Here is a 72089-nt window from a genome sequence, read left to right as displayed (position 1 = left end):
TGCTGTTAGATTTTGGGGTTTTCTTGTCACAGTTATCTAATATAGCAGTCAACCATTTTTAGACAATAGAACATAGAACATTACAGCGCAGCACAGGCCCTTTGGCCCTCAATGTTGCAGCGCCCTGTGAAACCAATCGGAAGCTCACCTAACCTACACTATTCCATTCTCATCCATATACCTATCCAATGGCCATTTAAATGCCCTTAAAGTTGGTGAATCTACTACTGTTGCAGGCAGGGTGTTCCACACCCTTACTATTCTCTGAGTAAAGAAACCACCTCTGACAACTGTCCTATATCTACCACCCCTCAATTTAAAGCTATGCCCCCTCATGCTAGCCAATTCAATCCAAGGAAAAAGGCTCTCACTGTCTATCCAATCTAACCATCTGATTATCTTGTATGTCTCAATTAAGTCACCTCTCAACCTTCTACTCTCTAACGAAAACAGCCTCAAGTCGCTCAACCTTTCCTTGTAAGATTTTCCCTCCAAATCAGGCAACATCCTAGTAAATCTCCTCTGAACCCTTTCCAAAGCTTCCACATCCTTCCTATAATGCGGTGACCAGAACTGAGTGCAATATTCCAGAGTTTTGTACAGCAGCAGCATGACCTCATGGTTCCGAAACTCAATCTCTCTACCATATAAGCTTACACACCGTAATGCCTTCTTAACAGCCCTATCAACCTGCATGGCAACTTTCAGGGATCTATGTACCTGGACACCAAGATCTCTCTGCTCATTCACACTACCAAGAATCTTACCATTCGCCCAGTACTCTGCATTCCTGCTACTCCTTCCAAAGTGAATCACCTCACACTTTTCAATTTGCCACCTCTCAGCCCAGTTATGTTGAGTTTGTTAAGAAAGCAGCATTTTAGGTTTGATGCATTATTAAACCAGTCAAATGAGGGAAATATCCATCATTGATGAGAATGGCTTACTGATCTCAAAGCCATTCTGAAGAATGAAGAAGCAGAGACAGCGAACCTTCATGGTGTGGAACCCGTGATATTTTTCAGTCTTTTGTTGTAACAGTTTTTGTTTTTCCCTTGATCTCCTGTTCTTCTCCCAAAAAGGTGATAACTCATTCTCCTGATTCCTCTCTCTCTCCTTCTTTCTTTATATCTCTCTCTCTCTTTCCCTTTGTCTTTCTCTCTCCCTCTTTCTCTCTTCATCTCTCTCCCTATTTCTCTCTCTCTCTTTCTTTCCCTCCCTCTTTCTCTCTCTCCCTCTTTCTTTCTCTCCCTCTTTCTTTCTCTCTCTGTCTCTCCTGCCTACCCCTGATGATATATCTTACGTAAAGGTCTGGCAACCTATGCTATGACAATGACGTCTCTGTACCATAATGGCTAATGACCATGGGCAGCTACCCATGATGCCAGGCTGACCATTATCCCTTGGCCTACCTCCTGAAGAAGGGCTCATGCCCGAAACGTCGATTCTCCTGTTCCTTGGATGCTGCCTGACCTGCTGCACTTTTCCAGCAACACATTCGCAGCTACCTCCATTTGAGGGTGAGTTTACCATTCTTTCTAAGAACAAGGACATCTTATTTTCTCAATGAGAAAAGGATACATATGGTGCCAGATAAGTTGTTGATGCTAGTTCAATGGGCTAACATGACCGCAGAGATTATTGTGACCTTGCCTTCTGTTTTCACATGCTAGAAATTTGGAAAGCTAGTTTTATAATTGCAAACAGCAGTGAAATGAAATCTCATGCTATACAGTTAACACATGGAAAATTCAGCTTTAAATGGTCCCAATTTTTTTTTACTTCATTCATTTGAATGAGGGCATCGCTGGCTAGGCCAGCATTTATTATTCTTCCTTCATCGCCCAGAGGGCAGTTAGGAGTTAACCACATTGCTGTGGGTCTGGAGTCACATGTAGGCCAGACCGGGTAAAGATGCCCTTCCCTAAAGGGCATTAGTGAACTAGATGGGTAGCACAGTCATCTCGTAATTAAACACTAATTCCAGATTAAAATTTTTAAAACTTGAATTGAAATTCCACTATGGCAGGATTTGAATCAATGTCATTACTTTCCCCTCAGTATTAATAGTGAGTGTTAGCACCACCAGGCCATTGCCTGTCCAATTTCCAATGCATTCCTTATATTTTTTGGCTGGGTAAATACTGGGATGTATCTTCCCATACGTCTTCTTAACCACTTTATCTGCCTGTCCTGCTAACTTTCTGGGATCCACAGACATTCACTCCTAGGTCAATCTGTCTCTCTGAGTTGTGGTGTGGTTGCCGAGCTCAGGTTCAGGCATTCCCTTCATTACCATCTAAATAAAGCAGCTTCTTCCTCATGGCAGGTCCTCTGATTGAGTTTGGTCTTCACCCCTTAACACTGTACGTGAGCACAAAGTGAGGGAAGTTGTGGTTGGTCAAAGCTCATTCCAATCCCTCCATGATCTCAGTTGAATTTTGACTGCAACATTGATTAGTTGACAGCTGGATGTCTCATCCTCAGCTGTTTGAAGAGAGCACTGTACTTGCCAGGAAACCTGTCTAAATCTATCTTTCAAGCAATGCCAACATAAAATAGATAAGCAGGTTGATTTGCAGGATTCTATCTGTCAGATATTGATCAATGCAAATTGACTAACATGCTTGTCTCCAAAACAACTATGGCTTAAACCCTCATTTTAATCCAACCCACTTTGGATTGGGGCAGGCCATAGACTGATGTGAAATGTGAGCCTTACTTTGGCTGTGGGTAAAGTGTTGGAAATGTTTATAAGAGTTAGGATTTATAATCATCTAGAGAGGGATAAGCTGATTAGGGATAGTCAACATGGTTTGGTGAAGGGCAAGTCGTGCCTCACAAACCTTACTGAGTTCTTTCAGCTGGTGATCAGACAGTGGATGAGGGTAAAGTGGTTGATGTGGTGTCTATGTATTTCAGTAAGGCATTTGATAAGGTTCTCCACAGTAGGCTATTGCATAAAATACAGATGCTTGGAATTGGGAGTGATTCAGTGGTTTGGATCAGAAATTGGCTAGCTGGTTCACTGTCTCTGCTTCTCCATTCTTCAGAATGGCTTTGGGATCAGTAAATCATTCTCATCAATGATGGATAGTTCCCTTATTTGTCTAGTTTAATAGTGCATCAAACCTAAAATGCTGCTTTCTTAACAAACTGAATTTATTACATATATACATAATTAGGCTGAAGAGCTGGGCTGAGAGGTGGCAAATGGAGTTTAATGCTGAAAAGTGTGAGGTGATTCACTTTGGAAGGAGTAAGAGGAATGCAGAGTACTGGGTGAATGATAAGATTCTTGGTGGTGTGGATGAGCAGCGAGATCTTGGTGTCCATCTACATACATCCCTCAAAGTTGCCACCCAGGTTGATAGGGTTGTTAAGAAGGCATACGGTGAGTAAGCGTTAATTGGCAGAGGGATTGAGTTTTGGAATCATGAGATCATGCTGCAGTTGTACAAAACTCCGGTGCGGCTGCATTTGGAGTATTGCATGCAGTTCTGGTCACTGCATTATAGGAAGGATGTGGAAGCTTTGGAAAGGGTTCAGAGGAGATTTACTAGGATGTTGCCTGGTATGGAGGGAAGGTCTTACAAGGAAATGCTGAGGGACTTGAGTCTGTTTTTGTTAGAGAGAAGAAGGTTGAGAGGTGACTTAATTGGGACATACAAGATAATCAGATGGTTAGATCGGGTAGACAGTGAGAGCCTTTTTCCTCAGATGGTGATGGCTAGCACAAGGGGTCATAGCTACAAATTGAGGGGTGGCAGTTGTAGGACAGATGTCAGAGGAAGTTTCTTTAGTCAGAGTGTAGTAGGGGTGTGAAACGCATTGTCTGCAACAGTAGTAGACTTGCCAACTTTAAGTGCTTTCAAATGGTCATTGGATAAACATATGGATGAAAATGAAACAGTGTAGGTTAGATGGGCTTCAGATTGGTTTCACAGGTTGGTGCAACATCGAAGGCCAATGAGCCGGTGCTGTGCTGTAATGTTCTATGTTCTGTGTGTGTTGCTTTACTATCCATTGAAGTAATTGGGTTGCGAATGTATGCTTTACGTTGCAAAAGATATTGCAACTATGGGAGGTGGATTACATTGATGGTGCACATTGATGGTAAATAAACAATACTTTAAATGTTACAAATATGCTTTATGTTTAATATTGACGGAGGACTTATTTTGATACATTGTAGAAAATGAATTTATTGCAACAACAGAAATTGCTGGAAAAGCTCAACAGGCTAGCAGCTGAGAGAAATCAGAGTTAACATTTCAGGTCCAATGAACCTTCCTCAGAACTGATGGTAGCTGGGAGAATGTTGGTTTTTTTGCAGGAGATAGGGTGGGGGGAAGGGATAAGGAGTAAGGGAATAGGTAGAGATAGAGCCCAAAGAGAGCGAAGAACACTTGCACAGACAAAGGAATGGATAATGGTCAGCCTGGATGATTAGTGCCTTACAATGTGCAGTGTAGTTATAGAAGACCATGTGGGAACAATGACTTGGAGGTGCTGGTGTTGCACTGGGGTGGACAAGGTTAAAATTTACACAACACCAGGTTATAATCCAACAGGTTTATTTGGAAGCACTGGCTTTCAGAGCACTGCTCCTTCATCAGGTGAGTGTGGAGGTTAAGATCAGGTTCACTGAATTTATAGCCAAGGGAGTCCAGTGTCATGGAGATGTGATACAGTAGACAATCTAAGATTAAGACTTTCATATTTTAGAATGGGATAGGCTGGTTTCTGTTCTTTGATATGTAAATCCTATTCTCAAGATAGCTCACACTAAACAATAGAGTGAAGTCTGTCTGTGTCCCAATGCTATGTCAGACTGACAAACCCTCTGTGTAGTTTTACAGAGTTTTACATGGATTCATGCAGTTTTTTGAGCAAAATAAAATGTAATGTAATTCTGCAAAAACAAATTCACCCCATAAGTTTATATGAGTGCATATGCAGGAGTGACAGATTGAGTGTGCATGTGAGTGTGTGCGTGTGGATGTGAGTGCACGTGACAGAATGTGTATGTATGTGTGTGCGAGTAAGCCTGGTTAAGTGTGTGCATGTGATGGGATATAAGCCTGTGAGAGGGTGTGTGCGTTGGTGTGAGTGCGGAGGGGTGGAGGTGTGTGCATATGAGAGAGAAAGTGTGTGTGTGTGTGTGTGTGTGTGTGTGTGTGTGTGTGTGTGTGTGTGTGTGTGTGTGAGAGAGAGAGAGAGAGAGAGAGAGAGAGAGAGAGAGAGAGAGAGAGAGTGTGGAACTGTTTTATAAATATTTAAAGGGATGAACATTTATATGTCCACATTACTGACTGTGCATGTTAACCAGTTACTGCATCTTTATTGAATAAGTTTTGTTTTGATAATAAACAAATAATTGCATTTAGTGGTCAGAACATTGAATATAGAAGTTGGGAGGTCATGTTGCAACTGTACAGGACATTGATTACTCCTTTGGAATATTGTGTGCAGTTCTAGTCTCCTTCCTATCGAAAGGATGTTGTCAAACTTGAAAAGGTTCAGAAAATATTTACAAGGATGTTGCCAGGGTTGGAGGGTTTGAGCTATAGAGAGAGGCCGAATAGGCTGGGGCTGTTTCCCCTGGAGTGTCGGAGGCTGAGGGGTGACCTTATAGAAGTTTTTAAGATCATGAGGGGCCTGGATAGGATAAATAGACAAGGTCCTTCCCCTAGGGTGGGGGAGTACAGAACTAGAGGGCATATGTTTTGGGTGAGATGGGAAAGATTAAAAGAGACATAAGGGGTAACATTTTCACGCAGAGGGTGGTGTGTGTATGGAATAAGCTGTGAGAGGAAGTGGTGGAGGCTGGTACAATTACAACATTTAAAAGGCGCCTGGATGAATAGGAAGGGTTAAGAGGGAGATGGGCCAAGTGCTAGCAAATGGGACTAGGTTAGGTTGTGATATCTGGTCAGCATGGACGAGTTGGACCAAAGGGTCTGTTTCCGTGCTGTACATCTCTATGACTCTTCTAAGAATTCTGATTAATAGATCTTGTCATTCAAAACCTGATATAGATAAGGCATTGTATTTTTCTTTGTCAAATTAAATTTTGACAGATTATTTTCCTTTTATGCTATGTCTTATGGTGGCATTGCACTCCTCCAATCCCATTCATAAATAAAATTCAATAATTATATATCAGCAGCAGCCCTGACTGAGGAGCGGATGGGAGTTTTTCTCTCAGGCTTAGCACAGTGGCTGCTTTCTTACCTCAGAGTCAGAATGTCCACATTTAACTTCAAGACATAAGAACAACATCCAGGTTACAGATAAACTTATGATATAAGAGCTAAGGCAGACCATTTGGTCCATCATACTTGCTATATCGTTCAATAAGATCATGGCCGATAAGTTTGTTTGTCTAATTCCGCATTCCCATCTAGCCCAATACTGTTTGATCCTCCTGCCTAACATTCTACCTCTGTCAGGTGAACATTGAGATGTCCTGATGCTATTCCAAGGTGAAGAGGTCAACATTTCTGTTTAAGCATCACACAGATTCAATAGATTCCTTCTCTCTATTTGAGGGAAATGAAAGTGTTATAAATCAGCTGTCAGAATCACGCTGTGACTACGTTTTTTAAAAAAACTATTTGTATTGTATTTATGCGCAGATCACCATGACTAGACATTTCAAAGCACTTTACAACTAAAGTTGAACTGTTGGAGTGTAGTCACTGCTGTAACGTAGGAAACACAGCAGCTAATCTGCACACAGCAAACTCCCACAAACAGTAATGTGACAATGTTCAATCATTTTTAGTGATATCGATTGAGGGACAAACATTAGCATTAACACCAATGGTAATGCCCCTGCTGTTCATCAAAATTGTGCCAAGGAATCTTTTCCATTCACCCAGGTAGGCAGATGGAGCCTCCTTTTAACATTTCATCCAAAATAGACTGACTCCAACCGTGCAGCACTCCCTCAGCAAGGCACTGGAGGAGCAGCCTTGATTTCTGTGCTGGAACAAACACAGGAACTTTTGTAAAAGGGTAGAAAACCTACATTTACATAGCACCCTTCATGGCCTCATGACATTACAAAGTGCTTTACAGCCAGTTAGGCACCATTGAAGTGCAGCCACAGTTGTAAAGTAAGAAACACAGCGGGAAATTGTGCACAGCAGGTTCCCACAAATTGCAGTGATGCAGCAACAGTGATGCAGCAACAGTAATACCGCCCAAACAGTTTTTTAAAGTGACTTTGGTTGTGACGGGTTAGCTCGGACTGGCTGTAAAAACTGGCACCTTGAACAGAAGCAGGGGACAAGATAAATGGAAACAATTTCTAACAGTCTCAAAAAAGGTAATACATCTATAATTTAGTGCAATGCCGTGTGTGAATTATCTATTTTACAATACGCTGTCAAGAAAGTATTGTAGGGTTAATATTGTCAGGGGTGAAAGGTGAAAGCACAACACCTTTCTTTATGTATGGTAAATACTAACCTGAAGAAAAAGTCTCAATCAGAGTGTTATTTCTGTTCATAAACAGGAAATGGCTGTATGTGGTAGCAACCTATGAAATTAATTTATAGTCCCACAGGGAGGTAACAAAGGGTGAGATTCCACCACAGAACAATTCACTCAACTAGTTTCATGGCTTCCAACAGGGTGGAGAGAATTGGATATGATATCCCATTATCCCAAAGTGTGGATAATTATCAGTTAGAGCCATCAAACCTAACAATAGATAAACAATCTGCTCATTTGAATGTGTGTGTCTATTTCCATCAACACATTTCATGACACGGTGGTTCAGTAGTTAGCACCACCAGGGATCCGGCCTCGAGTCCAGCCTTGGGTGACTGTGTGGAATTAATGTGTCCTCCCCATGTCTGCGTGGTTTTCCACTGGGTGCTCTGATTTCCTTTCACAGTCACAAAGACGAGCAGGTTAGATGGATTTGCCATGATGAATTGTCCTGCAGTGTCTAGCGATGCGCAGGTTTGGTGGATTAGTCATGGTAAAATGCAAGGTTATGGGGTGGGGTGGTGGGGTGGGTCTGGGTGGGATCCTCTTTGGAGGGTAGGTGCAGACCTGATGGGCCGTATAGCCGCTATCTGATTTTATGATTTGTGTGACTATGAATACATATATACGTGCATGCATGTGGACATAGAATGCATATATGCACGGTTTGACTGTATGAATGTGAATAACTTACTTATGATACTCAAGGAACTGCATTATAGATATTTTTAATCAACTGGATCAGATAAGTTATGACACATCTCTGGAGTAAGTAAGACTTGAACCCATGTGTTCTGGCCCAGAGATAGGAACATTGCCAATGAACCACAAGATGCCTAGTACTGATATCAAAGAGCTAGCACAAGCATGATGGACTGAATGGTCCCCTAAACTGCAGGTATTTTGCCATGAATAGTACTTGAACCCAGATCTTCTCGCGTAGAGGGAGGGACACTATCATTGTGCCACAATAACACCCAATTCTTAGAAACAAGTTGGCAAATAAAGATGGCAGCAGTGGGATTTGAACCCACATCCCTTTACAGACTTACAATCATAGAGTCATAGAGTTTTACAGCACAGAAACAGACCCTTCGGTCTGACTTGTCTGCATTGACCATACATCTTGAACTGATCGAGACCCATTTGCCAGAATTTGGCCCATATCCCTCTAATCTCTTCCTACTCATGTAGCCATTCAGATGCCTTTTAAACATTGCATTTGTTTCTTCGCCCACCACACCTTCTGGCAGTTCATCCCATACTGGCCCCATCCTCTGTGTGAAAACATTGCCCCTCAGGTCCCTTTTAAATCATTCCTCTTTCATCTTAAAACTACGCCCTCTAGTTTTAGACTCCCCAGCTTGGAATCAGACCTTGGTTCCATCCTATCCACAACCCTTGTGATTTTATAAACCTCATTAAGGTCACAACTCAACTTCCAAACCTCCAGGGAAATCAACCCCAGCCTATTTCGGGTCTCCTTAGAGCTCAAACCCTTCAATCCCAAGATGAGCCCAAATGCACTGGCATAGCACTTAACATGCTGTATGCTGCGGCTAGGTTCTCACACTCCACCAATGTTCTGCCTCTGCTCACCCACCAACTCACTCTGCCTTAATCTTGCAGCCATGGTCTTTTATTTACTATGAGGTGGGACCTCATCCAGGCTCCAGGAGGATAGCATGCCTCATTGGCCCTTTAGGAGCCTTCCACATCCACTAATATCATTTATTGTATTCGTTGCTCCCGATGCGGTCTCCTCTACATTGGGGAGACTGGGCGCCTCCTAACAGAGCGCTTAGGGAACATCTCCGAGATACCCTCACCAATCAACCACACCGCCCCGTGGCCCAACATTTCAACTCCCCCTCCCACTCTGCCGAGGTCATGGAAGTCCTGGGCCTCCTTCACCGCCGCTCCCTCACCTCCAGATGCCTGGAGGAAAAATGCCTCATCTTCCGCCTCGGAATACTTCAACCCCAGGGCATCAATGTGGACTTCAACAGCTTCCTCATTTCCCCTTCCCCCACCTCATCCTAGTTTCAAACTTCCAGTTCAGCACTCTCCCCATGACTTGTCCGGACTTGTCCAAATGGCTTATCTTCTTTTCCACCTATCCACTCCACCCTCTCCTCCCTGACCTATCACCTTCATCTTCTCCCCCATTCACCCATTGTACTCTATGCTACTCTCTCCCCACCCCACCCTGCTCTAGCTTATCTCTCCACGCTTCCAGCTCACTGCCTTTATTCCTGATGAAGGGCTTTTGCCCGAAACGTCGATTTCGCTGCTTGTTGGATGCTGCTTGAACTGCTGTGCTCTTCCAGCACCACTGATCCAGAATCTGGTTTCCTGCATTTGCAGTCATTGTTTTTACCTCATTGACTATCCAGCCAACTGGAGGTTGGTAGATCAGCAGCGCCAGGAGGAGCGGTGGTCACTGAGAATACTACAGCTAGGTTGGCAGGTGGCATTCAGGACCTGGACATTCAGATACATCCAGGATCTCACTGGGGACATTTTGAATGGGATGTGGCCAATGGCAGAATTGGAGGAACAAAAATATGGGGAGGCGCACATGGTCCATGAAGAAGTTCACCAAGGGTCCTTGGGAAATACCTTTCAAACCCATGGCCAAGGACAAGGGCAACAGATACATGTGAACACCAACCCATCATCACATTCCCTCTGAACTGCTTGCCATCCTGACTTGGAAATATATCAACATTCTTTCAGTGTTACTGGCTCCAAATCTTAGAATTTGCTTTCTATCTGCTTTGTGGGTCTACATACAGTAAATGGACTGTAGCAGTTCAAGGCTGCAGCTCGTCACCACCTTCTCGAGGGAAATTAGGAATGGGCAATAAATGCCATCTTAACAGTAGTGCCTACATCCTTGAAAAAAAAGACAAACTCCCCCACCTCCTCTGCCCCATAACTGGACAAAATGTGCAAGACTAAACCTGCCAGACTGCACTCTCCCATTGCCTGTTTAGTCGTAGCAAAATGGGATTGGGGAACTTAATTAGGGGATGAGTTGCCCATTTAAGGGCCACAATTAAGCAATGAGGAGTGACCAAGCTTAACATAACCCCCGCCTTTTGTAAAATTGCAAAGGGGTCACTAAGAGTACTGCAGGCACCCAGCTGGATGGCACAGTGCTCAAATTTACTGCTCCACAACAATCCATAAGCATCAATGTATTTGCATAAATACCACTGTTGTATATACTGTGATCATATCCATCTATATTGTGTGGAATTATGAGGAATAAACGGTCACATGAAGAAGTACTGTGGGTGTAAGCGAGAGCTCACATGCTCCGAGTGCTTTATGCAGGAGTCCGGTGCAAGTGTTGGGTCAGTGACGATGATGCTCCTGTGGCCAATGGCCTACTGACATTCACTACCCCAGCTCACAAGTGGCCACTTGGGCTAAGTGTTTATATGGGAGCACATTTCAGAAGTCAGAAATTAAACACACTGTCAAAAAGCTGCTTGCAGTTTTTGGCTTCTTCTGAGCACATTCGAAGTTTATTGCCCCTTGTGATCTCCACTGAAATACAACACTTGGCAAACAGTGTTTCCATAAAGTTAAGACACAGACTAAAGCTTTTATTTTGGAGCTCTGGCGTTTTGTCTCTTTGCCCAGGGGTACTGAGGCCAACTTCAGTGGCCCAAATGCAAAGAGCAAATTCAGCACAAAGTCGGAATGAAGTTTTCTGAATAATATTATTGCGTTGCATTAACCCAGTAGGCTCCTGAGGAAGCCAATAAACCATTTTCCAGACATTACTGGAATTTTCATCAGTTTTGTTTCATTGGGTGAATTTACTCTTCATCAAGTGGATAGATGTTAGCGCTGGGAGTGGAAATATTTCAAGTATCCCCAGTATCAAATGCCCGCTTGGTTAGAAACCTCCTACACCCAATAATGTACCTCAGCCATAATCTCAGAAGCTCCAACATGAATTTTTTCTATTTCTGAACTGCACACCCATTTCCATTAGAGTCCTATTCCTGCTACTGACTGGATTTGAGATTGCCCAAAATCCACTCTTCATCTCTTTAGTGTGACCATACAAATCCAAAATGCTTGATTTGAATAGATGTTGCCGATGTTGCGAATACAGTTTCAACTGAATGTGTAAAAGTGCAGGCTGTAGTTGTGATAAAGAGCAGCTGATATGACTTGAGGATAGATTTGGGCGCTGTTATGGATCAGACTGGATCTCCTCAAAACATACTAAGACAGCCCAAAATCTAACTTGTTCTTATTTTAAAAAATGCCAGGCGTTGCAATTTGATTGGTCAAATTACCTGTCTTGCAGCAAAACACACTTTATTGCTAAGTTATAGTTAAAATACAAACTAAAGAAAAAAAGAAATTGGAATAATTTAACTCCATTGGAAAATTTAGCAGAATAATAGTGATTGTAACATCCTTGAATGTCAAGGGGCAGTGGTTAGCTTTTTGTTAAACAAGGATTGATTGCCAGGATGTTGGTTAGCTCAGTTGGGGGTTAGATGGCCGGTTTGTGGTACTTTCATTTTGTACACTGGCTGATGCTATCATGAAGGTCACATCTTCTAGACTTTGGTTTTTAATTACACAATATAATCAAGCAGAATCAGTTTCATGGTTAAATTTATTTTAGTTCTTTGAGAAGGTAACAAGCAGGACAGATAAAGGGAATCAGTAGATGTAACGTATTTGGATTTCTAAAAGGTGTTCGATAAGGTACTGCATGTAAGGCTACTAAACACAATAGTAGCCCATTGTGTATGGGTAGTATATTAACATGGATAGAGGATTGGCTAACTAATAGCTGACAGAGATGTAATAAAAGGGGGTATTTTCAATAATTAGTGGAATTAGTGGTGTGCCACAGGGATCAAGCTGTGATTAAAGTTATTTACAATATATCTTAATGACTTAGATCAGGAAAGTGAATGAACCATCATCAAGTTTATAGATAAAACAAAAATAGGAGGGAAGGTAAGGGGTGAGGATGACACAAAGAGTTTGGAGAGGGATATAGATAAGTTAAAGCGTGAGCAAAAGCTGACAAATGAATGTGGAATCTCTAGCTTAGGAGTGTGTATGTTCAGGAGCTACTCTCTGGGGAACTGCAATGAATATTATTATAATGAACACTGAGATTTGGTTATTTTGAAATGTATTTTTGCTGCTTACTTCTGGCTATTGTGTTTGTACCAATCTAAATTCTACATCTACAAAACAAATAGTTTCCTTGTGTTGTGGCTTTAAGTTTAATGGATGATTGATGATTTATTAGGAAATATGGAAGGTAATATTACCACACAATTGCTTCAACTAATAAATGAGTTAGAGAGAATTAAAAAAAGGACTCTCTTAGTGAGTGTTGAGAAGATTTGTAGCTCAGGTTGAGGTTTGAATGTAAGTGTGCTCGCTGAGCTTGAAGGTTCATTTTCAGACGTGTTGTCACCATACAACGTAATACCATCAGTAAGCCTCCAGTGAAGCATTGGTGGTATGGCCCACCTTTTATTTATGTGTTTAGGTTTCCTTAGGTTGGTGATGTCATTTCCTGTGGTGATGTCATTTCTGGCTCTTTTTCTCAGGGGGTGGTAAATGGGTCCAAGTAAACGTGTTTGTTGATGGAGTTCTGGTTGGAGTGCCATGCTTTGAGGAATTCTCGTGCATATCTCTGTTTGGCTTGTCTTAGGATGGATATGTTGTCCCAGTCGAAATGGTGGCCTTCCTCATCTGTATGTAAGGATATTAGTGAGAGTGGGTCATGTCTTTTTGTGGCTAGTTGATGTTCATGTATCCTGGTTTTCTGCCTGTATGTCCAATGTAGTGTTTGTTACAGTTCTTGCAAAATATTTTGTGAATGACATTAGTTTTGCTTGTTGTCTGTTTACGGTCTTTCAAGTTCATTAGCTGCTGTTTTAGTGTGATGGTGGGTTTGTAGGCTATCATAATGCCAAGAGGCCTGAGTAGTCTGGCAGTCATTTTCGAGATGTCTTTGATGTAGGGGAGAGTGGCTAGGGTTTCTGGATATGTTTTGTCTGCTTGTTTGGGTTTGTTCTTCAGAAATCGGTGGACTGTATTCATTGGATACCCATTCTTTTTAAATACACAGTATAGGTGATTTTCCTCTGCTCTTCGTAGTTCCTCTGTGCTGCAATGTGGTGGCTTATTGAAATAATGTTCTAATGCAGCCTTGTTTGTGGATGTTGAGGTGATTGTTTCTGTAGTTCAATATTTGGTCTGTATGTCTTGTTTTCCTGTAGACGCTGATTTGAAATTCCTCATTGGCTGTTAGCTGTATTGTGACATCTAGGAATGGCAGTTTGTTATTGTTTTCCTCCTCTTTAGTGAATTTTATGCCAGTCAGGGTATTATTAACGGTCTTGAAGGTTTCCTCTAATTTGTTTCATTTAGTGATGACAAAGATACCATCCACGCAGCGGACCCAGAGTTTGGATTGGATGTTGGCAGAGTCGTTTGTTCGAGTCTCTGCATTACTGCTAAGAACCCTGATATCGGTGATCACATGGGTGTTCCATTGGTTTGTCTGTAGGTTTTGTTATTGAAGGTGAAGTAGGTGGTAAGGTATAGGCCTGCTAGCTTGATGACATTTCCTTGCTGATGAAGTTGGTGGTGTTTGGTGTATGTGTCGTTGGTTCTTCTATTAGTGTAGTCAATATTTCCTTGGTCAGGTTGATGGATGTGAACAGGGCTGTTACATCAAAGGAGGCCATTATTTCATCCTCTTCTAGCTTGGTGTCTTTGTTAGTCTTCAGGAATTCTTGGGTCGAGTGGATGGAGTGGGGTGAATCCTCTACTAAGTGTTTTAGTCTTTGGTCTAGCTCCTTGGCCAATCAGTAAGTTGGCGTTCCAGGTAGTGAGACTTTGGGTCTATGGGGGGCTTCTGGTTTGTGAATTTTGGATAATCCATAGAAGCGTGGTGTGTTGGATCCATCTGGTTCCACTTTTTTTTGGAAGTCGTTCTTATTTATTTCTTCAGATTTCTGAAGTTTTTGAGTAAACGAAAGTAAATTCGAGTAAACAAGTAGGTCTGAAAACGAACTCAGCGAGCAAACTTACATCCAAAAGGACCCTCTGAAAACAAACATTAAGCAGCCCCTAAAAAGAACATATCTTGTTCTGTTTCCATCACCTCCAGTATTTTATTTTCCTTTTATATTTTCATTTAGAATTATTATTTTTGGTACTCATTGTGAGATTCAATTTTTCTGGGTGTTTTTGCTGTCTGGATAATACATGGGGTCAGCTTTAAAACAGGAACAAATAAATTGTGTGCAATTGTTTGATAAAGCCATGTTTAAAAAGTATATCATGCTTGTTCTGTGCTCAATGGAGTTTAGAAGGATCAGGGTGGAATTCCTTTTTTGATTAGATTCTCTACAGAGTGGAAACTGGCCATTTGGTCCAACAAGTCCACACTAACCCTCTGAAGAGTAACCCACCCAGACCCACTTCCCAATTCACCTGACCTGCATATCTTTGTGATTGTGGGAGGAATCCAGAGCACCCAGAGGAAACCCATGCAGACATGGGGAGGATCCACACAGTCACCTGAGTCAGGGATCAAACCCGGCTCTCTGGTGCTGTGAGGCAGCCGGGCTTAACCACTGAGCCACCGTGCCACCCCAAATCTCATTGAAACTTACAGAATACTGAGAAGTCTGGATAAAGTGGATGTGGAGAACATGTTTCCACTAGTAGGAGAGGCTAGGACCCAAGGACACAGTCTCAAACAGAAGGGATGACCCTTTACAACGGAGATGAGGAGGAATTTCTTCATCCAGAGAGTGGTTAATCTGTGGAACTCATGGCCGTAGAAGACTGAGGAGGCCAAGTCATTGAGTGTACTTAAGACAGAAATAGCTAGCTTCCTGATTAATAAGAGGTTCATGGGTTACAGCGAGAAGGCAAGGGAATGGAATTGAGAAACATATCAGCCATGATCAAATGGCAGAGCAGACTCAATACACCAAATGGCCTAATTCTGCTCCTATATATTATGGTTTTATGAAACTTGAGTTCTTGATGAGTTTTATAAAGTGAGGTATTGTATAAAGAATAAAATATGTTTTGCTGAACATTTATAAAATAACCAAACTCCACTGAACACCGATTAGGGAAAATAAATCATAAAACTTGTGGACTAGGCAAATGATTTGCAAACATAATGCTCATTTCCAAATATTACTAGCTTTTATGCTATTTTATTCTTCTGGATGTGGTTTCCAATCTTGGGTAGCTGAGGCATGTGAATTTTAAATGTCGGGGTTGGGGAGGGTGTCAATAAGGGATCCACAAACAGATCCAGGGGCCAATGGTTTCTCTCCCTGGACCTGGTCACCACAGGCAACAGTCTCCAATAACCAGCTCCTCCAATACCTCCTCCACACCCCTCTCCCCACCCAAAAACTCAGAACCTCTGTTTCACAAGAGGCATTATACCCAAAACATTTGATGGAACAGGTGTCTACTGTTTTATACAGCATCGTAGACCCCTTTTTCCTATTTTACTCCATCCCTACCAGCATAAGCTTCTCTTCCTTTCTCCTTCATATATTTGAACAACGATACATTTGAGGCCATTCTCTCAGTTGAAGTTTCTCCTGCATCCCCTGTATGACTTATTTGCTTTATTTAAGATCCCAAGTTTTGGCTTGCCTTATGAGTGGTAAAACATCTCTGCTGTGCCCACCTAATCAAATCCCTCAGAACGACCTCGGTCAGATCACCTCTCAGCCTTCTTTATTCAAGAGTCCTTTATTCAAGAAATTATTCTTCTTGCTATAAGTGCTGCTCATATTTCAAACAGAATTGATAACTGAGAGGCCATTAAGGGTAGTAGGGGTTGTGGAGTGGGGATGGACAGAAAGTGCAGTTATGGTCACAACCAGGATTATATTGATTGGTGGGCAAGGCTGAAAGGGACATCCTCCTGCACCAGGTTCTTATGATCTAGCACCACAGAGTTATCATCTCCCTTTTGGTAGAAATGAGTCATCTCATCCTTGACAACCTGGAACTCCACACTGCTTCGGTAATTGTTTAAGTGCGTTTGGCCTGCACTGTTTCAGGAATCGATTGAGGGGGTCTGACCCACACGAAATGGGCCTACCCTGATTCAAGTCATGTTGAATTTTAAGTCAAGCCCGAGCTGAGAGATCAGGGACACAACATTGTTCCTCTTCAGTGACATCATTCACTGTAGATATTCTCAGGAAGATGAAGTCACCAGTTCCTGAGGATGTCCTCTGTAGCACCGGTGTGCATTCCTACTAAATTACTTACCATACTCAAATGAGTGCTACAGAATATTCAGGCGACTAGTTGGGATTTGGCAAGACACCCTCACCAGAGTTTATGACTGTTTTTTCTTTCATACTGATTTCCCTTTGCTGATGGAGGTTTTTCCAGCTAATTCCACTGTAATCAATGACAGTATTTACTGTGACATGCCACTGACCTGGGCGGAGGTAGAGAGGTGGGTTCTGATTATTCCGTTGGAAATCTGCAGCTCACCAGCTCCAACTGGCTCATGAGTCAGCTACCACTCTATGTCTCTATATCACTCCACTAGGGGAACACTGATAGAGTGTGTGTGTGGTTCTATCAGCCAGGGGGCAGTAAGGGTAAACAGCACAGAGAGAAAGTGACAAGGATGAACTGCTGGGGAGCAGGAGGGTAGAGGGGGAAAACGGACTGAATTATTGAGATAGGATAATGGTACCCTTGCCTATCCAGTCCATCAGGATTTAATATGGATCTCACAGAAATGTATAAAACCCTGATGGGATTGGACAGGCTGGTTGTGGGAAAAATGTTCCCGGTGTTGGGGAAGTCCAGAACTAGGGGTCACAGTCTTAGAATAAGGGGTAAGCGATTCAGGACTGAAATGAGGAAGAATTTCTTCACTCAGAGAGCTGTGAACCTGTGGAATTTTCTACCAGGAAAAGCTGTTGGGGTCAGTTCGCTAGATATGTTCAAAGGGAGCTGAACATGGCCTTTGTTGCCACAGGGATCAAGGAGTATGGAGAGAAAACGGAAGTGGGATAATTGAAATTGCATTAGCCTTGATCATATTGAATGGTGGTGTGGGCTTGAAGGGCCAAATGGCCTACTCCAGCACCTATTTTCTATGTTCCTATGTAAATAGTAAATAAGAGAACCTTTTCATTTCCATAATGCAACGGCACAATTGGTGTGTTTTGACAGATAAGGAATAATAGAATTTAGCAACCGCGACCAATGACATCACTCAGTGTCTAGCCTTTCCATGGAACTGTGACTGATGATGGTGTATTCACTGGTCAAATATGGTAAATCAAAGCCACAGGCTTAAGCTCTGGGGTATGTGGGTTCAAATCCCAGCACAGCAGTTGCTGGAATTTAAATTCAGTGAATAAACCTCAGTAATGGTGACCTGGAAACTATCATCAATTGTAGTTCATTGATGCCCCTTTTAGGGAAGGAAATCAGCCAAATTTACTGGTCTGGCCTACATGTGACTCCAGATCCACAGCAGAGTAGGTGCTTTTATAAATGATCTCTGTAAAAGACAATTAGGGAATTCACAATTTGGCCTGGTGAGTGATACTCACACCTGATGAAACAATAAAGAAAACAACTGAAGTGCCTGATTTCATTCCATTAAAACTCCTATCTATCCCTGGCTGAGTTTGCCCTGGATTAGGGAATGTAAGAGGGACAATACAGTGTCAGAAAAGGTGGGAGAACAGTGTTTGCTACACTAAATGCTGAGGATTATTGTGCGTGTCAAAAAGGTCAATTAGTCAATACAAAAGCTGCTACAGATTTAATTCAATAATTTAAAAAAGAAAACTTTAGAAAAGAAATCGCCTGAGATTTCTTCAGCAAACAAAGCACATTTGAGAAAAATCATGGAATTGAAATCACATGTTGTAAAGAAAATACTTTAAATAGAAGAAAGGACAGATTTGTACTTAAATAACATGACTACAAGACATCCCAAAGAACTTTCCAACCACTTAATATTTTTGAAACTTAGTCACTGTGTGCTGCTGGAGTTGAGGCATAGCAAACTCCCACAAATAATGTGAAAATGACCACATCATTTGTTATAGTGATAGTGATAGATAAATATTGATCAGGACACCATGGGTAATTCCCCTTCTCTTCAAAATGATGCCAAGAGATGCTTTATGTCCAATAGAAGAGACAGGCAGGGACTGGATTAATACTCAGTTTAAAGGCAGCACATCTGACAGTGCAGCAATTCATCAGTTCCTCACTGGGAGTATCAGCCTAGATTTATGTACTCAAGTCCTGGAGGAAAACTTTAACCCACTACTTTCCAACTCAGAGGTTAGGGTGGTAGCAACTGAACCACAGCTGATGCATTCATTGTTGCTTGTGGAATTTTGTTGTGCACAATTGGCAGGCAAATTTCCCTACATTAACACAGTGAGGACATGAGAAAAGTAATTTAAGTCCTGTGGATCACTTCGGAATGTTCTGTAGTCACTATATGAATGCAAGTTCCTGCATTCTTCTTTCATTTAAAAGGGTAAACAGTTTCAATATTAATACATTACATTTCTACTCCCACTGTTACTATGGCTGAATCTTCTGATATTAATCAAACTGTAAGTCTTGCACATACACTCTGTCACAACTTAACTGGAGATGGCCTGGGGGGTGAAGTGAGAGAGGGACTCACTGAAATCCTTGTAGAGGGAGGAGGAGAGCTTCTTCAAGGTAGGCATCCTTGCAAGAGGATTCGCAGTAGGTTAAGATCAACTAGGAGAAAGTGAGGACTGCAGATGCTGGAGTACCAGAGTTGAAAAATGTGGCACTGGAAAAACACAGCAGGCCAGGCAGTATCCGAGGAGCAGGAGAATCTTCAGGAATTCTCCTGCTCCTCGGATGCTGCTTGGCCTGCTGTGTTTTTCCAGCACTACATTTTTCAACTCTGGTACTCCAGCATCTGCAGTCTTCACTTTCTCCTACAACTTACCTGGGAACAGTTCACCAATATCTTGGGCAAGAGGTTTGCTCAAGCTCTTCGGGAGGGTTTAAATTAGTTTGGCAGGGGGATGAGAACCGGAGCTACAGATCAGAAGATGGGGTAGCTGGTGAACAGGCAGATACAGTGTGTAGACAGTCTGTGAGGAAGAAGAGACAGTTGATAGGACAAAGTTGGAGTCAGTGTGTTGGGTTGAAGCATGTCTATTTTAACACAGTTAAAAATCACACAACACCAGGTTGCAGTCCAACAGGTTTAATTAGAAGCACTAACGTTCGGAGCGCTGCTCTTTCATCAGGTGGTTGGTGAAGGAGCAGCACTCCGAAAGCTAGTGTGCTTCCAATTAAACCTGTTGGACTATAACCTGGTGTTGTGTGATTTTTAACTTTGTACACCCCAGTCCAACACCAGCATCAAATTTTTACACAAGAAGTGTCAGGAATAAGTGGATGAATTTAAATCATGGATCAGTAATTGGAGTTACAATGTTGTGGCCATTTCAGAGACTTGGATATCCCAGGGGCAGGGATGGTTGTTGGATGTTCTGGGGTTTAGATGTTTCAAAAGGAATAGGGAGGGAAGTAAAAGAGGTGGGGGAGTGGCTTTGTTAATCAGGGATAGTATCACAGAAGCAGAAAGGGAGATCGTCAAGGAGGGTTTGTCTACAGAGTCAGTATGGAAGTCAGAAACAAGAAAGGAGCAGTCACTTTATTGGGAGTTTTCTACAGGCCCCCTAACAGCAACAGAGACATGGTGGAGCAGATTGGGAGGCCGATTTTGGAAAGGTGTTGAAGTAACAGGGCTGTTGTCATGGGTGACTTCAACTTCCCCAATATTGATTGGAACCTCCTTAATGCAAGTAATTTGGATGGAGCAGATTTTGCCAGGTGAGTCCAGGAAGGATTCCTGACTCAATATGTAGATAAGCTGACTAGAGGGGAGGCTATATTGGAAATGATGCTTGGAAACGAACCAGTTCAAGTGTCAGATCTCTTGGTGAGAGAGCATTTCAGTGAAAGTGATCACAACTCCCTAACCTTTACCATAGTCATGAAGAGGGTTAGATGCAGATGGTATGGGAAAGTCATTAATTGGGGTGGGGGAATTAAAATGCCATTAGGCTGGAACTGTGGGGCATAAATTGGGAACAGAAATTCTCAGGGAAATGCATGGCAGAAATGTGGAGGCCATTTTTGGAGCATTTGCTGCAAGTGCTGGATAGATTTATTCCACTGAGGCAAGGAAGGGATGGTAGGTTGAAGGAATTTTGGATGACAAGAGATGTGGAACATCTAGTCAAGAGGAAGAAGGAAGCTTACTTAAGCTTGAGGAAGCAAGGATCAGGCAGGGCTCTAGAGGGTTACAAGGTAGCCAGGAAGGAACTGAAGAATGGACTTAGGAGATCTAGAAGGTGGCATGAAAAACCCAGGTGGATAGAATTAATGAAAACCCTAAGGTGTTCTGCAATTATGTGAGGAACAAGACAATAATCAGAGTGAGATTAGGGCCAATCAGGGATAGTGTAGGGAACTTGTGACTGGAGTTGGAAGAGGTAGGGAGGTCCTTAATGAATACTTTGCTTCAGTATTCACTAGTGAGAGGGACCTTGGTATTAGTGAGGACAGCATGAAACTGGTTGATATGCTCGGACAGGTTATTGTTAAGAAGGAGGATGTGCTGGAAATTTTGAAAAACATAAGGATAGATAAGTCCCCTAAGCCAGATGGGACATACCCAAGGTTATACCTTTGGTGATGAGCATTGCATCATCACTGTTACTGGAGTAGTACCAGATGATTGGAGGATGGAAAATGTTATTCCCTTGTTCAGGAAAGAGAATAGGGATAACCTTGGAAATTATAGACCAATCAGTCTTACGTCAGTGGTGGGCAAATTAATGGAGAGGATTTTGAGAGACAGAATTTATGATTATGTGGAAAAGTATAGTTTGACTAGAGATAGTCAGCATGGCTTTGTGAGGGGCAGGTCATGCTTCACAAGCCTTCCTGAATTCTTTGAGGATGTGACAAAACCTGTTGATGAAGGTACAGCAATGGATGTGGTATGTGTGGATTTTAGCAAGGTGTTTGATAAGGTTCCCCATGCTAGGCTCATTCAGAAAGTATGGAGGTATGAGATAAAAGGAAATTTGGCTGTCTGGATACAGAATTGGCTGGCCCATAGAAGACAGAAGATGGTAGTAGATGGAAAGCCTGGAGCTTGGTGGACCAGTGGTCTTCTGCAGGGATCGGTTCTGGGACCTCTTTGTGAGTTTTATAAATGACTTGGATGTGGATGTGGAAGAGTAGGTTAATAAGTTTGCTGATGACATGAAGGTTAATGGAGTTATGGATAGTGTGGAGGGCTGTTGTAGGTTGCAATGGGGTATTGACAGGATGCAGAACTGCGCTGAGAAGTGGCAGATGGAGTTCAGCCTGGAAAAGTGTGAAGTGATATATTTTAGAAGGTTGAATTTGAATGCAGATTACAGGTTTAAAGGCAGGGTTCTTGGCAGTGTGGAGAAACAGAGAGATCTTGGGGTCCATGTCCATAGATCCCTCAAAGTTGCCATCCAAGTTGAGAGGGTTGTTAGAAGGCATATGGTGTGTTGGCTTTCAATTGTAGGGGGATTGAGTTTATGAGCTGTAAAGTTATGCTGCAGCTCTATAAAGCCCTGATTAGACCACATTTGCAATTTCGTGTTCAGTTCTGGTCACCTCATTATATGAAGGATGTCGAAGCTTTAGAAAATGTGCAGAAGAGATTTACCAGGATGCTGCCTGTACCGGAGGGCATGTCTTACGAAGACCAGTTGAGGGAGCTAGGGCTTTTCTCATTGGAACAAAGAAAAGCTGAGTGGTGACTAGATAGAGGTGTACAAGATGATGTGAAGCTTAGAGTGGATAGCCAGAAACATTTTCCCAGGGTGGAAATGGCTTTAACGAGGGATCTTAACTTTATGGAGTTCGGAGGAAGGTTTAGCAGAAATGTCAGAGGTAGGTTCTTTACACAGAGTGTGTTGGCTGCATGGAATGCACTGCCAGCGGTGGTAGTAGTGTCAGATAAATTAGGGACATTCAAGCAACAGTTGAATAGGCACATGGAAGATAGTAAAATGAAGGGTATGTAGGTTATTTTGAACTTAGAGTAGGATAAAAAGTTGGCACAATCTCAAGGGCTGAAGGGCCTGTACTGTGCTGAACTGTTCTATGTTGATTAATTGTGCCCAACTGCTCCGCAATTCATCACAAAATGTATGAATGCATAAAGTCCCAGTGAGATCAAATGACCAATTTGCCTGACTGACTGCTGCTCAGGGCAAAAGATATTCACACCACGTTTCAACATGAACAGAAAATAGCTCTATTTAGTGTAAACCACTTTATTTTCTCAAATTATTTTATAAATATAAAGTTTTGCCAAATTACCGCTATGCAATGTAACCCGCAGCCCTTTAAACGCTTTATGTACACACTCAATCACGAGAAAGACACATCAGTTTAGCTCACAAAACAATGTAGACAGGATCAACAACACTCTGAAGATCTAAAGTCCAGAATACAAGGTAGAAAGTTATTTTCCTCATGGTCCTTTTGATTTTGATAAAAAAGACTTGCTGTTGGCTGTAGGGTGATGTTGGTTGTTTGATTGGGTTGTTGATCAGTTTGACCCAAGTCTTTTTTGCTTTAGAATGTTTCTTTTCAGTTTCTTGCTTTTTCAATCTTTTTCCCACATGGAGAAACAGCAAGAGAAAAAGAGATGGATGCGTTCTGTCCGCAGGCTCTGGAAGTTTCTCTTCCTCTGTTATCCTGGAAGTTATAGTAGTTTAAACTCCACAGCTCGACCAATCAGAGAGCTGTTGTCAAGCAGATTTTCTTTCCTGCATGCAAAAGTTTCCCAGCTCAATCTTGAATTCTCCTTTCACTACTTCAAAAAGCAACATTGTATCACACTACTTGTTCGTAGCATCTGACATCTAGTTGCAAAATTCTCCTGACATTTCAGTTGTAGCAGTCCGAACACTATTTCAAGTCAAAGTCCCATAAATAAAATATGCAGTCTCTTATACACTGGTAGTTTAATAAAATGTCAAGTCCACAAGGCTAGAGCATTTTTTTTCCTGAGTATTAGTTGAAAGTGTGTGGCTGCTTCCATTGTTAATACAACAGTGGAAGTACTACAGTCAGACTTTGCAATGACATCCACCTTAAAGGTTTAATCTGTGACACTTTCGATATAATATGCTGTAATTAGACCACTTTTGGAATACTGTGTTCAGTTCTGCTCTCCCTGCTTTAAGAAAGATGGTGTGAAACTTGAACAGGTTCTGAAAAGAATCACAAAGATGTCGCCAGTGTTGGAGGTTTGAGCTATAGAGAGAGGTTGAATAGGCTGGGGCTATTTCCCCTGGAGTATCGGAGGCTTATAGAAGTTTATCAAATCATGAGGGGCAAGGATAGGGTGAATAGCCAAAGTCTTGTCCCCAGAGTAGGGAAGATGTTTAGTGTGACAGGGGAAAGATATAAAATAGACCTAAGAAGCAACTTTTTCATGCAGAGGGTGGTGCAAGTATGGAATGAACAGCCAGAGGAAGTGATAGAGGCTGGCAAAATTACAATATTTAAATGAAATCTGGGATGGTATATGAATAGGAAGGGTTTAGAGGGATATGGACCAAATGCTGGGAAATGGGACTAGATTAAATTAGAATACCTGGTTGGCATGGATGAGTTGGACTGAAGGGCCTGTTTCTGTGCTGTACATCTCTATGAAGTTCCACAGTTTATACAATTGCGGTGAAAATGCTACCATTCTCTATTGCTGGATATACATGTCCCCAGACCCTTAGTTCTCATGGAGTCAGTCTAGCTTATTAAATAATCATAGCCTACACACCCCAGTGTGGTGTCATAACCTTCATGAGGAACCTTTTGAAAGCTAAGTCCCAAGCTGTGCCACTCCCCACCCCCCTACTCCATACTCCCCATCCACGATCTCTCAGTCAAGTTAAGGCATTGGCACGTACATTCACCCATGTGATGCTGAATAGAAACAATAAAACCTATGGTGACAATAGACAGTGTAATATATTTATTCATTCTTTACTTTCATCTTACTACAAGTCAAAAAAGAATGAAATAGGAGAAATTCCATGCACTTGAATCCTCTGACAGTTATGTGTATAAACTATATGCAATTGACAACATAGATCAGAGAGCCAAAGCTGTCAATGAAGCAATACCTCTGCTGGGACTCAGTTGTTTCCACACTCTAATGGATTTCTGGACTTTCAGCAAAAATCTGAATAATAATAAGTCACATTTATTGACTTGTCATAAATGAAAAACAAAAGACCGAAAGATAACTTCTAAAAGTTCTGTTTGCCATTCTGTCGTCATCGAAGGGTTCAGTACTTCTATGCAATGATTGGTGGATGATCAGGCATGGAAGTGCTTGGATGACCTAACTGCAACCCACACTCATACCCAACAAGATGGCAGCAGAGGAAGGCTCCTCCGAAACTTGTTTGCCCTGATTGCTTTACTTGCTTCTTTTCTCACTTTTTTTTTAGTTTTTCTTTTCTCTACTTACCTTCTGGAGGGAGTTCAGCCATGGAAGCAGCAACGGTGATGTCAGCAGCTGGGGGCTATGGCAGTTGGCCATGAGGCAGCCAGTGTTGCTGGGCCAAACTCTGGTGGTCTGCAGTAGGATGGCTGGGGAGAGATCAATCCCTCATGGGAAGTAAGGGCCCTTGGAGGGAAAGCCCAGACTGCAGGCCCGCCAAGGACATGCAGGTCCTTGGCCTCCTCCATCGCCAGACCATGGAGGAAGAGCGCCTCATCTTCCGCTTAGGAACCCTCCAACCACAAGGGATGAACTCAGATGTCTCCAGTTTCCTCATTTCCCTTCCCCCCCACCTTTTCTCAGTCCCAACCATCGGACTCAGCATCGCCTTCTTGATCTGCAATCTTCTTCCCAACCTCTCCGCCCCCACTCCCTCTCCGGCCTATCACCCTCACCTTAACCTCCTTCCACCTATCGCATTCCCAATGCCCCTCCCCCAAGTCCCTCCTCCCTACCTTTTATCTTAGCCTGATGGGCACACCCTCCTCATTCCTGAAGAAGGGTTTATGCCTGAAACATCGATTCTCCTGCTTCTTTAATGATACCTGACCTGCTGCGCTTTTCCAGCAACACATTTTTCAGCTCTGATCTCCAGCATCTGCAGTCCTCACTTTCTCCTGCAGCTAAAAAGGACTGTAACTTTTGAAATTAACTTTATTTATTTAGTTATTACTTTATACTGAGAAGGACTGTTATCTTGTACTTCTCACTTATTTCTTTATTTTTCTCCTTGAACCTAAGATTTTGTACCTAGACGCCATGTACCTAAGATAGAGCCAGGTGTGGTGACATTGTACACTTTTCACTGAATTCCTGCATCCTGTACTTGTCACTGTACTGTACACATTACAGTCAAATATAATCCATAATTCCAGTGACATTTCTTCCCAAGAAATAGTTGGTTGTAGGTTGAAGCAGAGAAATCCGCTGTGGTAGCAGGAAATTTTCCCAACATCCGCTGCCTTCCTGGAGGGTAAAAATAAAACTGACTTTGAGTAGTTAATAAGTAGTTTGTTGTAATATTTAGCTATTATTGATCAGTTACCTGTCTTGTTTAGAACAATGGGAACATCTCCATACTCTTGTGCTAAGGACAAGTAAACCCAGCCGACAGTTCTGCAACCACTTTCCAAATATCATTTTAAACTCTTGTCAATCAAAAAGGAATTCTGAAGAAGAGTCGTCCTGAACTTGAAACGTTAACTCAATTTCTCTCTCCACCAGACTTGCTGAGTTTCTCCAGCGCTCTTTGCATATGTTTAAAAGGGGCAAGAATTCATAGAATTATATAATACAGAAGAGACCCGTCAACCTATTGAAACTGTACTGCCAAAAGTGTACTAAATCTACACTTTCAAACAGTAGGCCCATAGCCTTCAATGTTATGACACTTTAAGTGCTTATCCAAGTACTTTGTAAAGGTTGTAAGGTTACCTTTTGTTTTATATATATTGGGATGTGAGTAAGTCTGGCCTGGCCAGCATTTATTGCCCAATGCTAATTGCCCAGAGGGCATTTAAGAGGCAACTACATTGCTTTGGGTCTGGAATTATATGTAGGCCAGACCAGTTAAGGATGGTAGATTTCCTTCCCTAAAGGACATTAGTAGAACCAAGTGGGTTTTTTTCCAACAATCAACCATGGATTCATGGTCATCATTAGCTTCTTAATTCCAGATCCTTTATTGAATTCAAATTCCATCATCTGCTATGGCGGGGTTTGAATCTGGGATCCCAGAACATTACTGAAAATGTATTGCTGGAAAAGCACGGCAGGTCAGGCAGCATCCAAGGAGCAGGAGAATCGACGTTTCGGGCATGAGCCCTTCTTCAGACTCGTACCCAAAACGTCGATTCTCCTGCTCCTTGGATGCTGCCTGACCTGCTGCGCTTTTCCAGCAACACATTTTCAGCTCTGATCTCCAGCATCTGCAGTCCTCACTTTCATCCCAGAACATTAGCTGAGTTTCTGGATTATAGTCTAGCAACAATACCACCATGCCATGACCTCCCTGATACCGGCTTCAACTATGCTCCTCGGCAGGGCAGTCCAGACCCCTACCATCGTCTAGGTGAAAAATCTTTTCCTCAAATCCCTCCTGCCTTTCTTCTTAAAAGTGAATCGTTTGCTATTAACCTTTGTTACAATACACATGATGTGGAGGTGATGGTGTTGGACTGGGGTGGACAAAGTCAGAAGCCACAGGACACCAGGTTACAGTCCAACAGCTTTATTTGAAATCATCAGCTTTAACCTGTGATCTTAAATAAACCTGTTGGACTATAACTTGATGTAGTGTGATTTCTGACAATAGACATGCACAGGGAATCAGTTCTGAGGGCGAAGAGGGGTTAGATACATTCAAGAGGAATAGAATGAGGGCATGGGGCAATTGAACTCCTACGTGTGACATTTGCTACCATAGAAAGTGACTGGCCTGAAACCCAAAGGCACTTTTTCATGTTTTATTTACGTTACCCGATTAACCTTCTCTCCAGGTCACCTACTGACTTCTTGTTTGCTTATCCGTTTAATGTCCTTCCTATGCAGGACACCCAATTCACACAGCGTCCCAAACATGCAGCCACACCCGGTTGTTAAGTTCCAGTGATCCCCTGGTGACATACTGCTGCCCGTTCTCATTTCTGCTGTGCTAATTAAACAGCGAAGCCCCATTGTTGCACAATGGGAGGTTCACAACTTTTCCTTTTAATAATAGAACGTTCGAAAATAACCTGCCCATTTTGTTGACGTACATTTTGGACTCCGAGCCCTGTCATTTACCCACTGAAAGACCCCATAGCTTTGAATGCAGACGCCTATTTTCTTCCATATAACATCTGTAAATGCGATTTTCCGTATAACTGTAGCACACTCGCTTCCTGTTCAGCGAGTAACCTGTTTTTCAGAAAATTCCACTCATTTCTCAGGGATCCAGGATATGTAGAATTTTCTGTAATATAATTTTGTGCCTGTTTTTAACTTAGCTTTTCTTTTTGAAGCACGAATTGCCCCCCCCCCTTTATTGGTGACTGAGGTTAACCCTTTTATTACTGCAGAATAATCCACTGGGTACATTTAGGACTGTAAAGGCCTGTGTGGAACCTAACTCCTCCTGGATGTATCATATATATCTTTACTCAGAATATCAGTGCGTGAAGCCAGCATGCAACCACATGAAGAAAGTGCAAGTGGGAATTTGAGTTTATATAGCATCTGCCTCGTCCTCAAGCTATTCCAATGCATTTTGTAGCTAGCAAAAAGCAGCCAGGAGAATGACCACAGAAACTTTGCTCTTAGCAATGGTGCAGGGATAATTTACAATTCAGATGTGCACAAATCACTAAACGCAAGTGCTCCTCCAGTGCCCCACTAAGACACCAATCTAGATTACATCCTCAAAGTTGCAAACTCTAACTTAGGATACAACAATGAGCCAAAGCAGATGAGTGATGATAAGAATGCAAGTTTTAGGGAATGAAAAGCAGAACCATATCTCAAAAAGTGCTGAATCACAGCAATTAGGAAGGTCCTTCGTTAGATGTTATACAGATATATGAACATACCAATGAAGAACAAGAGGAGGCCACTCAGTCCTTCGAACCTATGCTGCCATTCAATATGATCACGGATGATACAATTTTAACCCTCATCTCTACATTCCTGTATACAGGTCATTCTGCTACATCGCGACAGTTGCGTTCCTCTGCAGCCACGTGCTATAGAAAATTGCACTAAGGAAAATCACGACAGAAAATTGTGTTGCAGAAGTTCGCTAACAGAAAATCGCTGTATCCATTCAAGTACTAAGTTTGTGTTATCCAAACAACACCCACAATTCGTCAATCACAAATTCGCACTGACGAAACGCACATTACAACAGAATGACCTGTATCCCCAATAATTGTTCATCCCTTTGGTCATCAAGAATCTATCTACCTTTACCTGAAGAATATCCAGAAGTTCTGCATTCACTGCCTTTTAAGGAAGGGATTTCAAAAGACTCACAGCACGGAAACAGACCTTTCCACCCAAACTCATCCATCCCGACCAGGTATCCTGACCTAATCTAGTCCCACTTGCCAGCATTTGGCCCATATCCCTCTAAACCCATCCAGATGCCTTTTTTTAATGCTGTAATTGTACCAGCCTTCACCACTTCCTCTGGCAGTTCATCCATACACGCACCACCCTCTGCATGAAAAGGTTGCCCCTTAAGCCCCTTTAAATCTTTCCCCTCTCATCCTAAACATATAGTCCTCTAGTTCTGGGCTCCTGCACCATGGGGAAAAGATCTTGGTCTATTTATCCTATCCATGCCCCTCATGATTTTATTAACCTCTTTAAGGTGTCCCCTCAGCCTCTGACTCTCCAGGGAAAAGAACCCCAACCTATTCATCCTCTCCCTATAACTCAAATCCCCTAACCCTGGCAACATGCTTGTAAATCTTTTTTGAACCGTTTCAAGTTTCACAACATCCTTCCTATAGTGGGGAGACCAGAATTGCACAATATTCCAAAAGTGGCCTACCCAATGTCTTGCTCAACCACAACACGACCTTCCAACACCTATACTCAACACTCTGGCCAATAAAGGAAAGCATACCAAATGCCTTCTTCATTATCCCATCTACTTGAAACTCCACTTTCAAGAAGCTGAGAAACCTGCACTCCAAGGTCTCTTTGTTCAGCATCACTCCCCAGAACCTTACCGTTAAGTCTATAAGTCCTGCCCTGATTTGCCTTTCCAAAATATAGCACCTCACATTTAACTAAATTAAATTTCAACTGCCACTCGTCAGCCTATTAACCCATCTGATCCATTGTACTCTGAGGTAAGCTTCTTTGCTGTCCACTGCACCTTCAGTTTTAGTATTATTTGCAAACTTACTAACTAGACCTCCGATATTCACATCCAAATCATTTATGTAAATGATGAAAAGTAGTGGATCCAACACCAATCCTTGTGGCACACCAGTGGTCACAGACTTCCAGTCTGAAAAGCAACCCTCCACCACCATACTCTGTCTTCTATCTTTGAGCCAGTTCTGTATCCAAGTGGCTAATTCTCCCTGTATTCCATGAGATCTAACCTTGCTAACCAGACTACCATGAGGAACCTTGTCAAACGCCTTACGGAAGTCTATATAGATCATGTCTACCACTCTGTCCTCATCAATCCTCTTCTTTACTTCTTCAAAAAAACTCCAAGTTCGTTAGACATTATTCCCCACACACAAAGCCATGTTGATATCCCTAATCTGTCCTTCCCTTTCCAAATAGACGTAAATCCTTTCCCTCAGGATTTTCTCCAACAACTTGCTCATCACCGATGTCAGACTCACTGGTCTACGGTTTCCTGGCTTTTCCTTACCATTTTTCTTAAATAGTGGCACCATGTTAGCCAACCTCTAGTCTTCCAGCACCTCACCTGTGACTAACAATGATGCAAATATCTCAGCAAGGGGCCCAGCAATAATTTCCCTGGCTTCCCTCAGAGTTCTAGGGTACATCTGTTCAGATCCTGGGGATTTATCCACCTTTATATGTTTTAAGATGTCCATCACACTGATGCAAAATACTCGTTTAGCATTTCTCCAACCTCCTGTGGCTCCACACATTAAAAAAACGTTTCTTAATGAGTCAACTTGACTGATCTCTATCTAACCAAGGGTTAATGACGTTGTTCATTTATTGAATGCTTCAGGTTAAGAAGGAAAATGTTGTCTAGCAATTACACTCTGCTTCACCATCTGACCATTGCGGCTGGGAATGTGTACGTGGTGACTGGGGAAAGATACGAATGGGTTCAATGCACGTATACTCTCGATCGCGATTCACTACGAGCCAAAGGTATTCACAGGATACCCGGCCCTGGTCATAACTACAAGAATAATAACACACCCTAGTTATAATGACAATAACACTTTATTAAGTAAGTCGAATGAAATATAAAGTTGTTTCAAACTCCTTAATTGCGCCAAGTCCTGTTTCCTGATTGCACCTGTTCTCTGGCCTAATTTGGTTCCCACTAAAGTGATGAAGTCATTGTCAAATTTTCAAGCTCATTTTCAAACCCCTCCATACCCTGCCTCTGGAATCTCTTCCAGCCCCATGAATGCACCCTCCTAATCTGCCTTCTTAAGAATTCCTGTTTTTAATCCCTTCACTATCTCCTGCTGCCTAGACCCGAAGCTCTGGAATTCCTTCCCAGAACCTGTAGCCTGTAGACCCGGGTTCAATTCCCGACTCAGGCGACTGACTGTGTGGAGTTTGCACGTTCTCCCCGTGTCTGCGTGGGTTTCCTCCGGGTGCTCCGGTTTCCTCCCACAGTCACAAAGATGTGCGGGTCAGGTGAATCGGCCAAGCTAAATTGCCCGTAGTGTTAGGTAAGGGGTAAATGTAGGGGTATGGGTGGGTTGCGCTTCGGCGGGTCGGTGTGGACTTGTTGGGCCAAAGGGCCTGTTTCCACACTGTAAGTCTAGTCTAATCTAATCTAATCAAACCTTTCTGACTTACAACCCCTCTTTCACTCTTCATGGTAGTTCCTTCAGTCCTATCTCCATGACCAAGCATGTCAATCATCTGCCTTAATATCAGCTTATGTGACCTGATATCTGTTGATCTCACGAAGCACCTTAGGATGTTTTATTGCGTTGTAGGTGCTATCTATTTAAGTTGTTGTTGTACAAGTTTGATTTTATTTTTGTCACTCTTCCTTTATTTCACCAAGTTACTTTTAAGGTGGTGCTACATTTTGATTTCTCTTCATATTTGTAGGTACAGCAGTAAAGTCCGGAGTTACTAATGGGTGATCGTGAATTACACCGACATCAACGACTCTGGGGACACTGGTTTGAATCCCATCAGGGCTAGAATGTGAATTAAAATATGGAATTAAAAATAAATAATCACAGCTGTAGAGATCAGAAACCACAAGTGTTTTGAAAACCCATCTGGTGCATCAATGCTACTTAAGTGAAGGAAAACTGCCATCTTTAGCTGATTCTAGCCGACCTATAATTCCAGATCCATAATAAAAACAGAAATTGCTGGTGATACTCAGCAGATCCAGCAGAATCTGGGGGGAGAAAGCAAAGTTAACGTTCTGTGCCTGGTTACTTTTCATTAGATTCATAGATAGATGGTTGACTCCTTCTCAAATGGCGGAAGACCAGAAACTTGGAGCTGTGGTAAATAGCAAGGAGGAAAGCCTTAGAGTACAGGACAGTTCAGATGGGCTGAATAGTAGTAAATAGAATTCAATCCTGAAAATTGTGAAGAGCTACATTTGAGAGGACTAACAAAGGCAAGGGAATGGTATGATCTTAGGAAATAGAGACGATTAGAGAATCTATTTTGCTCAAAAAATGCACAATCTGCAGCAGTCAATCCACGTAATATTTTGTAAAGTCCTCTTTGGAAATAGAACCAGTCTGACTCAAGATTGGGATACAGGCAAACTCTAACCTCACACCTTTAATGCATTGTCTGAGCCGAGATGTCACCTTTTTATAAAACCTTATGTTATCTCAAGAATGTGACTTAAAAAAAGTTCTGGGGTTTACACATTAATGAACTGAAACCTGCAACCCCATTCTAAAAGATGAAAGACTCAACAGCGATCTAGGTTTGTTCAATATATCTCTTCTTTCTCAGGCTGCTGAGGAAATTTGGCATGACAGCAAATACCCTCGCCAACATTTACAGACCCGCCATCGAGAGCATTCTGTCTGGATGTATCACTACCTGGTATGGCAACTGTACCATTCAAGATCGGAGACGGCTACAGAGAGTGATGAACTTGGTCTGGAGAATCACAAAGGGCAACCTCCCATCTATAGAATCCATCTCCCAGGCCTGCTGTCAAGGAAAGGCCACCAGCATTCTCAAAGATCCATCCCACCCTGGCAATGTTTTTCTACAACCTCTACCATCAGGGAGAAGGTACAGAAGCCTGAACACATGCATCAGCCGGTTTCATAACAGTTTCTACCCTACTGTTGTTAGAATACTGAATGGACTCACAAACTCTTAACATTTGCCTGTAACTGTGTTTTTGTTTTTTGCCACTGTTTACCTATTATTTATTTATCTATGCTATTTAACTCTGTGATTTGCCTGTATTGCCCACAAGACAAAGCTTTTCACTGTGCCTTGGTACAGTGACAATAAACTCAATTCAATACATTTCAGTTGCACGACACTATAATCTTTGCTATAAATTCTGTGTCTTATGGTTCTGCTCCTCAATCACCTGATGAAGGAGCAGCGCTCTGAAAGCTAGAGCTTCCAAATAAACCTGTTGGACCAAGACTCCCAAACTAAGCTAGTTCCATTTGCCTACATTTGGCCCATATCCCTCTAAATCTTCCCTATTCATCTACCTGTCCAAATGTCTTTTAAATGTTGTAACTTTACCCACCTCAACCAGGGTGGGTACAGTTACAACATTTGCCTAAAGGTCTTAAAGGTATAAGTTAACAAATAGTAATTCTATACTAGGAGTTCTGTGCACTGTTTTGGTTTACATATTGCAAAAAATGACATGAGGCAAAGTGGAGAAAAATATTTACGAATAGAGAGATCTAGGGACTCGAGGACATAATTCTTTGAAACTTATGCCACAAGTAGTTAGGATGGCTAAGAAGGCTTTTAGCACACTTACTCAGACCATTGAGTGTAGGAGTTGGGTCATGTTGAGGTTAAGCAGGATAGTGGTGAGGGCCACTTTGAGTACTGTGTACAGTTCTGGTCATCCTGCTATAGTAAGGATATTATTAAATTGCAGAGGCTGCAGAAAACATTTACCAGGCTGTTGGCAGGTCTGGAGGATTTGAGTTTACTGGGAGAAGCTGGGATGATGTTCATGAGAACATGGGAGGTTGATGGGTGACCCTGTAGAGATTTATAGTCATAAGGGGCATAGATATGGTGAATAACAAAGGTCTTTTCCTTAATGTGGCATTTTTTTAAGATGAGAGGAGAGGAGAAAGGTTTAAAAGGGACACGAGGGACAACTTTCTCCACACAGAGGGTGGTTCACATGTGGAAGTGTTAGAAGTGGGGACAGTTACAAAATTTAAATACATTTGGACAGGTAGATGAATAGGGAAGATTTAGAGGGATATGAGCCAAATGTGGGCAATGGAACTAGCTTAGTTTGGGAGTCTTGGTCAGCATAAATGAGTTGGACCAAAGGGTCTGTTTCTGTGCTGCATGACTAGACAAATATAATACTAGAATAATGCCATAACTACCAGGATGTATTGAATAGATCAGGATTGATCTGAGAGAAGTCTTTAGAATTACGAAGAGGTTTGATCGGTTGGATATAAGAGATGTTTTTGTTTATTGAAAGACTTGGAAAAAGGGTCTCTAAATGAAAGACAGTTACTTATAAATTCAACAATGAATTAAGAGAAAGGTCTTTGCCTAAGGAGTGAATGCAACGTGGAACTTGTTATGACAGTGAGTGCTTGGGACAATGAGCATGGACATCTTCAATGCAAACCTCAATAAATATACAAGGGACAAATAAAAGAGGCTCATGCGGAGCATTAACACTGGTGAGACACACGAAGAGATATTGACTCTAGTGATAAAAAGAAACACTGGTGAAAATTAGATCATAAGAAGACTGACCATAGGAGATAGGAACAACAGTCGACCATTCTCAAGCTGCTCCATCGTTCAGTAGGCTCATGGCTGATCCAATATTCCTTACGTCCACTTTCCTGCCCTTTCCCTGTAACCCTCGATTTCCTGACTGGTCAAGGATCTATCGATCTCACTATTGAATATACACAAGGACTCTGCCCCACAGATCTGTAGCAAGGAGTTCCAAAGACTCTTAACTCTCAGTTTCCCAAATAAATGAAGAGTGGCTTAAGTCAAAATATTGAATCTATTTATGGGCAGCCTTTACATATTGCCATATCATGAAACAACAAATCTAGACCCTTCACACCATCTCCATGTTAGAAATGTGACACCTTTGTCCACTCATTTAAGACATCTCTGTCTAAACAAAAATCTAGCTTACTGGTATTTAAAAAAAACTCAGAATGGTGGCAATACTTAGCAGATCAGATAGCACCTGTAGAGAGAGAAACAATTAATATTTCAGCCCTACAAACTTATTGGTGTTCTGTACCAAACAAGAAAGGTGACAATTCTATTGCAAAAGCAACTTTTAAATCCCATGCAACTCGTTGGCACTTGGCAGAATCTTTCCCCACCTCAAGTATTCCTCAAATACCGGAGTCTCAGCACTTCCTAGCTAGAAATGGCTATGTGCTTTTTAACTTTGTCCATCCCAGTCCAACACCAGCACCTCTATCTATATCAGAGCTAGAAAGAACTGCTGACACAATTTGTGTGCCACACTGCCCTCCAGTGGTACTTCAGTTGTTTGTGTCAATAACGAAACACACCAAAGAATTTACATGTATATAAGTAACTTTATTGTAATAAAACTTTCCAAGGTACTTTACAGGCACATTATCAGATGAAACCTGACACCGAACCACAGAAGGGTACATTAGGACAGATTATCAAAAACCTGTCCAAACAGGTAGATTTTAAGAAGCATCTTTTATAAAGGGGAGGGAAGCAGAGACACGGAGGGAATTTCAGAGGTCACAGCCTCGTGCAAGCTGCCGAATCTGACGTGATTCTCCACAAAGATGCACCTTCTAAATAAGATTGTTCAACACTGCGCACCAGTGCATTTGGCTCAGTTTGAGAGGGCGGGTAGCTCCAGTTCAGAAATATGTCAGAAAGCAGCCAGAAAGGTTAGGAAAGACTGAACAAGAAACAAGGGAGATGCAAATGAGAGCTGAATAAACACACACACACACACACACACACACACACACACACACACAAAAATCATCGCAGGAAAATGTGACAGGTAAGGAGAAAGATGTGAGACAAAATGGGCTTCATTTTCATGAAAAGAAAAAATAGTACCAGAAAACCTGATATTTATATAGCGTCTTTTCCATTAAAAAAAACCTCCTCCATGCCTCTTGCCACTACAAAACATAAAGAAGCATTGGAGATATTAGTTCAAATGACCAAAATATTGAACAAAGATGTAGGTTTTAAAGAGCGATAGAGAAGCAGAGAGAGAATTCCAGAGCTTGGGACCCAGACAATTGATGGCATGACATCAAAAATAGAGCATTTAAAATCACGGATGGTTAAGAGGCCAGAATGCAAGGAGCACAGATCTCAGAGGGTGACAGGGCTGAAACCGACTACAGCAGAGATATGGTGAGGCCATGAGGGGATTTTAAAATGAGGAAGAGAATTTTAAAATTGTGATCTTGCTTGGCCAGGAGCAGGTCAATGAGCACAGGCATGACTGGGGAGTAGGTTTATTCAACACATTGATGTTTTATGTCCCCTCCAGATACAAGGGACATTGTGAGTTAAAGTCATTCGCTGTGGTGGCCAGTCAGTTCATCTAAATGAACTCAAGCATTTTAACATAAGTTAACTTGATGATAAGGCACATACATCAACTGATCAAAGGGATTTCAAATCTCCATTGATTTTTGGAATGTTTAATTACTGTAGGAAGCTGAATACAATAAAAAAAATCAAATCAGCTTAAGCTGTCCTGGTCCTATTGAAGTCTCTGTAATATTAACACCGGTCTTATAGGTTGGAGCATAGAATCTTCAACACAAAACCAAGACTATTCAACTTGTTCTAGTTCTTTGAAAGAGCTATCCCAATTATTTCCACTGCCTTGCAAATTTCTCATTCCAAGTATATATCTGATTCCTCTCTGAATCTTCTTCCAGGTGGTGCCATCTAGATCAGTGCGTAAAATATTTCTGATTTCTCTCTTGGATTTTTCTGCAAGCTGTTTTCATCATCGCCCTCTGCCTCAATGAGCAACTCTCCTGCCAGTGGCAATGATTACTTCTTCATTGTATTCTTAAATCCCCACTCTCAGTTCTGGGAAAGTGCAATATGATCAACACCACAGTACTGCACATCCTTTACACTGTTATAAAAACCAAAAGAACTGCAGATGGTGTAAATCAGAAATAAAAACAGAAGTTGCTGGAAAAGCTGAGCAAGTCTGGCAGCACCTATGGAGAGAACTCAGAGTTATAATTCAGATCGATTGACCTGACCTCAGTATATTCTGTTTGAACTTTGACCTGAAAGTCTTATCTTCAACAAAGACAAAAACAAGCGAAGGTTTTTTTGAAGTAGCTCTTGTCTTTAGAAAGAGTAAAAGGTGTTTCCCAGCAGATTTTCACTTGTTTCAATATATTCATGACTAGCACACGTACACAAAATTGAATATGAAAAGTAAATGATTGTATTAGCAGATAGAGAACACCAGCCAATAGCTGTCAGTCAGGATGCTGTCTGTTCAATCACTGAAGGTCAGGAGTTGATGATCCCAAGTAGATTCGAAGATCTGAAATGGTGGATCGGATAATCTTTGCAGGAATGGTTTCCTTCTTCAGTCTCTGGTAGGCAGCATATCGGTGGCACCCCCCAAACGAGTAGAAATAGTCCCCACCTTGATGGCCTTTGATCCAAAGGACATCTATTGGAGGCACGTTGTGCATTTTATCTGTGTCCTGCAGAAGAAACAGATTGTTGCATTTGTTTGTTTTATAGAAAGGAACATCAACAGGACTAGCTCAGGACAACCATCCCCAAACGGAACAGGCTTACACTTTGGAGAGGGTAGGCAGAAGATTACAAGTCACCCGAGTCTTCTTCACTATAATGCTGGCTTCTAGATCTTCAATATACTGGGAATGAGTGGGCTGTCTTATAATGATACATCAGTCAGACTTGGCTAGTTCCCAATGGAGTTTAGAAGAGTGAAGGGTAACTGCGGTGAAGCATAGAGGTGTAAAGGCCATATCATTTTATTTTCCTGTATTTTTGATTGCAGACTGAAATGGAAAAAGTGATGTTTTACAAATAAAGAATTACTTCCCTTTTAAAAAGCAAGTTATAAGACACTCACTGTAAAGGTGGTTTGCACAGCTGTTTGCTCATGTGGGGGTTGGTCAATAAGGGGGTGGGAAGGTGCTATGAGCTGGAAGCAGAGAGTGTTTACAAAGGGGCTCAGCCAGCAACAGGTGACTGATGGGTCTGCGGAATGATGACCAATTGTCAACAACAAAGGTCGTCTGCCTGTCAACAACGATGTGATTAGTTCCCAGGTAACTCAACAGCTCTCGGGTGGGATTATTTGGTCAGAAGCCATCAGACCTCCAAAACAAAAGGAATGATTTGGATGCAGCAAATAAAAACACCCCAAGTCTGAAGGGTGCCAGTTTATTTCATCCATTAGTTACTGTAAGGTGCGTTTTCTAATCAATAGGTCAGAGACTTTAAGAGTTGTGAACCAGTCACCCTGTGCCTTTTGCAAAGAAGTGCAAGTAATAGGAGAACAGAGACTGAAGAGCAGCAAGTCCCGACAAACCAAAAGAATCACCTCAGTGAACCCTGTGGAGAGGGATCACTGAACTACCCTTCCAGTCTTTCCCTCCATCCACAACACTCATTTGTTTGTAGGTTAACGTGTATGAGTGGAGGGAAAGTTTTATAACACTAGGGTGGGCAGTTGGAAGCAGAAAGCTCCAAGGTGACAATATCGGGTCATACAGCACGGAAACAGACCCTTCAGTTCAATTAGTCCATGTCAACCAGGTTTCCTAATCCTAGCTAGTCCCATTTGCCTGTGTTTGGTCTATATCCCTCTAAACCCTTCCTCTTCATGTACCCACCCAGATGCCTTTTAAATACTGTAATTGTACCAGCTTCTACCAAGTCCTCTGGCAGCTCATTCCATACACGTACCACCCGCTGTGTGAAAAAGTAGCCCCTAAGGTCCCTTTTAAATCTTTCCACTCTCACCTTAAACCTATGGCCATAGTTCTGAACTCCCCCACCCTTGGAAAAAAGACCTTGGCTATTTACCATATCAACGTTCCCCATGATTTTCTAAACATCCATAAAGGTTACCCCTGAGCTTCTGACACTCATGGCAAAAAGTCTAAGAATTTTGAGCCTCTCCTTGTAACTCAAACCTTCCAACCCTGGTAAAATCCATGTCAATATTTTCTGCACCCTTCCTAGTTTAAAGAATATCCTTCCGATAGCACTAGAATTATATGCAGAATTCCAAAAGTGGCCTTACCAATGTCTTCGGGTAAAAAATGAGGTCTGCAGATGCTGGAGATCACAGCTGAAAATGTGTTGCTGGTTAAAGCACAGCAGGTCAGGCAGCATCCAAGGAATAGGAAATTTGACGTTTCGGGCATAAGCCTGATGAAGGACTTATGCCCGAAACGTCGAATTTCCTATTCTTTGGATGCTGCCTGACCTGCTGTGCTTTAACCAGCAACACATTTTCAGCTTACCAATGTCTTGTACAGGTGCAACATGATGTCACAACTCCTATACTCAATGCTTTGACCAATGAAGGCAAGCATCCAAACGCCGCCTTCACCAACCTGTCTATGTGTGACACTGCTTTCAAGGAATTACATACCTTGTCACTGTTGGCAACTCTATGTCTATTTGACCATAATCAATAACCATACAGAGAAGCTGCAGTGTTAATAGGAATTCTACTTATTTTTCTTCTCCTTATGCTAAGGGCTTTGAAATCAATTGTCTAACCACTAACTAATGATCACCAGATCAGGGATCAAACTTGAGTCTTCTGGGTTTCTACGGCTCAGCTGCTTTCTGCCTCAAATGGACGGGATATTTGAGTGAGGTGGTCACTGCTTACTACACAGTGGGCCTTGCTGAGAAAATATGCAAGTGTGGAGGTTTGGTCAAGTCCAGCTGTTGTGGACAAATAGCTCATCAATGTTCAACGTTTCCTCATGTCGCAAGAACGGCGACTTGTGAGAGAAACCAGCGAGAGATTCTAGCCCCAAACTGGACAAGCTGGCTTCAGATGATGGAAATGGAAATACAAAATATATGAGGTGTTAACAGAATAAATGCAGGCCATTCAGCCCATCATGTCCAAGCTGTTGCTGATGTTCCATACTAGCCTCCTTCCTCCCTTCTTTCTCTAACCCCAGCAATGTTTTCTTCTATTTCTTTCTTTTTCACGTGCTGTCCAGCTTTCCTTTAACTACTATTCCCTACAAATGCTCCATGTGATGCAGGGTTCCATATTCTCAAATAATGTTCTTCTGAGCTTATTACTGGTTATCTTATATTTTTGGTCTCAGGTTCAGGTCTCTTCCACACTTTTTGCTTCCTATGCCCCTGTGTCCTATCAAATCTCTTAATCTTGAAAGCATCCATCAGCTTATCCCCAGGAATGTTCCATCCAGGTTCTGCAGTAATCCAGTGCAGGCTGTACACAGGTTAGCCCTTCTAAGTTACTATACCCCAACAGCCATGCAGAATAAAAATCTAAACTGACCACATTCTTAAGTAAGTCAAATACACTCGACAAATACTGCCTCTCAATCTTTTTTTCCCCGGCTCCACCCTGTTCAATCTCTCCTGATAGGTATCACTGCTGGTTATATCATTTATGGCATTGCCCAGTTATTTTTGCTGCTTTTCCTTGGGTCTTCAGGTCCTACCTGTAATCTAGAACTGTTTACACCACTCCAAGTGTGGCCTAATCAAGGCTCTGCACAACTTTAGCATTAAGGATGCTCTGGAATAGCTCACTGGGGTAATTGGGAATGTGGAGTTCAGGCCACAGTCAGGTCAGTCATGATCGAGTTTAGGGGAGGCAATGCCCTAGTGGTATTACCATTAATCTGCCAATCTAGATACCAGCTGGGGACCTGGGTTTGAATCCTGTCATGACAGATGGTGGCATTTGAATTCAATAAAAAAAATTAAAGTCTAACGTCAGACCCATTTTAATAAAAAGTCCAACTGGTTTACTAATGCTCTTTAGGGAAGGATATCTTTACCCGGTCTGGCCTACTTGTGACTTCAGACACACAGCAATGTGATTGACTTTTAACTGCCCCCTGGGCAATTAGGGATGGGCAATAAATACTAGCCTGGCCAGTGATGTTCACATCCTGTGAATGAATAAAAAAATGTTGAATGGTGGAAAAGGCTCAACGGGCTGAATGGTTTACTTCTGCTGCTATGTTTACATGTTTGTTTGTATGTATGCACTGGGGCCATCACAGAATGTTCACCGCTAGCTTCCAGGGACAGTTACAGAAAAGCAACAAATTCCAGCCTTGCCAAAGATGCCGACATCCCACGACAGAGTTAAAAGAAACAATCAAGCTGAGTTTTAGAGGGTTTGCAACAGAGTTGTCCATTCACTCAGCTGGGATTTATTCCAAATACTCTGATCTAGATTCACTGCATCTCATTATTAATAATGAGACACAGCTTCAGAGAATAGGAAGATATCGCAGGAGGGGTGAGGGGGATTGGACCTTTAAAATCAGACATGCCATTTATTGGGTAAAAGTGTTGAATTAAGGAGTTAGAGGAGTGTGAGTCAGAACAAAAAATACCTTGGTTTAAGCGACAGGAAATGCAATCTGGAATCTTTGGGAATAAACACCTTTCAAAGTGTTAATACAATGGGTAGTGGTGGTGGAAAAGCCAAATAGATTCTTAAGATGTGTAGCTTAAGGGATATAGTACAAATCCAGGAAGTGGATAGTTAGCTTGTACAAAGCTCTGAGTCACTCCACCTTGAGTATTGTTTATAATTCTGGGCATCATGTCACAGGAGGGATATCCTGACCTTGGAGAGAATACAAAGAAGGCCACACTAAAGCAGACAAATGGGACTCGACCATAAAGAAAGACCAGGAATATTTACATTGGAATAAGACAACTCAGACTGGGGGCCTCCGAGATATTTGCAGCAAATCCTCAAATATAGCTTAGCTTTAAAAGACAGCATTCCTCACAAAAACCACAGAAATGGCACTTCGCCCATCTTGTCCATGCTGACCCACAGACACCCAGATGTTCTTTCTAGTCCAATCCTGCTCACGGCCCATCATTTAGGGCGGGGGGGCAGGGGGCATAGTGACTCAGTGGTTATCATTGCTGCCCCACAACGCCAGGGACCTGGGTTCGATTCCAGCCTCTATGTGAAGTTTGCACATTCTCCCCAAGTCTGTGCGGGTTTCCTCAGAGTGCTCTGGTTTTCTCCTGCAATCCAAAGATGTGCAGGTTAGGTGAATTGGCCATGCTAAATTGCCCATAGTGTTCAGCGATGCATAGGTTAGGTGCATTAGTCAGGGGTAAATGTAGAGTAATAGGGTAGGGGAATGGGTCTGGTTCGGTTAATGCTGGTGTGGGCTTGTTGGGCTGAATGGCCTGTTTCCACACTGTCGGGATTCTATGATTACCTCATGCCAAACTCCTGCTTATACCCCATTACTTTGCATATTATTTCAATCCAAATAATCACCCAATGCCTCCTCAAATGTCACAAGTGAAGCTGCCTCCACTGCTCCTAAATGCTCCGTACTTTAATGAGGAAAAGTTCCCTGTCTTACCAGCGGCTGCTCACTCATTAGAGAGAAACAGCTGGTGGTGGTTTTAACCTGAGGGTCATCATGTCTCAGGCAAGGGAAGGGGTTGAAAGGCAGAGTCCTCCACGGTAACTGCAGGAAGACCTCAGACCAGCCCGAACTACTCTCTGTTATTTTCTCACTTTACATTTGCTCTTTTTGCAAATCACATTAAAATTTGTGCCCTCTTGTTCTTTGTTCCCTTTAAAAGTCACATGACACCAGGTTATTGTCCAACAAGTTTATTTGAAATCACAAGTTTTCGGCATGCTGCCCCTTCGTCATCTGACAAAGGGGTGAGGGTCTGAAAGCTTGCGATTTCAAATAAACCTGTTGGCTATAACCTGGTGTCATGTGACTTCTGACTTTGGTCCACCCCAGGCCAACACCTGCACCTCCACACTTTGGGAGCAGTTTGTTCCTATCCATTCGGTCCCACCCACTCGTGATTTTGAAAACCCCACTTAGATCTCCTGTTATCCTCACACTACCCTCATATCTGAAGTTCCTCATTCCTGGAACCATTCTTATAAATTGCTCTTTATTATCTCCGATACGTTCACATCCTTCCCATAATGTGTCAGCCAGAACTGTACACAATACTTCAACTAAGTTTTAACCAGCGTCGTGAACAAGTTTGAAATCACCTCCTTGGCCTTATACTATATGGAGAAAGTGAGGTCTGCAGATGCTGGAGATCAGAGCTGAAAATGTGTTGCTGGGAAAGCACAGCAGATCAGACAGCATCCAAGGAGCAGGAAATTTGACGTTTCGGGCATGAGCCCTTCTTCAGGAATGAGGGTTTATTCCTGAAGAAGGGCTTATGCCCGAAACGTCGAATTTTCTGTTCCTTGGATGCTGCCTGACCTGCTGCGCTTTCCCAGCAACACATTTTCAGCTTATACTATATGCCCCTATTAATAAAGCACAAAATACTGTCTGCTTAACAGCTCCCTCTACCTGTCCTGCCACCTTCAATCAATAATACCCAGGTTCCTCTGCCATTGCATCCACTTGAGATTTGCACCACTTATTTTATATTGTCTTCCAGTGTTCTTTCTACCAAAATGCATAATAAGGCGGACTTAGAGAGATTTTTAATGAGTAAGGAAATCAAGGGTGGAAGGAAAGGCTGAAAATGGAGTTGGGAATCATCAAAACAGCCTTGATGGGCTCAATGGCCTCCATCTGGCACTAGGTCTTATTGCTATTGTTGTTCTTTACTTTTTAAAAAATTTAACCTATTGTTCTAATCAACCTATTCAGAGATATTATACATACCTTTGGAGCAGGTGGGACTTAAACTATCACTGCACCACAAGAGACCCCCTTGTTATGGTCTTTATCATCCCACACGTCTCTGCATTAAACTTCATCAGTCAGCTATCCACAAATTTGATTACATCCTTTCAGAGTTCCAAATTATTGTTCTCACAGTTTACAATTCTTCCAAGTTTTGAATCACATGCAAGCTTTGAAATTGTCACTGGTACAGCAAGATCTAGATCATTCATCTAGATCAGGAAATGCAACGGTCCCAATATTGTTCCCCAGGGGAACTTTACACAGCCCTTTCTCCAGCCTGGAAAGTAACCAGTGAATCTTCATGAGAACCGATAAGGAATGCTTCTGATGAAGTCACCAGACTCAAAATGATACCTCTGCTTTCTCCCCACAGATGCTGCCAGACCTACTGAGTTTCGCCAGCAATTTCTATTTTTGTTTCAGGTCTGCAGCACCTGCAATTCCCTGTTTTATATGACTGAAAACTATCCACTGATTCTGTTTCCTGTTCTTCAACCAATTTCGTATCCACTTTGTCACTGTCTCTTTTATTCAATGGTTGATAACTTTTCTCAGATTTGTTGTGAGACACTGTCTCAAACACCTTATGGAAATCCATGTTAACCGCCTGAATAGCATTAGCCACATCAAACCTTTTACTTCCTCAATAAATTCCAACAAGTTGGATTAGATCCCTACAGTATGGAAACAGGTGCTTCAGCCCAACAAGTCCACACCGACCCTCCAATGATTAACCCACCCAGTCCAATTCCCCAATAATACATCTATCATAAGGCAATTTAGCATGGCCAATCCACCTGACCTGCACACCTTTGGATTGTGGGAGGAAACCAGAGCACCTGGAGGAAACCCATGCAGATATGGGGAGAATGTGCAAACTCCAAACAGTCGCCCGAGGTAGGAATTGAACCCGGGTCCTTGGCGCTGTGTGGCAGCAATGCTAACCACTGAGCCACCGTGCCACCTCAAAGTAAGGCACAGTTCTCCTTCAGAAGTCCAAGCTAACACCGGGTATATCACATTATCCTCTGCCACTATCGCCACCTACAAACCGACCCACACCTACCTGCATTTCAGAGAAACCATTCCCTCCATGACTCTCTTGTCAGATCCACATCCCAATACTGGCACCTTCCCCTGCCAACGCAGGAAGTGCAAAACCTATATCCACACCTGTCACCTCCCCTCCATCCAGGGCCCCAAAGGATCCATCTATATCCAACACAGATTTCCCCGTACTTCCACTCACACCATCAACTGCATCCGTTGCATCCGATGTGGTCTCCTCTACATTGGGGAGACAGACACCAACTCGTGGATTGTTTCAGAGAACAAATCTGGGACACCTGCACCAACAACCCCACCACCCCATGGCTAAATACTTTAATTCCTCCTCCCACTCCACCAAGGACATGCAGGCTCTGGGCCTCTTCCATCACCAAACCCTAACCACCCAACTGGAGGAAGAAAGCCGCATCTTCTGGACTGGGATCCTGCAACCACACGGGGTCAATGTGGAGTTCACCAGTTTCCTCATTTCCCCTCCCCCCACCTTATCCCAGTCACAAGCCTCCAACTCAGTACCGCCCTCTTGACCTGTCCATCTTCCTTCCCACCCATCCATTCCACCCTCCTCTCCAACCTATCACCTTCACTAACCACTTTCATTTATCTATCACATTCCTAGTTACCTTCCGCCCCCCCAGCCCCACCTCTTTCCCATTTATCTCTCCGCCCCCTTGGCCCATAAACCTCATTCCTGATGAAGAGCTTATGCTCAACATGTCGATTCTCCTTGTCCTTGGATGCTGTCTGGCCCGCTGTGCTTTTCCAGCGCCACATCCTTGAGTCTTCCTCATCAACCCACTTTATATACATGACTTATTCTATCCCATATAAATCTAGAAATTTCCCCACTATTGAGGTTAAACTGACTGGTCCACAATTGCCAGGCTTATCTGTACAAACTTTCTTGAACAAGACTGCAACGTGTGCAATTCTCCAGTCTTCTGGTACCTCCCCAGAGTCTAGGGAAGACGAAAGATTATGGTCACTGCCCTGACAATTTCCACTCTCACTGCCTTAAGTATTCTTGGATATATCTCATCCTCTCCTAGTGCCTTGTCAACTTTAAGTTTGATTAGATTAGATTCCCTACAGTATGGAAACAGACCCTTCGGCCCAACAAATCCACACTGACCATTCAAAGAGTAACCCACCCAGACCCAGTCCCCTACCCTATATTTACCCCTGACTAATGCACCTAACATTATGGGCAATTTAGCACGGCCAATTCACCTGAGTTGCACATTTTTGGATTGTGGGAGGAAACTCACACAGACACAGGGAGAATGTGCAAACTCCACACAGGGAGTTGCCCGAGATGGGATTCAAACCTGGGTCCTTGGTGTTGTGAGGCAACAGTGCTAACCACCGAGCCCCCATGCCATCCTTCTAACAGTCTATTCAATACTTCTTCCTCAACAATGTTGAATCCTTCTCGACACAGTTTCCTCCTCTGTCACCATGGCCTGGGTAGCATTTCTCTCTTTGGTAAAGACAGATGGACAATATTCATTTAACTCAGCCACACCCCCGGTCCCATGCGTAAATCTCATTTGTGATCTCTAATTAGTGTAAAAAGTGAGGTCTGCAGATGCTGGAGATCAGAGCTGAAAATGTGTTGTTGGTTAAAGCACAGCAGGTCAGGCAGCATCTCAGGAACAGGAAATTCGACGTTTCGGGCCAGAGCCCTTCATCAGGAATGAAGGGCTCTGGCCCGAAACGTCGAATTTCCTTTTCCTTGGATGCTGCTTGACCTGCTGTGCTTTAACCAGCAACACATTTTCAGCTCTGATCTCTAATTAGGCCTATTCCCCCATTTACCATTCCTTCATTAACTTTATATATGTCTATTAAAGACTTTGGGACACCCTAATTTTGGATGCCAGTGTTTTCTCCTAATCTCTCTTTGCTGTCTCTTACTTGCTCCTCTCTGAACCTTCCGCATTCCTCTTTGTTCTTAATTATATAATCTATTTGACACCTCTCATAAGCATACTTTATTTTAACTTCTATCTCCTTTGTCATCCAAGAGCTCTGGATTTGTCTGTCCTACTTTTCCATTTGAGGGAATATACCATGACTGTAAGAAAACCGTCTTTGAAAGTAGGTCAATGTTCAGCTACAGTGTTTTTCTTCCTGACAACTTCTCATTTCAGTCTATCCTGCCCCAGCTCTCTTCTTGCCCATTGAGATTGGCTCAGTGCCAAATGATTTTTCTTATCCTCCACCATCATACTGAACCTGAGATACAATGATAGCTGGGCGAAATTGAGGACTGCAGATGCTGGAGATCAGAGTCAAGATTAGAATGGTGTTGGAAAAGCACAGCAGGTCAGGCAGCATTGATGTTTCAGGCAAAAGCCCTTCTGACACTTGATACATTTAGCCATCTCTTTTCCAAGAACCAAGTCCAACATTCTGGTTGGACTGGAAACAAAATGTGCAATGCATTGTGGGAATTTCTTCTGAAAACAATTCAAAAACACTTGCCCCACTTGTCCCTTACATTTCCAGTATTCCAGTCCACAACTGAGTCATTGATGTCCCACATTGTAATTAATCTATAATGTAGACATCTCTCTAATTTCTCTTCAAACTTGTACCTCTGCAATCTTCCCAATATGAGTTATCTGCAGACCAGTAAGTAGGTTTGTGGATGGCACCAAAATTGGTGGTATTGTGAACAAAGAAGGTTATCTAAGATCACAAAGCGATCGTGATCAATTGGATCAATGGGCTGAGGAGGGGCAGATGGAGCTTAGTTTGGATAAATGCGAGGTGTTGCATCTTGGTCAAACAAACAAGGGAAGACTTATACAATTAATGAGAGGGCCCAAGGTAGTGTTGTAGAACAGAGAGAGACTTAGAGCTTCAGATACATAATTCTTCAAAATTTGCTTCACAGTTAGACAGGATGGCTAAGAAGGCTTCACTTCATTGTTCAGAGCTTTGAGTATAGAAGTTGGGATGTTGAGGTTGTATAGGATGTTGGTTTGGCCTCTTCTGGAGTACTGTGTGCAGTTCTGGTCACCTTGATATAGCTGAAAATGTGTTGCTGGTTAAAGTGCAGCAGGTCAGGCAGCATCCAAGGAACAGGAAATTCGACGTTTCAGGCACAAGCCCTTCATCAGGAAGGCCTGTGCCTGAAACGTCGAATTTCCTGTTCCTTGGATGCTGCCTGACATGCTGCACTTTAACCAGCAACACATTTTCAGCTCTGATCTCCAGCATCTGCAGACCTCACATTTTACTCACCTTGATACAGGAAGAATATTTTTAAACTAAAGAGGGCTCAGAAAAGATGTACCAGGATGTTGCTGGGAATGCATGGTTTGAGTTATAAAAATAGGCTGGGACTTTTTTTCACTGTAATTCGGGACCTTATAGAGGTTTGCAAAATCATGAAGGGCGTAGATAAGGTGAATAGCAAGGGTCTTTTCCCTAGAGTATGGGAGTTGAAAACTAGGGGCATATTTTTAAAGGTGAGTGGAGAAAGTTTTAAGGATATGAGTGACAACTTTAAAAAAAACTTGCAGAGAGTGGTTCATGTGTGGAAAGAAAGTGGTGGATGCAGGTACAGTTACAACATTTAAAAGACACATGAGGGGCATGGATAGGATAAATAGGCAAAGTCTTTTCCCTGGGGTCGGGGAGTCCAGAACTAGAGAAGATAGATTTAGGGTGCGAGGGGAAAGATATAAAAGAGACCCAAGGGGCAGCTTTTTCACGCAGCGGGTGGTACGTGTATGGAATGAGCTGCCAGAGGTTGTGGTGGAGGCTGGTACAATTGCAACATTTAAGAGGCATTTGGATGGGTTTATGAATAGGAAGGGTTTGGAGGGATATGGGCTGGGTGCTGGCAGGTGGGACTAGATTGGGTTGGAATGTCTGGTCGGCATGGACAGGTTGGACTGAAGGGTCTGTTTCCATGTAAAAAATGAGGTCTGCAGATGCTGGAGATCACAGCTGCAAATGTGTTGCTGGTCAAAGCACAGCAGGTTAGGCAGCATCTCAGGAATAGAGAATTCTGTTGCTGGTCCATGCTTTACATCTCTATGACATTTGGATAAGTACATAAGTAAGAAAGATTTGGAGTGATAGAGGCCAAACGCAGGTAAGTGGGACTGGTTTAGTTTAGGAACATGGTCAGCGTGGACTAGTGCAACTAAAGGACCTGTTCCCATGCTGTGTGAGTCAATGACCACATCATTGCTAACAATGTAATTATTACCTTTCTGCGCCTCAGCTCTAGCTAGATTGATTCTGTTCTTGAACTTATGAGACATTCTCTTTTTCCGACACTGCTAAGCCCTCCTGAACTAATGTTGTTCCCCCCTCCCTATCTTCTTTTCTCTCACTGGGTGTGAGGCTCCACTCTGGTTCGGATCCTGCAAGGATTTAAGAATACCTCTTCTCATATCAGCTGTTCCACCACTACTCTGACCCGGAAGATATCCATCAAAAGCAGCAAGTTCCGACTCCGCCAGTGTCAAAGCTGAGCTGTAATAAACATTAATTATGATTCGGAGGCTAGAATTAATCCCGTGGTTATACACCATCCAAATCCCTCACAATACACAAAGTATCCCCATTAATAAAACGCAGCAAATTACCCAAAAAAGCGAGAAATGAAATTTCGATTAAAAAGCGTTGTATCAAATCTTGTAAATTATGTCTGGTCGTGGGACATAAATAATCACGTTCACTCAAAAATAATGTCATTTTAGATTCTCGATAGGAATATACATTTTAGGAATGGTTTTAATTCAATGTTCCTGGTCGACACCCCGCTGTATTTCTTTTTCACCCATTCAGAGATAGTTGTTTCTAATAACCTCCAGAGGGAATGAAACATTGTGATGTCCTACCTCTATACTCTCCATCAGACTCCTCACTTTCTCTTCATCCAGCACAGGAGGGAAGGGTCTGATGAGAATACTCATGGGCACATTGTGAGTCTCTGGGAGGTTCCCAGTGCGAACGCTCTCTGTCTCTTCATGTTCAGTCTTGCTCGGTTGTGAATGGCTGGTACACTGCATACCTTCCCACGATTTCTGTAAAGTGTTAGCGAGGTTACAAAGTAACGGACGGCGACTGTTGCGGACACAGTGTAACATTTCCTGGATTTTTTTTGTTGCAATCACCAAGTGTTGATACAATGTGTCAGCTCAAGACAGAGCCAGGACTGATTCATTCCCATCTCCGGGGTGGAGAGAATTCTCTGATCCTCCACACCTTTCCCTATTCACCCACTAGGGACGTCTAACCTTGCAGGATCAGAGTACACACCAACCACCATTCTCATCACTGATGTTTTGTTTAAATGTATCATTTTAAAAATCAGAATATAAAACAATTATTAGCATCTCTCCCTTGGCAGGGTAGCTTTTAACTCGGCTTTTCTTTTTCGCAACGTCATAATGAATAGCGTTATTGGTGAATGATTGAGCAATGAGTACAGGCAGAATGAGTTGCAATTAAGTCAGAATACAGAAATGAAATAGAGGGCTTGGTCTCTGGCGCAATGATAACAACTTCTCTTTCAATGTGGGCAAAACAAAAATCTGATCATTGACTACAGGAAGAAAAGAGGAGGACATGCTCCCATCTACATCAAGGGAGCTGACATGAAGAGGGTGGACATGATTTGGAGATGCCGGTGTTGGATTGGGGTGTACAAAGTTAAAAATCACACAACACCAGGTTATAGTCCAACAGGTTTAATTGGAAGCACTAGCTTTCGGAGCGATGCTCCTTCATCAGGTGATTGTGGAAGGCTCTCCACTATCACCTGATGAAGGAGCGACTCTCTGAAAGCTAGTGCTTCCAATTAAACCTGTTGGACTATAACCTGGTGTTGTGTGATTTTTAACTTTGAAGAGGGTGGACAGCAGGTCGGAGTATTGAAAAGAGGAGTTGAGAAGTCATGTTGTGGCTGTACAGGACATTGGTTAGGCCACTGTTGGAATATTGCATGCAGTTCTGGTCTCCTTTCTATCGGCAAGATGTGAAACTTGAAAAGGTTCAGAAGAGATTTACAAGGACATTGCCAGGGTTGGAGGATTTGAGCTACAGGGAGAGGCTGAACAGCCTGGGGCTGTTTTCCCTGGAGTGTTGGAGGCTGATGGGTGACCTTATAGAGGTTTACAAAATTATGAGGGGCCTGTATAGGATAAATAGAGAAAGTCTTTTCCCTGGGGTGGAGGAGTCCGGAACGAGAGGGCATAGGTGTTAGGGTGAGAGGGGAAAGATATAAAAGAGACCCAAGGGGCAACTTTTTCACATGGAGGATGGTACGTGTATAGAACGAGCTGCTAGAGGAAGTGGTGGAGGCGCGTACAATTGCAACATTTAAGAGGCATTTGAATGAGTATATGAATAGGAAGGGTTTGGAGGAATATGGGCCAGGTGCTGGCAGGTGGGACTAGATTGGGTTGGGATATCTGGTCGGCATGGACATGTTGGACCAAAGGGTCTGTTTCTGTGCTGTACATCGCCTTGACTCTATGACTGTATGAGTGAGAACCTGTCCTAGTCCTCCACGTAGATGTGATGGTCAAGAAGATACAACAACACCTCTTCTTCCTCAGGTGGCTTAGGACATTTGGCAGCTCTGTAAGGAACCTTACCAACTTCTACAGATGGACCATAGAAAGCACACTATCCTCATACATAATGGCCTGGTATGGCAACTGCGCTGTCCAGGAGCATAAGAAACTACAGAAAGTTGTGTGCACAGCCCAGACCATGGTGGAAGCCAACCTCCCATCCATGGACTCCATTTACACTTCTTATTGCCAACATCATTGATAACCTCTCCCAACCCTGTAATGCTCTCCTACAGCCTCTTCCATCAGGCAAAAGATATAGAAGCTTGAAAACACACCAATAGGTTCATGAATAGCTTCTTCCCTGCCATTATTAGACTGCTGACTGGACTCTCTAACTTCAAATAATGTTGGCCTTGCTTTGTGTTCCTCCTATGCAGTGTAACCTGTATGCCTCACTCTGTTTCAGCACCCTATGATCTGCATGTCCTTTCTTTGCTATAATCTGCCTGTACTGCTTGCAAAACAAAGCTTTTCACTTACTTAGGTATATGTGACGACAATAAATCAAATCAAATCAAATGAGTCTAATTTCAGGACAGGGAGAGTAATTGTGGGCCTCTCCCCAGATACCCCTAATGCCCTTAATCACTGTAACAAAGCCCAGTTTGATGGCCCTGCTCTTCACCATAGAAGCCCAATCTATTTCAATTGTCCACCTAAGTCTCACACTGATCCATTCTGTCCTAAGCTTGTGAGGGTGTCTCAGTGAAGTTTGACCTAAGCTCAGAAGCAAGCAGCATGATATCTTTCCAAGCATTTACAGGCTTTCTGACTCAACATCGCGTTCAAGAATTTCAGACTGTAATCTCTGCATTTATTTTGTTTTATTTTCATTGCAGGATTTGGTGACTTAATAATGCTTTGTTTTTTTTAAGTTTCAGACAGCAGTTATTTATAATTCTGCCATTTATTCTTCCTCCAGAAGCAACTTTCTTTATATCCACAATTCCAACTTATTTTAGCCTTGCTCTACCAATTCTTTAGTCACATTCAATCTCTCCTATCTTCCATCCTGTCACAAATCTTCTGTTTTGTTCTTTTACCACCCTGCCCCACTTTACTTCCTTAAAGCTATTTCTAACTTTTTCTGTTTCTGCCAAGAGTTCATTGATCTGAAACATTCATCCCATTTCTCTTTCCACAAATATTCTCTGACCTGTCAAGGATTCCAGATTCAGATTTCCAATCTTAGAATCTTGACAGTGTGGAAGCAGACCATTCAGTCCATCAAGGGAGCTGACGTAGAGAAGGTGGAGAGCAGCAAGTTCCCTGGAGTGACCATAGGACAACCTATCTTGGTTGTCTCTGACCCTCTGAGGAGAATCCCACCCACCTACCCTATCCCTGTAACCAGCAAAACCCCTACCATGGTTGATCTATCTAGCCCGCACATCTCTGGATACTATGGGCAATTTAGCATGGCCAATCCACCTGAACTGCACGTCTTTGGACTGTGGGAGGAAATCAGAGCATCCGGAGGAAACCTACACAGACATTGGGAGAATGTGCAAACTCCACACAGACAGCCACCCAAAGCTAGAATTGAACCCAGGCCCCTGGTGCTGTGAGGCAGCAGTGCCAATCACTGAGCCACCCCAGATTTCTAACATCTTCCCTTTTTCACTTTTCAGAAAGAAGTGTCCATCCAGACACTCAGGTCATTGAACTGCACTCAAAATCACACTAGCAAGGGTCATGTGACAAGCAAGTTCTGGGGAGAGGCATGTAGCGGACAGTGCGGAACCTGGAATGAGTTACCTGCTTAACTGACATTAGTTACAATGAAGATGGGTTATCCAAAATATTAATTTATAATGCCATTGATTGAGCTTGTATATATCTTGAAGTTTTTTTTGAGAAGAATACTTCGCAAAACAAAAGATACTGGCTACAGCAACATCAATGTTGCATTTGCAAGGAATGATCTGCTTGAATGGAGATGCTGAGCCTACTACATCTTCCGACAAAGATGGATGACCCGGTTTGTTCATGAAAAACAATGTTGGAATTGAACACAGTGAGTCTGAAATATATTGCCTCGAGAACAATAGCCTTTGTGCTCTCTCTCTGTCTTTCTGTGAAACCCCTGTCATCAAGGTTTGAGAGCTGAAAATCCACTGGAAGATTTCACCTCCACAAGGAGAGTTCCTAAAGAAGAATTCCAACTGTACAGAATTCTCCAGAAAAGCAACACCAGACAGCTATAACTGATCCAGGTGGATGTTCTAGTTGCAAATACTTGTTTGCAATGTGGCTTTGGCCACAGACCAAAATTTGGGTCAATGAGTAATTTTTTTTCTGATATTTAACTGTTACTTGGCCAAAGTGCTTTTAAGAATTAAGCATTAGAAGCAGGAGTAGGCAATTAAGCCTTTCAAGCCTCCTACACAATTTAATACAATCATGGCTGATCTCATCTCAGTCTCAGCTCCATTTTCCTGCCCACTCTTCATGACATTTCAACCCATTATTACTTAAAAATTCTATCTTCTCCCTAAATTTACTCATTGTCCCAGCATCCACCACACTGTGGGCTAGTGAATTAATCAGATTCAGAACGTTTGAGAGAAATAATTTCCTCTTATCTGTTATAACTGCTTCCCTTCGAAGTTCACAATCTATAGAATTTTGCCATACTTTGAGGTTGTCTTTGTGTTTGCTATTTTTCAATGAGGTTGATTGCATATTTGCACAGTTTAAATTCTTTCAGCACAATATTTGCATCTTTACTTGAGTGAAATTTTGTTTGCAATTAACTCACAAGGAGCCAGGGATAATGTCAGTGGCAACAACTGGAGGAACAGAGATGGTGATGTCTACAGAGAGGGAAAGATGAACTTTTGAAACTGTTTCAGTTTTAGTAATATCAATTTTGTATTAATTTACACAGTGTTTTACCATTTATACAATTTACTCAGTAATTTATTCTGTAATCCAAGATGGCCCCAGAAATGTGGTGACATTATCTACTTTTCATTGTCTGGATGTAGGTTTGCTCGCTGAGCTGGAAGGTTCTTTTTCAGATGTTTCATCACCATACTAGATAACATCTGAAAAATGAGCATTCCAACGCTGTGAGCAAACCTACATCCAAAACCTCAACCTGAGCTACAAGTCTTCTCAAAACTCACTAACTTTTAAATGTACTTAGGTACAAGTGACAATATTGCATAAAACTAAAACTAAATATTTACTTATTACTTAAAGAAATTGTCCAACTTCTTTCTGATACTGCGTTATGGTGAGTCTGATACGTAATTCGTTATATTAGCTCCCTCGTTAAATTTGAATTTTATTTGTGACCAGTGGAATAGTGGGGCCAAAAAAGAATCTATTAATCTTTCCTAATTTTGTTGTAAGACAGGCAATCGATCCATATGTCTCTGTGTTATTGATGGGGGCAAAAACCATTAGTTATGATATCAAGGTACCCTAGCAAAAGTGAAGTCAATGGATGTTGGGGAAAACTCTCTGCTGTTTGGAATCATACATAGACAAAGGAAAATGTTTGAAAGTCAAATATCTCAGTCCCAGAACATCTCTGCCATTGTTTCTCGTGGTAGGATCAAACATCTTCAGCTTTTTCAGAAATGACCTTTCCTCCAGCATAAATCAGAAGTGGGGACGTTCACTGATGATTGGACAATGTTCAATACCATTTGTGACTCCTTACACACTGAAGCACTGCGATTTGTGAGAAGATTTGTAACTCAGGTTGAGGTTCAGGTTGTAAGTTGGTTTGTTTTCAGACATTTTGTCACCATGCTAGGTGACATCATCAGTGAGTCTCTGGTGAAGCTGGAGGGCCCTTTTCCTGCAAACAAACTACTCCAATCAACCCCTGCAAGCTCCTGTCTAATTCCATCAAATTTCACTTTGTCCCAGTTTAGAGCTTGAACTTGTGGACCAGTTTTGTCCCTCTCCATAACTATTTTAAAATTAATAGAACAATGGTCATTGGTTCCAAAGTGCTTCCCCAATGTCACCGCAGTCACCTATCCTGCCCTTATTTCCCAAGAGTAGGTAGTATTTTGCTTGTTCCCATATAGGACCCTCTGTACACTGCTTGAGGAAACTTTCCTGAATGGACTTAACATATTCCACTCCATTTAAATCCTTAAGACTCCGGCAGTCCCTGTCTATGTTAGGAAAATTAAAATCCCCTTCTTTGACAGCCCTATTGCTCCTGCAACTCCCCCCCGTCTGCCTGCATATTTGTTTCTCCAATTCTCATTGACTATTTGGGGGCCTGTAGTACAACCCTAATAACAACGCCATCCTCTTCTTATTTCTTAGATCCACCGATAAGCTTCACTGGATGATCCTTCAGTTATTTCATTTCTGACTACTGCTGTGATACTCACCTTAAGCAAAAAAGCAACACCTCTCCCCCCTTTCATCACCTCTATCCTCCCTAAAGCGCCTGTACTCTGGCACATTAGCTGCCAGTCCTGTCCCTCCCTTAGCCATGTTTCTATAATGGCTATAATATCCCAGTCCCATGTATCTATCCACACCCTGTTATCACCAGCCTTACCTGTCAGCCCTCTTGCATTGAAATAAATGCAATTTAATCCAACAAGCATTCTTTACTCCCTGTCGTGTTCCAGCCTGACCTGTCTCTTCAGTTTCTGATTACTGTATCTCCTTCGAGCTTTGCACTCGTCTCCCTGCTGTTGAGGATCCCACATCCCTAGCAATCTAGTTTAAACTCTCCCTTGCAGCACTAGCAATGGCCAATTAATGGCCATTTAATGGCCTCCTCCAACCTCTACTGGTATTTTATCAATTTTGGGTCTTGCACACAATCACATGATCACGTTGCAGGCTGGGATGGATGGTTTCAGTCCAGTTTCACCACGCTATGCATGACAATGCTTCGCTGTATGCCCACAACACTTTGCCTTCGTGGTCACACACTCCCTCCTGAATCTTCTTGTCACACTCTGCTAGATCAACCTTGATGAAATCCAACTCCCCACCCCCACCCCATTTATCATGTTATCCAGCTACAGTTATGGTCTTTGGTAGGGACTGGCTGCAGCTACTGCAGGACATACCAGTCCAGCAGTACTGCTGGGCCCAATGCTGACCAATTGACTGGTCAGTCGCTGTTGGCGGTAAGGTTTAATCCCTGATAGAGGCAGACATCATGAGCTGCACCATTTAATTGGGTGAGAGTGACAGACAAAGTGCTGAAAGGTCCTAACATAGTAAATGTTCAAGTGTGAACTGAAAGTATGGTGGGTCTGCTTTTTATGGATCTATTGATTTGAAAGGGCATTAGCAGTTTTACACCAGACAATATGAAAATCTATCTAATTAAGATATGGATTCACCACACTTGGAGATATTCTGACAACTGTCAAGAACTTTGACACCATCCATAGTAATGCAGACCTCTTATCCAGAATCCTACCTATTACTGTCAAGCATTCACACCTTTTCTCACTTGGTAAGTGACAGCAATGCATTCCATCCATAAAATGCACTCAGCAATCCACCAAACATCCTTAATAGGCACCTTCCAAACCTGGGATCTCCACCAACTAGAAAGACAAGGGATCAGATGGAATGGATATATATTAACTGGAAGTTCCCCTCCATGTCACAGACCATTCTAACTTGAAACTATAGAATCTTTAAGTGTAGAAAGAGACCATTTGGTCTATCAAATCCGCACCAACCCTTCAAAGAACATTCCACGCCGACCCAACCCTCCACCCGATCCCCGTAAGCTGACATGGCATTTTTAACCTTGGCTAATTCATCCAGCCTGCACATCTTTGGATTGTGGGAGGAAAGTGGAGCATCCAGTGGAAACCTAAGCAGACACAGGGAGAAAGTGCAAACTCCACACAGTCACCTGAGGCAGGAATTGAACCTGGGTTCCTGGCGCTGCGAAGCAGTAGTTCTTACCACTGTACCACCCTAAAACCAAACTCCCCAGATGTAAATATGTTGCATTTCCTTCAGCATTACTAGAATAAAATCCTGTAATTCCCTGCAAAACAGCCCTACAGGTGCACTTCACTGTAAAGGCTGCAGCAGTTTAAGGAGTTGGTTCACCATTTCAAGGGACATTAAAGATGACCGCTATAGATGGCCACATTTAATGAAAGAGAACACAGTTTGGTTTTCTAGTAAGATACAAAACTTCCCACCCTGTGACCTTGACCCATGTTTCATTAAGTAACTTTGTCAATGTGAGGCTAATGTAATGTACATTTATAACCTAACTGTAATAAGTAAAAAGTAAATATTCTTAATGAGGAATCATAAACCCTTATTTACCAATCTCACACGATCAACTTTCCAAATTATTTAGAAAAACATCACATCCCCTTGAAGAAATATCTTGCATTTCGAACATAGAACACTACAGAACAGGAGCAGGCCCTTCGGCCCACAACCTTTCTGCCGAACATGATGCCATTCTACACTAATCCCATCTGCCTGCAAATGGTCAATATCCCTCTATTCCCTGCCCATTCATGTGTCTGTTTAAATGCCCCTTAATTGTTGCCGCTTCTACTACTTCCCCTGTCAGCACATTCTAGGCATCTACCATCATCTATGTAAAAAAAATTTACTTTGCACATTTCCTTTAAAATTTCCTCCTGTCACCTTAAATCTATGCCCCCGAGCATTTGACACTCTACCCTGGGAAAAAGACTCTGAATATCCACCCTATCCATGCCTCTCAAAACATTATATACTTTTATCAGGTCGCCCCTCAGCCTCTGACGCTCTAGCAAAAACAATCCAAGCTTGTCCAACTTCTCCTTATAGCTAATATACTCCAATCCATAGAACATCCTTGTAATCTTTTTTGAATCCTCTCCAAAGCCTCAACATCCTTCCTATAGTGTGGTGACCAGAAGTGCGCACTATACTCCAAATATGGCCGAGCGAAAGTTTTGAACAGCTGCAACTGTTGCCAACTTGCCAACTTTTATACTCAATGCCCTGACTGATGAAGACAAGCATGCCAATGCCTTCTTTCCCACCTTATCTACATGCATTGCCATTTAAGGGAGCTATGGACTTGCACTCCAAGATCTCTTAATAGATCAATGCTCCTAAGGATCCTTTCCTTTACTGTCATATTCCCCCTTGCATTTGATGTCCAAAAGTACACCAGCCTGACTTTGTCCTGATTAAACCCCAGTGCCATTTTTTCACCCAACTTTCCAATGGATATCCCCTTCCAGCTGCATCTTTTGTCAACCTTCCTCACTATCCACAATTCCACCAATTTTCATGTCATCTGCAAACTACCCAATCAGACCATCTACGTTTTCATCCCTTCAATAAATGACAACCACCAGACATCCCACCACTGATCCTTGTGGGACATCACTGGTCACAGACCTCCAATCAGAACAACACCTCTCCACAACTACCTTCTGTCTTCTATGACCAAGCCAGTTTTGAATCTAATTTACCAACTCACCTTGGACTCCATGTAACTTAACCCTCTGGACCAATTTACCAAGAGGGACCTTGTCAAATGCCTTGTTGAAGTCCATGTCAACAACATCCACTGCCCTACCCTCGTCAATCATCTCTGTCTCTTCTTCAAAAAACTCAAGCAGATTTGTGAGGCAAGATCTCCTCCACACATGATGACTACACCTAGTAGAACTGTTGTTTTCCATATGTGAGTAGATTCTATCCCTAAGAATCTTTTCCAATAATTTCCAATAAGGCTTACTGCCTTATAATTTCCTGGACTAACATTGACTTTCCTTCAGTCTTTCAGGATAAAGAGAATACAAAAATCTCTGTGAAGGCCCCAGCCATATCCTTCCTTGCCTCCCTCAGTACCTGGGGACCCGGGTTTGCATCTCACCAAGCAGATGGTAGAATTTGAATTTAATAAGTATCTAGAGTTAAGAGTTTAGTGATGACCATGAAACCATTGTCGATTGTTGGAAAAACTCATCTGGTTTACTAATGTCCTTCAGGGAAGGAAACTGCCATCCTTACCTGGTCTGGCCTACATGTGACTCCAGACCCACAGCAATGTGGTTGAATCTTGACTGCCTTATGGGCAATTAGGGATGGGCAATAAATGCTGGCCTAGCCAGTGACGTCCTCAACTCATGAATGAATTTTTAAAATCCCACAGGGGGCCCTGGGCACTTACCTATCTTTAAGGTTTTTAAGACGCTTGACACCTCCTCCATCTTAATATCAACATGGCCTTCTCAAAGAGTCATAGAGTCATGCAGCATGGAAACAGCTCCTTTTGCCCAACTCATCTACGCTGACAGGTTTCCTAAACTGAACTAATTATTATACCACCTCTACCACTTCCTCTGGAAGCATGTTCCTTAAACACCACCTCTGCGGGAAAAAGTTGCCCTTCAGGAACCTTTTAAATCTTTACCCTCTCACCTTCAACCTATGCCCTCTAGTTTTGGACTCCCCTAATCTGGGGAAAACACCTTGGCTCTTCAACTTATCTATTCTCCTCATGATTTTATAAACCTCCATAAGGTTACCCCTCAGCCTCCAAAGCTCTAGCGGAAAAAAATCCTAGCCTGTCCATTCTCTCCTTATGACTGAAACCTTCCAGTCTCAGTAACATCCTTGTAAGTTTTCTTTTGCACCTTTTCCAGTTTAATAACAGCCTTCCAATAGCAGGGTGACCAGAATTGGAACAGTACTCCAAATGTGGCCTCATCAGTGTCTTGTACAGCTATAATATGAAGTCTCAACTCCTTTAGTCAGTGCTCTGGCCAATGAAAACAAGCGTGCCAAATATCTTCTTCACCACTCTTTCTACCTGTCACGCCATTTTCAAAGAATCATGTACCTGCACCGCTCGGTCTCTCTGTTCAACAACACTTCACCGGGGCCTAACATTTACAGCTTAAGTTCTGCCCTGTTTTGTCTTAGCAAAATGAAGCACCTCACATTTATCTGAATTAAACTCCATCTGCCATTCCTCAGTCCACTGGTCAAGTTGATCAAGATCCTGTTCTACTTTTAGATAACCTTCTTCACTGTCTGCTATATCTTCCCATCAGGAGGAAACTATCTTCCCATCATCCATGTGCTTTTCCTTGGTGAATACTGATATTAAGTACTCATTAAGAACTTCACCCTCTTCCTTTGGTTCCACATATAAACTCCCTCCTTTGTCTTTGAGAAGGCTTCCTCTTTCCCAAGTTCCCTCTTGCTCTTAATGTACATGTAAAATGCTTTGAGATTCTCTTTAATCCCTCTTGCTAAGGACATTTTATAGCCACTTTTAGTATTCTTAATTCCCTGTATAAGGTCTTTCCTCTTTACATTCCTCAAGGGTTTTGTACAAATTCAGTTTCCCAAATTGTACATACACTTCCTTTTCCTTTTTGACTACTTTTATCTCTCATCATGCAGGATTCCCAAATCTTGCCATTTTACTGGAACATACTGGTCCTGAGCTCTAATGAATTGGCTATTAAATACTCCCACATGTTCAATGTGAATTTATCCTCAAATGCCCCCAAACTAATTTCTAAGTTCTTGCCTGATACTGTTATAATTAGCCATCTCCCAATTTAGCACTTTCACCTGAGAGAGCCAACCTTTTCCATAATTATCTTAAAACGTACGGAATTATGATCACTGTTCCCAAAGCACTCCCCCATTGAAACTTTGATCACATAACCATGCTCATTCCCAATGACAAGGTCTAGTACAGCCCCTTCCTTAGTTGGATTATCTAAGACCCATCTCCATTTGAGGATATTCTTGTAGCCAATGAAATACTTTACTGAAGTTCAGGCAGTATTGTGAGAGCTGTGAACATAACCCAATTCATTACGCAAGCCATCCTTCCATCCATTGACTCCATCTATACCTCGGAGAAAGTGAGGACTGCAGATGCTGGAGATCAGAGCTGAAAAATGTGTCTATACCTCTCACTGCCTCAGAAATGCAGCAAACATAATCAAAGACCCCTTCCACCCCAGTTATATTCTCTTCCAACATCTTCCATCGGGCAGAATATACAAATGCCGAAACACACCTACCAACAGATTCAAGAACAGCTTCCTTCTTTCTGTGATTAGAATTCTGAGTGGAGCACTTAAATTTTAAATGTAAATGTTGATCACACTTTTTGTGTACCTTCTCTGCAGTTGTAACGTTGTATTTCCTGTTCTGTTCTATTACCCTTGTATGGTATGATCTGCCTGTATTGCACACGAAACAAAACTCTTCACTGTACCTAGGTACATGTGACAATAATAAATCAAATCAAATCAAACCAAACAAACAAATACCAAAGTTACACAGCAAACTCCCACAAACAGCAACGTGAATATGACCAGATCATCAATTTTAGTGATATTGATTGAAGAATAAATATTGATCTGGACATTGTAGGGAGGAATGTTCTGATCATTAAACATTGGCCCTGGAATTATTTACATCCACTTGAAAGTGCAGAAGCAAAAGATAGCATCTCTGACAGTGTAGCACTTCCTTAATACTGCCCTAGGATTGCTGCATGCTGAAGTGGCCAAAGTGGGGTATGAAACCATGTCACCCAGGGCTGGTAAGCGTTCTGCTTGAACAAGCCAAACATGTGATTAGTCACATCACAATTTCTGATTTATAAATAAACTCTCTCAATCTATAATTCAGGTTCCATACTGTTATTCAATGTGTAAGTGAGGTCTGTTCTAGGAAGTACTATTAACCTCTGGTCTACTGCACTAAATAAGCCAACTCTTTTATTTCCCCATCGTTTACAGTATGCTTTCAATGCTGATTAAAATTGGATAGCCTAGTGGTTTCATGTTGTTTTCTTAAACCGTTTGCTAGCAGCAATGTGGAGCCACGCTAAGGTCAATGTCCAATCTGGGAATCAAAATATTTGTCCTACGCCCATTTTTCTTTTCAAAAATATCACTTTTTGTGTGAAAGGTTAAGCTCACATGGTATCTGGCAGCTTTAAACACTTACTTTCCCTGCCGTGGATTCTTTTTCCATGCCCATTCATAGACTTTTACAGACAGGAGTGATGAATTATTCCGTTCTAATTCTGCGAAGTGATAATGTATGACTGAGAGAGAGTCTGTAATTCAATCAGCCAGCCATCTATTGGCGCCAGTGTGTGTATTGTGTCTGAATTCTGTTAACCCCAGTGAATAGCAGAATGCAGGAAGCAATAAACTAGAATAAAGTTTTAGCAGTAATACCTTTCACAACCTCTTGCAAATGAGGTATTAAACTAATGACTAGCTTTAGGAACATAGAAACTAGGTGCAGGAGTAGGCCATTTGACCCCTTGAGCCTGCTCCACCATTCAATATGATCATGGCTGATCCTCTATCTCAAATCCATATTCATAGTTTCCCTTCATACTCCTTGATGCCTTTCCTATCCAAAAAGGTATCAATATCTTTCTTGAAATGACTCGGGGACTTGACCTCCAGCCTTCTGTGGTAGCAAATTCCCACAGGCTGACCACCCTCTGAGTGGAGACATTTTTCCTCATCTTGGCCCTAAGTGGCCTATTATGTCCTGAGGCTGTGACTCTTAGTCCTAAACATCCTAGAACAGAAGGCGCTGGTAAGAACTGACCAAGGAAGATTCTGGGAGAAGTTGGCACAGTCACCACAACTGAGAAGGGGATTACAGAGAACTTGGTGCTCAACAGGAAGAAGTTACAAACATACAACGCTAGGTTATAGTCCAACAGGTTTCTTTGGAAGCTCTAGCTTTCAGAGCACTGCTCCTTCATCAGTTTATCCATCTCCGTTCAACACCAGCACCTCCATATCATGACAACTGAAAGAAGAGCATCCAACAAAGAGCACCAGCAAGGAGAGACAAGAAGGATTCTGAGAGAAGTCACCATGACCGCTAGTTTCAACTTGCAGCTTCACCTTGATCAGCAGCCAGGAACCAGAGCCAGACAAGACAGAGGGAAGAGACAGTGACCAGAGCAGGTTAAAAACTCGAACGTGGTGCTTTGGCTGGTGCTGAGAAGGGCACTGACTGTCAGAACCTTCATGTGTGCCCAAACTCTGTGCACGACTGCACTCTGCTCTTAATGTAGCTGGGGATAGGGGAAAGTGGAGAATAGAGAATGTCACACATCTCTTTCTGGAATGTGGCTTTGCTCAGGAAGTCTTGAGCGAGGTGCAGTTCTTTTTGTTGAGGTTCACGTCGAGCAGTTTACTCAGTACTCTGCATTCTATGGGCTGTTGTCTGGGATGCACATCCAAGATAAACATCGACTGTGCCTGGAAGTCCTCAACTTGGTGAAAGACACTCTTTGGTCTGCCTGAAACTTGTTGGTCTTCCAGTACAAGGAGTCGATCTCGACCGAGTGTTGCAGGCTGGCACATTCCAAGGCTCAGGACCACATGCTGAAGGACACACTAAAGCTTGGGCAGCCTCTGCCCAGGTGGATTGGGGAAAGACCACTGTCTGAGGTTTTTCTGCAGAAGGTAAGTAGGGGATCTTTCAGTAATTGGACCATCCTGCTGCCTCAGTGCATGTAAATATAGTTTTGTATAAGTAAGGAATGCCTTGGATCTGTTTGTTGAAACAGTAAGGAAAACCAAACTCCAATATTTGTTTGTTCTCAATATGCTAGGACTGCACAGAACTGAACTGCGTTAGTGACTATGTATGTATATAAAGATTTTTATGAATAAAGTATGCCTTTGAAATGAAATAAATTCTCAAACACAGGGTACTTCAGGCCTAGTTTCGAAAAACAGCCTTACCTTGATCCATGACATGGGGAGTATCGTGGGAGATACACTGCATCAATCACAAATTCAAAAGTGACATTTTGGACAGAAGGGCTCCTGATTGGGAAGTGGTGGTCAGGTCATTCTTTTCTTCCGTTCAATTAATTTTCAGGCCTGTAAAGGTTTAGAGTAACAGGATTTAGGCTCGTGGTAGAGCAGTACAGTACTGAGATTTAGAGTAATGCTGAGACTGATATTTACTTTATACACCTTTTAGTCAGAATCTAACACTAAGGTTCATCTGGTTATCTGTAAATAAATAAAAAATTATTTTTAATTAAATAATTCCTGGAGGGTAAAAATAGCAGTACAAATGCTGACCAACTTTCTCAAACTAAACTAGTTCCACTTCCCTGTGTTTGGCCCATATCTCTCTCAACCTATTCTATTCATGTACATGTCCAAATATCTTTAAAATATTGCAACTGTACCTGCACCTATCACTTCCTCTGCAGTTCATTCCACATACAAACCATATTCTATATGAAAACGTTGCCCCTCAGATCTCTTTCTCCTCTCACCTTAAAAATATGCTGATGAAGAACTTATGCTCAAAACATCGACTCTCCTGCTCCTCGGATGCTGCCTGACTGGCTGTCGCACTTTTTGACTCCAACCAACAGCAATGTGGTTGACTAGGAAATGGCTGATGGAATTCAATGTGAGCAAATGCGAGGTCTTGCACTTTGGAAAAAAGAATAAAAAGCGTAGACTACTTTCTAAATGGTGAGAAAATTCATGAAGCCAAAGTACAAAGGGATCTGGGAGTGCTAGTCGAGGATTCTCTAAAGGTAAACATGCAGGTTGAGTCCGTGATTTAGAAAGCGAATGCAATGTTGTCATTTATCTCAAGAGGGTTGGAATATAAAAGCACCGTTGTGCTACTGAGACTTTATAAAGTTCTGGTTAGGCCCTATTTGGAGTACTGCATTCAGTTTTGGTCCCCACACCTCAGGAAGGACATACAGACACTGGAGCATGTCCAGCGGAGATTCACGCGGATGATCCCTGGAATGGTAGGTCTAACATATGAGGAACAGCTGAGGATCCTGGGATTGTATTCATTGGAGTTTAGAAGATTAAGGGGAGATTTAATAGAAACTTACAAGTCGATATATGGCTTGGAAAGGGTGGACGCTAGGAAATTGTTTCCGTTAGGCGAGGAGACTAGGACCCGTGGACACAGCCTTAGAATTAGAGGGGGTCAATTCAGAACAGAAATGTGGAGACATTTCTTCAGCCAGAGAGTGGTGGGCCTGTGGAATTCATTGTCGCAGAGTGCAGTGGAGGCTGGGACGCTAAATGGCTTCAAGACAGAGCTTGATAAATTCTTGATGTCACAAGGAATTAAGGGCTACGGGGAGAACGCTGGTAAGTAGAGTTGAAATGCCCATCAGCCGTGATTGAATGGCGGAGTGGACTCGATGGGCTGAATGGCCTTACTTCCACTCCTATGTCTTATGGTCTTATGGACTTCTAACAGCCCTTTGAAAACTCCTAGCCAGCCATTCAGTTGAAAGGCAACTAGGGTGGGCAATAAATGCTGGCCTGCCAGTGATCCCATGAAAGAATAAAGCAGAAATGGTATTTCTTAACATCAAATGGAAAGCCAACAGCCTCTTCATTTCCCAATTGGATAATTCTTAACGGTTAATCAACAACACTTTTTGGATGTATCGTTAACCTTCTGATAACCATTCAACAAAAGCTTTTAATTTTCTTTCCTAAAAACCCCAATGATTTTGTTCCTGGGTTTGGTCCCAACAGTGCCCTGGAAATTTATCCTTGATTCCTGGAGAAATCCAGGATAACTCCAGGGATTTGGCTGTGCTAAGAAAGGAAGCTATCATTCTTAGTAAAGACCATCCTCAAATTGATCCATGCACCCTCTGCCTCTTTTTACTGGAGGTGTGGATTTATTTTGGCAGCGTTTCTGTGTTTGGGATTGCTTTGGGCTCTTGGAGTGCTGCTGTTGGCTCGAAGCCAGAACAGGCGAGTTACTTTTAATGGGAGAACAGCCGAGGGAACTTGACTGAAAGCTGCACTAATTCTTCTGGGAAAATGGAACATACATGTGGTGCAGATGTTTTGGAAACACAAGATTCATTTTTTCCCACAAATCGGCTATAAAAAACAATCGGAGGTTATTGAAGAAAAATTAAATACATAATTCGCATAGACTGGCCTTTGCTTCCCTTGAGTATAAAAGAATTAAGGGTGACGTAATTGAGGTATTTAAAATGATTAAAGAAGTTGATACGGTAGGGAAAAGGAGAGATGTTATTTCCTCTGGTGGGGAAACACAGAATAAGGGGGTATAACCTTAGAACTAGGTTACTCAAGGGTGCTGTCAAGAAATACCTCTGAACAATAAGGATAGTGAACATTTGAACCTCCCTCTTCCACTATTAAGGCTGTTGCATCAATTGGAAATTTCAGAACAAGACTAGTAATTCATTACTCCATGAGGATATTAAAAGCATATGTAACCAAAGCAGGTAGATGGATTTAAGACACAGATCGGTTGTGATCTAATTTAATGGGAGAATAGGCTCTAAGGGCTGTATTACCTTCTCTTGTGCCAACAATGAACATTTATATATCTTCCATTCTTATTTATACTTTATTTAATTAAAGGCTCTTGTTGTACAGTATTCAGTTTCTTGCATGTGTCTGCTGACTGTTCACTATACTGTTTGCTGTCAATCTAGAAAAGCAGAAACCACACTGGAAGCATAATACTGCAAACATTTTAGAAGGCTTTGAATAAATCTCCTGTTCATTTGTAGAATCTAGATTTTTAATCCCTTTTTATTTCTAAGGCACAAAGCACATTGGATCTCATACGATTGAATGCAACTTTTAGTTGCCACAGGATGTTATGTGCAGGGTAGATCAAGGGGAAACCAGTGGATGTGGTGTATTTGGATTTTCAGAAGGATAAGATCCCAGACAGGCGTGGTTGATAAGTTAGAAGCAAAATTGGAGCACATGTGATTGTGATATTATACTAGCATAGATTAAGGTTTTGGGTTGTGACAATTTATAAGGGGTCAACTGAACTTTTTCTTGTCCCACTCCTTCACTGATCATAACAAAATTTAAACTGTGAGTGTTTGCAAACACTTTTACCTAATGTAGGCAGTCAACAGCTTGTAAGTAATTTTTCGATAGTTTGTTGAGTTTGTTAAGAATCAGCGGTTTAGATATGATGCACTAGTTAATTGGATAAAATAAAATATTCAAAGCTGACAGTTGACATGGCTCACTGTTACCAGCTATCGTCATGAAATGTTTCAGTGTTGTTAAAGTGGTGGGGGCAGTATCCTGCATTCTAGCTTAAGTGTTAGACAGCTCTTCCCTCAGTCTCCTTCCACTTCTTCTCGTCCATCTTCCATCTGCCTGATGAAGACTGATCGCTGGGGGCCACTGTTTCCTGCAAGGTCTGCTTGACGAACTTCCTTCTGTCTCTGCGCACTTGATGTTATATCATATTTCTAGGGGCAGGTTATGAACATGTGACAACTACTGTGAAATGAAATCTCATGCCAACCTGTAAATACTAAGAAAATTCAGTTTCTAAGTGAACCCAATGTCCAATGTCCAGATTCCTTAAGTAATAAATGGAGGACTAGCTTATTGCAAACAAGATTTACCCAAGTAAAAATGTAATGAGAGCTAACAAAATGGTTAAACTAAGAGAGAGACACACACACATGCACTCACACACTCCAAGTCTGGGAAAATATAAATAATTCTCAGTTTTATCTTAAAAGTACTTTGGCGAAGTAAAGGTTAGATTCGGGATTGTCCAAATGTTGGTCTGTAGCTGAAGTTACTTAGCTTACTAAGCTTATTTAGCTTATTGGCACAGATTTCCTGAATCAGCTGCAGCTAGCTGAATTCACTTTTCTGAAGACAGTGGTTTTCAACTTGCGAGCTCAGATGAGAGGGGTATCAGAGAAAGTGAGAGAAAGACCAAATGCCGTTGTTTTAGAGAAGTTATCGCTGTCTGTGCTAAAATAGCTTATTACACAAAAAAACTGGGGCATATGACTTAAGTTTGAAAATATTGTCATCACAGAAACTCTAATTGAGTAGTTTGTGTGCTTTGCAAATGCAACATTTTCTCTGCTCTAGCTAGTCTCCCTTGTTTTATAAAGCATTATTTCCTCAAAATTCCATCATGTAGATATATATCCAGTCAGGTACAGTCTAAATTAATGTTTCAGATACGACATCTTCATAAGAATTGTTTTATGGAAAGATGGGACAAAGCAGGGATTGTGCAGCCATTCTCTGGAGTTGGCAAGCTGTGACTCATAGGTTACTGCGAGGTTCAGTGCTCAGATCCCAGCTGCTTACAATGATTTGGACGAGGGGACCTTATGTAATATAATAAAGCCCTTACGTAATCAAGTTTATAGATAATGCACAACTATATGGAAATGTGAACAGTGAGAAGGATGTCAAGAGACTTAAGGGCAGGCTCAGTGACTAGGCAAGAATGTGACAAATAGAATATAGTGTGGATAAGTGAGAAGTTGTCCCCTTTGGTAGGAGAAATGGAGCTGCAGAGTATTTCTTAAATGGTGAGAGATTGAGGAAGTATTGACATCTAAAGGGACATGCTTGTCCTTGTTCTTAAATTACTGAAAACCAGATGCAGTTCAGCAAGCAATTGGAAAGGCAAGTATTGTGTTGGCATTTACAACAAAAGGATTGAGTTGAGGAGTAGAGATGTGTTACTTCAGTTGTCTTGTGCACAAGGGACATAGGGAGGTCATCTGTAGTTCATTGGGTGCCTCTTAGTCAGCTGGCTGTTCCCATTCCAGGAAATTGGTCTATGAAAGGCAATGACTGCACTGGCGCTGTCCTTTCGATGAAATCTTAATTCAGTGCTCTGTCTGTCTTTTCACAGCACTGTGTCCCTCAGACAATTCATTGATTCCACCCCCACCTCACCACCCCATCACTAACAGCTTGGCCATGATCATATTGTAGCTTGTGGAATCCTGCTGTGCACAATTGACTGCTGCCTTTCCTACGTTAAACAATGGCAACATTTCAAAAGCACTTCATGGAGCTCTTTGGCTTATGAATGGCTCCTAATAAATGCAGGTATTTCGTGAAGTTGGATTTTAATCCTTTTAATGTTCCACATCATACTTTCAAGGATCATTTGTGGATTTTTCTAGATATGTGTAAGAGCGATACTTTAAAGTATGCCAAAGAAATTGGACATCAATTTACCTACAGCAAATGAACAGCAGATTCAAAACCTAAAAATGGGAAGAAATACTATATGGGGGTCATCTTAGCGTTACTCTTACTAATCTTACTAATGACAGTTGACTGCAGAGTAAATTTTTTAAGACCGTTTAAATTTTGCCCTCTTTCCTGATGGAAGTGACCCAGGGTTTCAGGAGTAATGGCTTGTTAGTATCTTAACATGTGAAAGTTGGTGACGAGACTTGACATGCCATACAAATGTAGGGGTTGGAAGAATTCTAGAATGATTGAGCACAGGTCCTTCAGTCTTTAATACCCCTGCTGGCATTTTATTTAAAAAAAAATTTAAAAATACACTTAATGGTAAGGTCCTAGGGAGTGTTGCTGAACAAAGAGACTTTGGAGTGCTGGTTCATAGCTCCTTGAAAGTGGAGTCGCAGGAAGATGTGATAGTGAAGGTATCTGATATGCTTTCCTTTATTGGTCAGAGTATTGAGTACAGGAGTTGGGTGGTCATGTTGCGGCTGTGCAGGACATTGGTTAGGCCACTGTTGGAATATTGTGTGCAATTTGGAAGGATGTTGTGAAACCTGAAAGGGTTCAGAAAAGATTTACAAGGATGTTGCCAGGGTTGGAGGATTTGACCTGTAGGGAGGGGTTGAATAGGCTGGGGCTGTTTCCCCTGGAGCGTCAGAGGCTGAGGGGTGACCTCATAGAGGTTTATAAAATCATGAGGGGCATAGACAGGGTAAATAGACAAGGTCTTTTCCCTGGGGTGGGTGAGTCCAGAACTAAAGGGCATATATTTAGGGTGAGAGGGGACCTAAGGGGCAACCTTTTCACGCAGAGGGTGCTGCGTGTGTGGAATGGGCTGCCAGAGGATGTGGTGGAGGTTGGTATAATTGCAACATTTAAAAAGCATCTGGATGGGTATATGAATAGGAAGGGTTTGAGGCACATGGGCTGGCAGGTGGGATGAGATTGGGTTGGGATATTTTGTCGACATGGATGAGTTGGACCAAGGGGTCTGTTTCCATGCTGTACATCTCTATGATTCTAATTATCCAATTAATGCCATATTTTCCCCCAAAGATCTGAAATTCTTCATTCTTTTAATTATTTGTCTAATTCTCTTTGTAAGTTACCATTGAATTTGCTTCTTTCAAGCAATGCATTCTTGATGACAATAATGTGTAAACTTCTGGTTGATTTGCCAATCACTTTAAATCTTACCACTGAGCCTGGTCCTGTTTCCCCATAGAATCCCTACAATGTGGAAACAGGCCATTTGGCCCAACAAGTCCACTCTGACTCACCAAAGAGTAACCCACCCAGTCCCCCTACCCTATTACTCTACATTTACCCCTGACTAATGCACCTAATCCACTCATCCCTGACCACTATGCAATTTAGCCTGGCCAATTCACCTAATCTGCACACCTTTGTGGGAGGTAACTGGAGCACCCAGAGGAAACCCACACAGACACGGGGAAAATGTGCAAACTCCACACAGACAGTCACCCGAGGCTGGAATCATACCCGGGTCCCTGATGCTGTGAGGCAGCATTGCTAACCACTAATCGCTAATCATGCCACCCAGTGTTCTGGCATTTATTGGCCCAGTGGGGTCTCATAGAAAATACATCCATTTCATCACCTAACTCAAGGCCAACTTGTTGTAATCTCGTTACTGAGATCAGCTGAGACACCACTGATCATGCATGGAGCTCCTTGCTGTGAGTTGTTGAAGGAATGATAGATGGAACTACAATAAGGATACAATGAGAAAGTTGGATGCTGTTTCCAAATCTGAGACAGTCCTTCCACCAACACCATCACTGAGACCAGGATACAGAGGTAAAAGGAGGAATATCCATGATCACACTTGCTCAATTTAACTTTTATTATTTGTTCAGGCTTATGGGAATTCACAGGCTTAGATGGAATTCACTCTGGTCATCCCTAAATCTTTTCATTCTTCCCTCAATACTTGCTGAGTCTTATTTTTCAATGCATTCCAAGTGCACATAGTCAGGAAGGAGTGGCCACATCCAGAGTGAGACAGCCTGAGGGAATATATAGCTTGGGGAAGTTTGCAGGCAGCATAGGAATTTGATGCAGATGTCAAGAGGTGTATTTTCCTTGTTTCTTTATTTCATAGTTTGTAAGGTTTTTTGTTTAACCAGGATAAAACAAAGCCCAGGAAAACCTTAACTTCATTGGTTGGTAATAGGGACTAATTGACGATCTAATTTCAAATTGACGATAAATAAGGGAAATTTTTACAGATTACAAACTGAAAGTCCTGTAGGAAAATTTTAAAAATCAAATCAAGAACTAAGTAAATAAAATAGAGAAGTGGGGCCAGACTATATGCTGTACTTGCTTGGTGTGTGAGCCAGTG

General features: G+C 42.2%; 1 protein-coding gene across 1 annotated transcript; it reads right to left on the bottom strand.

Moving 5' to 3' along the window:
• Nucleotides 1–35614: 35614 nt before the first annotated feature.
• On the bottom strand, nt 35615–50274 carry srxn1 (sulfiredoxin 1 homolog (S. cerevisiae)). The gene is made up of 2 exons (XM_060836160.1): nt 49944–50274; nt 35615–37785 (listed from the first exon to the last, which is right to left on the bottom strand). The coding sequence occupies exons 1-2, from the start codon at nt 50190–50192 to the stop codon at nt 37576–37578; spliced, it is 459 nt and encodes a 152-aa protein (XP_060692143.1). The 5' UTR covers nt 50193–50274; the 3' UTR covers nt 35615–37575.
• Nucleotides 50275–72089: the final 21815 nt, after the last annotated feature.

This window comes from Hemiscyllium ocellatum, chromosome 15 (genome assembly GCF_020745735.1).
Source record: "Hemiscyllium ocellatum isolate sHemOce1 chromosome 15, sHemOce1.pat.X.cur, whole genome shotgun sequence".
In the NCBI taxonomy this organism is placed as follows: Eukaryota; Metazoa; Chordata; class Chondrichthyes; order Orectolobiformes; family Hemiscylliidae; genus Hemiscyllium; species Hemiscyllium ocellatum.
This window is presented reverse-complemented; position numbering and strand designations above follow the sequence as displayed.

Bases quoted from the DNA above. Each gene is read 5' to 3' on its own strand.
- srxn1 (XM_060836160.1), bottom strand. From the start codon at position 50,192: ATGTTACACTGTGTCCGCAACAGTCGCCGTCCGTTACTTTGTAACCTC. The intron at 37,786-49,943 runs GTAGGACATCAC...TTTCTTCTGCAG, and splicing joins GTCTGATGGAGAGTATAGAG to GACACAGATAAAATGCACAA.